Source organism: Notolepis coatsorum, assembly GCF_963971535.1.
Source record: "Notolepis coatsorum genome assembly, chromosome: 5".
Lineage (NCBI taxonomy): Eukaryota > Metazoa > Chordata > Actinopteri > Aulopiformes > Paralepididae > Notolepis > Notolepis coatsorum.
This window is the reverse complement of record NC_140169.1, coordinates 114285504-114357592: the sequence shown is the minus strand read 5'-3', so window position 1 is coordinate 114357592 and position 72089 is coordinate 114285504. Positions and strand designations below refer to the sequence as shown.

Genomic DNA, 72089 nt, shown 5'->3' with positions numbered 1-72089 from the left:
TGGGGTGGAATTCTCCGTGCAGACGAGGCTGTAACAACTCGAGACAACGGAGGCCCGCTGTCACACGATTGGCGCATATGTCACATGACGTGCTGTGAAGACCCGCCCTACTCTGCCTCTGATTCGCAGAGTGTGGGTGGGGAATGTGATTGGACCAAAGCAGAGTCACTCACAGACAGTCCAGTCATAATAGTTGTGATAGCCGCGGGACAGATTCTTGTGTATTTAAAAGTACTGCCAATGTAGCCTTCAGGTGATCGCCATGGATAGAATCAGACATGCTTTGTTTACGCTTCTAGGCTACTGGCGCATGCCTGTGATGTAAGCAGTAGGCGCGACGAGAGCCTTGACGACCCTTTCGTCATCGTTTTATGCGGTTTGACATTTTAGACGAGAGCGCAAAGGTTTACCGTTTCTAGGAATTCCACCCTGGAAGGTGGTCTCACTTTTTTACGGTTTCACCCCGTAAAAACGTTGTTTCCGTATAAACGAAAGGCACATCTGAAAAAATATTTTTGCGGATTCACCTGCTAGCGTTTCCGTCTAAACGGGGCCTTAAAAGCAATAACATCACTTGAGGGTGGAGCTTAAATCAAGTCCTCCTCTCTAATATAAACTGGTCCAACTGCTGCTGTGGGCCCTGGCCCACGATACATGTTCATAATATCACACACATCCAATATGGCCACCAGTGATGTCATCAGGGATATTGAATCCTTGTGTTGTGTTAATTACAGCACCATGAAATGATGTAGATGAATATGTGCAATACCTTGTCTTATAGCAGTGGTGGTCACCAACCTTTTTAAGCCCAAGATCACTTTTTTTTGGTGAAGGCAAGATCTACCTATTGAAGTGTTGAGAGAAAAAGACAGCCAAGATTGTACTTTAAACTAAATGACTTGTATTTGCCTGTATTCTAATTACATGCAATGCTTTGGTCCAACATTAAAACGTCAAAGTAGAACTGTAATATGTACTTTCTCAGTCAGTGCTAAGTGCAGTCATCTTATGCAGCATCACTTTTCACATCAAAACAAAAGTAGAACTGTAATGTAGACTTTCGCATATTATTAACATTGACAAATATATTTAATTCGCATTTTATAATGTAGAACTGTAATGTGTACTTTCTCAGTCAGTGCTAAGTGCAGTCAGTGCTAAGTGCAGCATCACTTTTCACATCAAAACAAAAGTAGAACTGTAATGTGGACTCTCAGGGAAAGATAAAAAAAAAAATAAAAATAAATATTTTTTTTCTTCAGGGAAAGTCTCAAAGATCGACCAGTCGATCGCGATCGACGGGTTGGTGACCACTGTCTTATAGGGACTGGTACCTTATAATTTCATTAACACAACACAAGGATTCAATGTCCCCAATAACATCACTGGGGGCCACATTCAAGCTCATTTACTCTCAATAACTGTCAAACTAAATTAAAAACAATAAAGTGCAAAATAAATCAGCATTGTTTTTTGTGAAGTGCCCCTTTAAGACATTGCTACTGTCAGGGAAAATAATTTGTATATATTTTGGTAATTTTCATGTTGTCATTGAACGTTGACTTGGTTCTCCGTGCTATGAGCCAGTTGTGAGCTTGTTTTTCTTGTGTCCTTCTGGAGATACAAGGTGTCCATCCCCCCAGCACAGCAGTGTGTGTCTCTCTCTGTAATGAGGTTTCTCTCCCCTGCAGACCTACCTTAAACTGATTAAGAAACAACAGAAGGAGCTGAACACTTTGAAGAAGAAACACTTAAAGGTGGGTTGATTGTTTTAGACAGACCTGCTGCTGCCACATAGAGAGAGAGACTGCTGTGGATCAATTAGGTCGAGATGTTCATTGATCCTCAGAGAGGGAGGGAGGGAGGGGGCAACGATTTGCCCTTTCATCTTCCACTGACTGTCACTTTGTCGGTTTAGCCATTTACTCATGGGCGCACATGCAATACAAACACACACACAGACACCTTTTATTCATTATAAATACACCCTAACACCACTGATCTATATTGTGCTAAAACACACACACATACATACACTTGGTAGATGACAAGAAATGTGACTTACTAAAGTGACCTTCCATCAATCAACCTCACCTCTCCATAGACCAAAGTGGTCGCTGTCCTACATAGACAGTTGTTTGTTGTTTTTATTTGCATATCGAGGGTGTCATATCACCTAATGTTCAACTCTACCATGGTCTGTAAGAGTCATCATCCAGACGCGTATTGACTGACGGTTTACGTGAGAACATTGTGTCATGCGACAGTTACTAAGTATTATGTCATATAAGTGCAACAACGCCTCGTCTCCATTCAGTATCACGAATGTATGTTCTTTTCTCTTCTCCACAGGATCAAAACGTCATGCAGAAGGTCCACTGCTCCCAGACAGAGAAGTTGGTGTCTCTGCACGACAAGGAGAAGAGTGCGCTGGAGAAGCTGCTGGACAAGGCCATCAAGAAACGAGGGTAAAGGAGACGGCCGGGGGAACTAAAGGACTGCATTGCTGATTCTCTGTGCGTGTCATAGTATAATATACACGATTATGCTTGTCGGCACTCAGGCGACATCCTGAATCCTACGCCTCATACTGTACGTACTGTTTTCCTGCTCTCAAATCGCCTCAAGAAGAGAAAGATAACGATGTAGTCTTTGGTGGATATGGTTGGAAATCTGCAAAGTGAACCTCTTGTGTTCCTGAGGTATTCAACTAGACCAGCGGTTCTCAAACTACGGGTCGCGACCCAAAGTGGGGTCGCGGGTAGGTGACAGCGCATTGGCAAAAAAAAAAGAAAAAATCAATAATTAATTTTATAATATCTTTTTTGGCAACATATTTTGGCTAAATATGCCTCGTTTTATAAATGTGTATTGATAACATAGTGCTGTAATAAAGTTTTCTAATAAATATGCATGATCAAGTTCAACAACGTGTGCTTTTATTTTGATATTCTTTAATTCCACGTTGAAATTACGCAATACATTAAGTGTGGGGTAGCAAATTCCTAAATAAAATGGAGTCATGGTATAAAATAAAATAAAAAAAACTGATCAAAGTCCCTGTGTCCCTCCAGGGAAAACAACTGTCAGGACCTGAAGAAGGAGACAGAAGATAAGATCCAGACACTAGCTACGGACCACAAAGCTAAGGTAAGACCAGGGCTGGGAGGTAAACAAACGTTAGGTTATGACTATAACCAAGTTCTGTTAGTTAGGGGCGATGCTTGGCTTCGCCTTCTGCACTATCTCGCGTACGTGCACGCGTACTGAATAAACCACAAATGTACCTCTAATACCAGTATTAGTCTGACCACACCCCTCATCAGCTTACCTTCATAAGCAGGTGTGTGGTCACCTGCTCTCCTCCTTCCCAAGCTTTCACCACAAGGTGAGGTCAAGGGCTGCAGCGGCCGTCCGAAGCCAAGCATCGCCCCTAACTAACAGAACTTGGTTATAGTCATAACCTAACGTTCTGTATCGTTAGTGGCTTAGCTTGGCTTCGCCTTCTGCACAAGGGAGGCCAAGCGGAGCCACTTGGCTGACAAATACACCCCGCTGACAGCCCCCCAAAACCATCAGAACAGGGAGGGCCGAGCCCCCCCGACCCCCCCTAATGGAGGGTATCCCCCCTATTAGAGGCTTCACGGGAAGGCGACGGACCCGACCGTGCGAAGAGCTCTCAAGCAACTTAACGCACAGGGTGAGCAGACCGTGGCTTGACCCACGACTACACACACGCACAACCCGCATGCCACCCGGGAACGAACGGAGGAACAACCTCGTTACTGCCCCCAGAATCACGGGGTCAAGGGCAAACCCAACCCCGTGGCAAGGCCGTAGCAGCGGAGCACGAAGGAAGACCCAGACCCACCAAAAGGACTGGACTCCCTGGAATGGGGGCCCGGAGAAGTCCATGATGCCAGCATCAAGACCCCACCAGGTGGGCACGTAGTGCCCCGCCCCCCACATCGCCAGCGTATTCGGACAAAGGCCCCTCAGTTACTGCACCTGGTATTCCCAGGCGGAACCAACCAGGCCAGTAAGCCGAGCGGGCCCCGTCCCCCCAATAGTACACCGCCTGGCACACTGACCCTGCAGAATAGGCAGTCAGCATGGCCGTAAGCACACAAAAAAGGTTAACCAACGGAAGCAGGCAGCGCACCGGGGAAAAACCAGGCAACAGGCTGTTAACCCTAGCCTGGAGACTGCGGACGAGACAGGCGCCAGAGGGGACAGCTGAACACAGCCGCCCCGGCGGAAGGAGCGTAAGCTGGCGGTGTTGCATGACCAAGCCTCCATTTAACAACCCCCACCCAGAGGGGTCGAGGCAGAGAAGGCTGACACGATTGGCAGACGTCATGAACGTGCAGGGGCACCCTCAACCGGTGAACCCGGGAGTTGACACTGCTCCAACACACCAGGGAATCAACCACCTCGGTGTTACCCAATACGGTGGTTGTTCCTATAACCCCTCAAGAAAAAACTCCAAAACACACCTGCGGGTATACACCGGCTATACCGCAGTACAAGTGTTTCAGTTTCCAAAAAGGGTTAACCCAGGCCTACGGGTCGCAAACATCACTTCGGACCGGGCCTGGCGGTACGGGAAGCACAGGGTCACCAGAGGAGGTCAAAAAACCACCCCCACAGGCCCCTCTTCGCCATGCGTGAGAGAGGAGCGAAAAACAATGGAGAACCAGCCCCTAAGCACACCGTTCCTGGTATTCCCCGGCGGTCTCCCAACCAAGTACTAACCAGGACCAACCTGTGTAGCGGCCGAGATCCGACGAGATCGAGCGCGTACAGAATGGCATGGCTGTAAGCCATGACGACAGTGCTGAGTAAAAACATACCCAACCAGGGTCTCCATAGCGCTTAACCCCGTGACACCCAGACCGACCTGGCATTTTTCCCCCTGAAAAAAGCCCAAGTCCCTCAGGGTACCAGAACAGCAGATCTGCATCCCCGGCGGACAACGGGTTCAACTGATCTGGACCAGCGTGACCAGAACCAGTCCCGTGCCCTAACCACACCGACATGCCCCAGGAAAAGGGCAGATATGCGTGTTGATCTTAACATGAAAAGAAGGCGCCACCCAGACGTCGGGACGAACCGCGCCTGGTGGCCCACCCCAAGGGCGTGAGACCCCACTACATATGTTCAGATCCATCCCGTCATCATCCCCCAGACATGAACGAGGATCCGTCGACAACCCACCCAGGTCATGGGATGTGGTCGCCGGAAGAGGAAAAACCCCCATCTCAGTTGCTTTATAAAAACGCTGTTTCAACCACAAGCAACTAAGGCGTGCCAGTCAATCGCCTGTTTACAGCGAGCTAGCACTATACGTGCGTCGGGACACACCCCCATCAATGAACAGGCTATTTAGACCTGCCATTGAATCCCCAAGGCGCCCAGGGGAACGACAAGAGGGGTGTGACACTCCCTAACTCCAACACTTCTGGGATAGAAAGAAGGAAGCATCAACAGTATGTATCCCAGTCTACACAGCCGGGGTAAAAAATGTTCACATTTTTACATCCCACCACCCTCCCATAGGAAAGAGACGGGGATCCCCAGAGAGACTTCCCACGCGAGCTGTACAGATTGAAAAGAATATATTGCACCTTGAGCCATGTAAAAAACTGGTTTTAGGGCCTCCGGGGAAGAGGCACCGAACCCATACACACTCAATAAACGAATTGAATCGAATATACATACAATAGAAAAGGACCCTTCTAGAGGGTCCACTCACTTTGACAATCTGAGGAGGAAGGCTCTGTACTCTGATGGAGGCTTCCTCACATGGATCACATGGAAGAAGGAGTCCGAACTCACAGAAGGCCTGAGTAGGCGCTTGGTGAGGAGGAGCCCTGACCACCCCCCCTGAAAACAGATCCATCACATGGACCTGAACAGCACACGGAAGTCCTACCAACAGAGACGCGCACGGTGACGTACTCTATGGCGGGGGAATTCCTGCGGTGCACACGCCCAATATACCAGGCCGTGGGACCAGGAACTCCCTCCCCCCCCCCCCCCCCCCCCCCCCGTAACGTGCCGAACCGCCACGTGACGGGAACCTTGAAGGACAGGGGGTGTACCCCTGACCGACAGACAATGGGGAGAGGAAAGGTTACCAGTTCACCCCTTTACGACCCCACACCCATGATACGACGTAACGACAAAAAGAGAATATGACACAGTCATAGTCAGCTCTATGAAGCGTTTCACAGCTCCACACAGCGCACGAGCTAACCTGCTATCTGATTTTTACTAAGGAAAAACACAGAATAGAGAGGGCTCTAAGAACCCCGGTCCAACATACACATGTGCTTCTGTGGCCAGTACAACCCAGTTGTAGGTCACATGACACACACAACCCATCATCATCACAATGAGAGAATACATCATTCTTGATTAGTATCGACCACAGGCCTTGCTAAACACACATGACAGCAACCAAACCAATTTCCCTTTAGGAAATAAGTTTCTCCAGCAGATTTAGCACAACCTCAGCAATCAAGCTGAGAGTTACATCGTATCCCTACCACACAAAAGACACAATTAATGCACAACATGTCTGATAGGAGGTGATAAAGTCCCCAGGGAACCGGGGGGGGAAAAACACAATCCTCCTATTTTACCCTCAATACGGCCAGTTAAAACAGGAAAACCTGTTAATGTGTGAACTCACTGTCCATTGTCATTACAGTCTGAGAAAGAACATTCTTTTACTCACTCGTCACCAAGCATAGCTTCATAGGTTAGTTGCCTTAGTAGTGAGTACACGGTACACATAAACACCATGATGTTTCTCACACAACAACCAGATCAATACATCACGACCTGCACGGAGAAGCTACTGCCAGTGACAAAAACAGCTCACACACAACCCGCAACGTATCTCAAATGCATTGCAACAACACACGTTTTGGGAAAAAACACCGTCATTCACAATACATTTAGCAAGGTAAAACCAGAAGACGTGTTATGAGGGTCTGGCCAACCCCGTACCTGCCCGGAACGCAGATCAGCGAAGTGCAGTCACAAGCGTCCCGTGTTGTTCGATCCGGGCAGCGTCGCCGCTCCACCAGTCGCTACAGTCCTCTTTGTTGACGCAATCCCCGTCTAGGCTCGGGCAGGGTTGACGAACATCCCCTGTCAAGGATGACGTCGTGGTCAAGAGTGTAAAACATGTTAAAAATCAAAGCACGTTCAACAGAATAGCATCAAGCTAACGGCTGCTCCAGCCGTTCGGGTGCTATCGCTTCCGCTCGCGAGACGCCGATCTACGACGCACGCGATCAGGAGCGAGCTCCCGGCGGCGCGCGAGAAGCCAAGCTCCCCGCGCCAGGCCACCGACCGGCTAACCGTAAGCTATGAACATGTAAACAATGACATAACACTCACCCAGACAGGCCGCCGTTCTGAACCCTCCTCACTTTTTAAGAGAAAAGAGAAAACAAGACGTCAACACCGCTTCACAACGGTGACAATAACACGTCCGGCGGAATCAGCACAGTACCAACTGGCCTGTATAGCTGACTTTGAACATGAATCTGCCGCTATCGCACATTACATGCACATATCCCCTCGTGAAGGAATACTCTCATTTGGATATGAAAGATGGGGTCTTAACACGGTGACAGAGAGAATCCACTCGTCCAGAACACACAGGGATCACCAGTGTCAATGGTCGCGGCCCACTAGTTAAAACTATAATGGTCGCCAGACCAAGGCCTTCTGTCGCCTAGACGGCTAAACAAAGGACCCTAGCCTGGGGCCGGTTTCCATAAACTTTGTCTAGTAGCCCCCATAGCACTAACAGACAAGTGGAGCCCGCCAGCAAACACTACTCACCCAACCTGGAACGCACCGCTCCTCACAACAGCGGCATGTCCGACAGTTCAGCTGTGGCCTGACAGGTTTCACCCCAACAAACACAGCAAGGAACTGCAGTTGAGAAGCATGCAGCGGCGTGCTCCCAATACGAAAACCGGTGGAGGGTTTGTAGAATGATCATCATCTTCTAGACACTCCAGTACGAAGACAATATCGCCGTATTTTCTCGAAAATAGTGAGAGAGAAAATAAAGATATGATGTCAACGTATCCTTGTTTCCCAAGCTGTTCCTAATCCAATTTCTTCCATCATGGTGTCAAGTGTGGGGATCTACCGAGGCACCTCTTCCTTGTGGTGAAAGCGAGAAGGAGGAGAGCAGGTGACCACACACCTGCTTATGAAGGTAAGCTGATGAGGGGTGTGGTCAGACTAATACTGGTATTAGAGGTACATTTGTGGTTTATTCAGTACGCGTGCACGTACGCGAGATAGTGCAGAAGGCGAAGCCAAGCTAAGCCACTAACGATACAGAACCACCTTTATTCAAGACACTGCAGAGAGAGAGAGAGAGAGAGAGAGAGAGAGAGAGAGAGAGAGAGAGAGAGAGAGAGAGCACACATTTTACATACAGTACATACAAGTTGATGACAACGGACTCAACGCAACACCAGCGTACAGTAGCTGCACCCGGAGCTGATGTTGCTGGTGTCACACAGGAAGGTCACCACATCTGTGTCACATAAGAGTTTATAAATTATATATTATATAATTATACCTGTTATGTCTTATTCTTATTACTTGTATTATTGCACAAATGTCTTATTCTTATTACTTGTATTATTGCACAAATGTCTTATTCTTATTACTTGTATTATTGCACAAATGTCTTATTCTTATTACTTGTATTATTGCACAAATGTCTTATTCTTATTACTTGTATTATTGCACAATCGATGCGGGCATGACCACCCGCATTTCACTGTATGCTTGTATGCCGTGACAAATAAAACTCTTGACTTGATAAATACGCCAAAAATGATAAATGTATATGTCCATCTACCCCGTGTGTGTGTGTGTGTGTGTGCGTGCGTGCGTGCGAGTGTGTGCGTGTGTGCATACATATTGTCATCCCGTGTGTGTGTCTGCCTGTGTGTATGGATTTTCTACCTGTGTGTGTGTGTGTGTGTGTGTGTGTGTGTGTGTGTGTGTGTGTGTGTGTGTGTGTGTGTGTGTGTGTGTGTGTGTGTGTGTGCGTGCACGTGTGTGTGTGTGTGCAGGTGAAGGACATCACGGCGCAGCACACCAAGGAGTGGTCGGAGCTGACCGGCAGCCACAGCAGCGAGGAGCGGGCCGTGAAGGAGGGCCACGTCACGCAGCAGTGTGAGCACCTCAAGAAGCTGCTGGCCCACGTGCAGGAACAGCAGACGCTGCAGCTCAAACTCATCCACGAGCGGTGAGGAGCGGCCTGTTGACGCGGGAAAGAAGCCAACACTGCCATGTTGTTATAAGAGAGTTCACTGCTGCTGTTATTTCAGTTACACTGTGGTACAGTGAGACACCTGCTACTCATCATTTCCAAATAAAAATAGGCTATATAGCAAATACATTTATAGACCCTTTTCTTATCGCTGGGGAGCGGCTTGAGCCATATGCTTTATTTCTGGCAGCTCTTGATATTAGCAAACACTGCAACAGGAAATAGGGAGGTGTAGTGGTGACGTCATTGCCGTTTTTCGTGTTCCACCCTCTGTCCAACGCAATCTATTTCCCCATTGCCCATTTCTAAATCGCCTCGTTTAAAACAAATAAAGCATTAACATTGGCATGGTGTACCTTTCTGTGCTTATTCATCCACAATCTATAGCTCAAAATGAACATATTCGCAATTAATCATAAAAGAAAATCACACGTTTTTTTTTCAACCAAAACTTTTTAGTGATAGAAGGGAACTCATTTGGTGCAAAAATGGAAAGCTTTTCCATTTCCAATGCGGCAGAATTGTTACAATAGCCAATAATCCATTTTCCCAATGATAAATCCCTATACGGGTGGAACAACCAGTGACGTCAGACTACACCTCCCTATAAACTTGAGCCCATTTAAGCCTAATTTATATTCAGACGTCAAAGTGGTTGTGAAGGTTGTGGCGAGCCTACCGAGCGCCCGCAAGCCTACCGAGCTCCTCCAAGCCTACCGGCGACGCCTACATGAAGCTGGCCAGGAATGTAACTGCGTGTCAAAATCGACGTGAGTTGGTTCCGCGGTGTACTGCAACCCATGCGGTGAACTGACGTCGGTTTAGCTCCCACGCACAAAATATCAGCAACAGCCGCCGTTGAAGCTTGTCTCTGCCTTTAGAGCCTTTATGTTGTCAGAGCGTTCAGGCCTTTAGAGCCTTTATGTTGTCAGAGCGTTCAGGCCTTTAGAGCCTTTATGTTGTCAGAGCGTTCAGGCCTTTAGAGCCTTTATGTTGTCAGAGTGTTCAGGCCTTTAGAGCCTTTATGTTGTCAGAGCGTTCAGGCCTTTAGACACTTTATGTTGTCAGAGCGTTCAGGCCTTTAGAGCCTTTATGTTGTCAGAGTGTTCAGGCCTTTAGAGCCTTTATGTTGTCAGAGTGTTCAGGCCAAATGCAAATCTTCAAAGGGTGATGGCGTGAAAATAAGTGTGAACACCCGTGTGTACAGTATGTGTTTTTACATCCAGTATGAACTGGTTTTTTGTCCTCTCACAGGCAGAGCAAAGAGATGCGCGCCAACCAAGCCAAGACCTCCATGGAGAACAGCAAAGCCATCAGCCAGGACAAGGCCATCAAAAACAAGGCAGAGAGAGAGAGGTGGGCCATTCTGTCATGTCCTCTATGTACCATTCTGTCACGTCCTATAGGTTCCTATACGTACCATTCTGTCATGTCCTCTATGTACCATTCTGTCATGTCCTATATGTTCCTATACGTACCATTCTGTCATGTCCTCTATGTACCATTCTGTCACGTCCTATAGGTTCCTATACGTACCATTCTGTCATGTCCTATATGTTCCTATACGTACCATTCTGTCATGTCCTCTATGTACCATTCTGTCACGTCCTATAGGTTCCTATACGTACCATTCTGTCATGTCCTATATGTTCCTATACGTACCATTCTGTCATGTCCTATATGTTCCTATACGTACCATTCTGTCACGTCCTACACGTTCCTATACGTACCGTTCACTACTCAGTGAGCCGTGCGGCTGAATGTTGAGTTGTACGGAGTGTGCAGTGTCATTAATGTCACGTCTCCCGTCTCTTTGCTCCTCAGGAGAGTGCGAGAGTTGAACAGCAGCAACACCAAGAAGTTCCTGGACGAGAGGAAAAGGGTCGGTGGACAAGATCAGAGTCTAAACCAGTGGTTCTCATCCATGTTTGGTTTGCGACCCCTAAAAACAGTGTTCGCGACCCCCTGCCATAGTCTAGCATAAACTGGATGGTGAATTTTGACACCAAAGAATGTTAATTAGTTCCCCTTTTCAGGCAATTTCAGATGATGAATCATTGGAAGATGGGTTCAGACTTCAGATGGTGCTTGAAAAAACATCTGTACCAAAGATTATAAACCATGATGATGATGATGATTTTGGTGGGTCCTGACCCCCTCCTTGGTTGAGAACCACTTCTAATCAAAATGTCTGATAGTTAAACACAATGATACTTCAAACTGACCTCTCCCGACCTTAAAATAAACACCTTTCCACCTCCATCCCTCCTGGAAACATTAGGAGTGTGTAATAATGCCGTTGTCTCTGGTATCTCACCAGCTGGCCATGAAGCACCAGAAGGAGATGGAGCAGCTGGAGAAGAACCAGAGAGAACAGTTGGACAAACTGGACAAGTTCAACGAGCAGGTAGAGAACTCACCTTCCTCGTGTTCATAAATATATAATTTATATTTACTGTATATATATTGAACTGTCCAAGATAACAGGAATTAGAGTAGAGGTGAATACTTGTCATTTTGTACTGGGTGCTGGGCCAGATGCAGTACAATGTCAAGTAAAGCACATACACTCAGTTTACAACAAAACTCAAATGTATTGACAGTGTTTCATGCCCTAACATCGTCAATAAAAGGTGTGTTGATTGTAAACCAAGTGTCTGGGCTTTACTTGTTTTTTCCCCTGTATCTTTATTTACCTGGGGTAGGTTCTTTATAACCTTTATTTACCAGAGTAGGTTTTTTCAGCAACGCCCTGCTTGACATTCACACAGTTACGCACATTCACACTATATCTTCACGTTTCAGGATAAGAGGAATGTGAAAAGTATGTGAATACTGTTAAAGGTCCCATATTATGGAACACTACGGTTTTCAGTGCTTGTGCACATACACATGTCTCTGATGGGCCTAGTAACACATGTCTCTGATGGGCCTAGTAACATACATGTCTCTGATGGGCCTAGTAACACACATGTCTCTGATGGGCCTAGTAACACACATGTCTCTGATGGGCCTAGTAACACACATGTCTCTGATGGGCCTAGTAACACACATGTCTCTGATGGGCCTAGTAACACACATGTCTCTGATGGGCCTAGTAACACATGTCTCTGATGGGCCTAGTAACACACATGTCTCTGATTGGCCTAGTAACACATGTCTCTGATGGGCCTAGTAACACACAAACTGTGAAATAAGACAACACAGTCAGAGTTTGTGCATACAAAATGGCGGCTTGCTCGTTAACAAAAGATTGTCTGCCTAAAGTTGAACCTAAAATATGTTTCTGACAAACTTTTTAATGGTAATTTTGTCACAAGATAATGCTGGATCTTGAGTCCTATTTGATCTACAACGCAGAGTTTGACAGTTTGATCTGAATTACACCATTGCTAGATGAACGATAATTATCATATTTGTACAATAAAAACATCACCTCGACTCATGTGAAAAATGTACAACATTCTCGTAAACATTCTCTTTCCTAGATTTGTATCTGTATTAGTTTAAAATTTAATATAAACTGTATATTACGTTTTGATGAATACAATTCTTGAATGCTAATCTCCAAGTCAATAAGACAACCATTTGACAATACCTGAGACCAGAAGATAAAAAGAAAATGGTTATCTTAGGTTAAAACATCCCATATAAAATCACATCCCTTGTCAAATGAATTACGTGAAGCTTGTTTATATTGGGTATAGCAGTGTACTCAACTCACTGTCTATGTGGTCAAACCTATAACCATATCCCATAATTCCCAGTCATACTAACTCTACTTAACCCTTTCACTGCTGCACTACCAAAACGGTTAACCCTTTAACTGCCACACGACAGAAGGTTAACCCTTTACTATCACACAACCGACGGTCGCCGGTTAACCGGCTGTCGTGTGGCAGTGAAAGGGTTAACCTTCTGTGTATTGTCGCCGTGAAAGGGTTAACCATTTGGTAGTGCGGCGGTGAAAGGGTTCAAGAAAGGCAACACCACACATCAACACACACACACACCTTGGGCTCATGTAATACGTCCAACTGGAAATAACAACACTGCACACTGTCATTTCCTGTTTACCAAAGTCTGAATTTCAGGATTCTTTATGTATAACAGTGACGTTATAAAGTAAACCCTCTAGGGTATTATTTTTGTATCCTCCTTGTGAATCCTGAAATCCAGACTTCAGAAACCAGACATATCCAAGCTGCATAGATATTTCCAACATCCAGTATATGTTCACCGACGACTCACTACTAAGTTCCATTGTTCACTTGTGTTTGAGTCTCCACCGTTGCATCTTTACGTCGCTGGCATCTCCATGCCCCCATCCACTGTACATTGTGTCTTAAAGGAACACGCCAACATTATGGGAAACGCGCATACTGTCTTCTCCAGAGTCAGACGAGAAGATTACAGTAGATACCAATTTCACAAATTAATGGAAGCGAATACCTCTCCTGGAGTTTTAAGCTGATCCATATTCCGCTTCCATTCATTTGTGCTAAGCTACGCTAGCTTGCAGCCAGATAACTTTCTACTGAACAAACAAGTGGAAATTGGTATCTATCTTCTTGTCTGACTCTGGAGAAGACAGTGAGCACATTTCCCATAATGTCTTGTGTGTTCCTTTAACATGTTTCCACTTGTTAAAAAAGATTCCTTTTAGTTTTTTTAATATGATTTGCTTCTTTTGGCACAGCTTTTGAAATCACACCGTGCAAACAGTCAGGGCCAAGGTAGGCACGTCCGTCTCATTGACCTCTTGAACCCTCCCAGCACTTTCTCTTCCCCCCCCCCCTGCCAACGCTTCAACGTCTCAAGGACGGTCTTTCCCTCTTCGCTCCGTCTCTTCCCTCGTTGTACACTTTTTTTTTTTTTTAACTGTCCCCTCTCCCCACTTTTGCTGTTGTGTCTGTTCCAATCTGAATTGTTTACTACCAGTTGACCGCAGTCACGCAGCAGCCATTTTAGCTCTGATGTCGTGCTCAGGTCGTAGGGAACAGGGTGGAAAGGAATCTCGGCTTGAGCACGACAAAATGGCCGCCGTGTGAATATGGTCAATGATCGCTCATATTCTGAATATTGGTAAACCAGAGCTGTGTTGCGGGTACAGTAAGGCCCAGGGTCGTGTCTCGAGAGATGGGGAGATTAAAGAGAGCAATTCCCATTCCCTTTGTGCTCTGAAACCCACATGCCCACTTTTTATTTATTTATTTTTTAATCCGCAGCAGCTCTCGGGGTGTCAGCAGGGCTGTCTAGCAGCTTGAGCCATTTATCATTGCGACTCAGAGGGCATTACTAAGCAGAAAGAAATGTCTCCTTGCTGTGCGGGCAGCATACAATAATACGCTCTCACACAAGCTCACAATAGGAGCCATTAGTAATAGAAATAGATGCACAGTGTTAAAACCTTAGATTGTCAAGTTATGGGTGATAGGTAGGAGTAACATTTGAGAGTATATTGTATGTAAAATTTGGTGGGAGGGGGGGGGCAAAAGTAGAGGCGAGTGAGATACACTCCAGAATTGTAAAACAAAACCACGGTTCAGGTTTAGTTTGGTCTTCTACAGGATTTGTTGCTTCCGGCGTACATGTCTGTACACTGATGGACGACTACTTTCTGAAACTGAAAGAGGAAATAAAGTAACTCCTAGACATAATATGAATGCCAGATAATGTACGTAGCTGCCATTTCAGTTTATGTTCCGTGGTACGTAGAGCGGCGAGATTCACAAAGCACGGAATCGACCGGATATGTTAGCCGTTTTTGCTGATTTCTTCCCTAGCTTTGTTAGAATTTAAACATAGGAGCAAGTGTGCTGCTTGACACGGAACAAAAGCAGGGAAAAACGCTGTAACGCTGTGTATGTGTGTGTGTAACACTGTGTGTGTGTAAATCGCTGTGTGCATGTGTGTGTGTATAATGCTGTGTGTAACTCTGTATGTGCATGTGTGTATGTAACGCTGTGTGTGTGCATTTGTGTGTATGTAACGCTGTGTGTGTGCAACGCTGTGTGTATGTAACTGTGTGTGTGTGTGTGTGTGTGTGTGTGTGTGTGTGTGTGTGTGTGTGTGTGTGTGTGTGTGTGTGTGTGTGTGTGTGTGTGTGTGTGTGTGTGTGTGTGTGTGTGTGTGTGTGTGTGTGTGTGTGTGTGTGTGTGTGTGTGTGTGTGTGTGTGTGTAAAACACTGTGTGTGTCTCCTTCCAGGCCAAGGACATGCAGCAGATGGTGAAGCTGGAGGAGGAGATGGAGCGCAGACCAGCAACAGTGGTGTGAGCGACTGACCAGATACACACCAGATACACACCCGTATACACTCTACAATCACACAACCCGCCAACAGAGATGGAGTCAAGTACACGCCCGCAAAACAAAAAGACACACACCCTACGCAGCCCACTCCATGAACTCTGACTCCTCCGTTCTGCAACTTCTGCTCCATCTTGTGACTGAAATCCAACGCCCTATATCCGCACACACGGAGATACAGGAGCACCCGCCCACCACTCAGCTCCCCTCCGCCTCCTCTCGTTCGCTCGGCTGCGACCCCTCCATGGCTCCTGCCCCCCCCCCACGCGCTCCTCCCATCGTGACCATCACGTCTGAGAGCCCGCCCACTCCCTCGACGCCATCGGAGCCATTGGTGAGGTTGCAAAAAGACTGTCGGGGGGAAAAGGCTGCCACTGAATGAGAGGGGGGGGGGAGGAGGGTGGGGACACGGCACCTGAGAGACAATGAGAGACAGAGGCAAGCCCCCCCACCCCCTGCATTTTATACCACCTCCACTGTAGTGTAAACCCTGTTGACAAGGCAACACAAATGGCTGCTGAAACCACATCACCTACACGCACGCACACACACACACACACACACACACACACACGCATACATAGATATTCTCACTTGTATGTAGGTTTTCACTTTTTTTTTACGAGTACCAGGTAAGCATTAACAGCGGCAGAAATGGAGTGGGGGGGCGGGGGGATCAGCAATCTATACTGTATAAGATTTAATTTAACGTCAGCACAACGGCAAAGAAAAAAAGAAAAGAGAAAAAATATGTGAAATACGCTGTACACAAGTCCTGTCCTGAGCACTTTATATGTGGTTGGCCATCATACATAAACACTATTAATGTGGAAAAATGTAGCAGTGCACTACTGTAGGGTTGTCTGTGTTTCGATAAGAATGTAAAGAAAAATCTAATCAAATAATAATCACTGTATGAAGGAGCGGCGCCACCTAGTCCTACACTGCAACTTCTCTGATGTCACGCCAGGTCGAGAAACATGACCTATATGAATCATTTTTATTATTCATTTTTTTCATATTATTATTATTATTATTCAACAATGCTATAGCCCACTACAAAAAGGTACTTAACGTCTCTCACTTGGTCAGAAGTCTGGAAAGGGAGCATGGATGGATCAGGTGATTTTCTTTCCGGCCCGGTCAAACACTGCTTTGATTACCAGGAAAGGCCCAGGAGTTTTTTTTTTTTAATAATTTTTAGTTGTCATGGAAACGTCCACGCCGTCTGTAGGGCCATCGAATGGTGCATTCATTTCCACACTTACTCCAAATCATAGTATTATGACATACACACAGACAATTAGCATGTGTCTGTAGTCACCTCGTATTTGATTACAATCACCCGTTTGTCTGTGTTTGTCCAACCAAGATGCCACTGATGATGATGTGTCGGAATACCATGAATAGATTAAAAGCTGAGCTGTTTCAGCCCCGACCGGGTTTTCATCAGGATCTTCCCTTTCATTTTAGAAATGTGCCTGTTGGGACGCCAAAGCCATCCATCTCTGGTTCCTTCCCTGGTATTAAAAGTTTTCATTCTCTAGTTGATTGACTGTAGCTACTCTTGATACAAGGACTAAACGCTAGACAACAGGTACATTCGTTTTTAATTGTATTCGCTGTATTTTGTAGCTGTAAAAGGTTTAGGAAACGCTGGAGTAGAACAGATCTATATTCTGAACTACAACGGGTTAATAAAGTTCAAAATAGTATTCATCTACAGATCAAACTCTTCAAGAATGTGTGTGAATATACCCCACATTGATATCGTAAAAAGAAACAAATCACAGATCGGACCTTTAAGGCATTGTTGATATGAAGTGCTCCCATACAGCTTCCTGACCAAAGTGCAGAACTACATTTCCTTGCTCATCCCTTTGTTTACCCATGTGTCTGGGTCAAGGGAGGTCAGACACAATAAAATAATTAAACAAGGCTTATGACGAAGCTGTCGCACGCCGACCAGGCATGGGGGTCTCGGACAGGGGTCCCGTGCCCCTTCCGAGTCTCATCCCTGGCAATCGACCATATTCACACGGCGGCCATTTTGCTCTGTGGAAAGAAACCACAACCTGACCACAACTTAAGAGCAAAGCGGCCGTCGTGTGAATATGGTCAACGGTGCAACAGGGTTGGGATCGGTTCACTTTTCATTCAATTAGATTCAATTAAATGAATAATGAGGATGTGGATTTTCTTTCAAATATTGAAACATTTTGAAACGGTTGTATACTGTTGAAAAAAGAAACGATGAATGAATGTTCTATCATCAGCAAGTGAATGACAAATTCTGAAAATGAATTGATCCCGACCCTGTTGGCCAAGCAGGCAAGATGTAGATGATAACAGGGTCAGTAGGGTTCCTTTAACTCCTGAAGGGTATTGTGAGCAGTGGGCCACCGTCGGTATATCTGTGCCATGGCTATGCTGTCAGAACTACTTCCATTGCAGAGAGAACTGCACTGTGGGAGCATTGTTGTGAAATGATTATAAGGGTACTATGGTATTTGTGCACATAATATGCTAGCGTGGTCTGGCATTCACGTGCATGGTATTGCACTCACAAAGATGAACCAAAACTATATGATAATGATGATGTGATAATAAACACACAATATGAAGAATATTTAAAAAAAAAAAATCACCTCTAGATATATATTTTTTTCTTTTTAAAGGTTTATTCTGCTGTAAAACACACAAAAGGGGTAGAAGAGATACTATTGTATATACTGGAATGTATTGTAGATGGATTTACCTTCTTCAACCAAATGTGTTCAACGGTTCTGTTAATCAAGGGCTCCGGGGGATGGACTGGTTCTGTTGGACTGGTTCTGTTGGACTGGGAAAGGTCGTTTATCAACCACTGGGGTTTCCTCCCTTCTCTTGCTTTCTCTGCTTTTCTGTTTTGGGGATTCAGTCTGCCATCCTCGCACCTCGCACCATGGTAACCACGGTAACGCTCTCACCACATATCTAGTGCAGAGATACAAGTACAAACAAAATTTAAAGTGCTTTTAAATTTTATCCCATTGCTTCGAAATGTGCCACTATGTCTGCTAGGACGTTTAAATTATTTTACGAACGATAAAATGCCAAAATAAGGGGTTATTTATATGAAGATATATAAATAAATATACATGTAATATATATGTATGTATATATATATGTATGTATATATATATATATATATATATATATATATATATATATATATATATATATATATATATATATATATATATATATATATATATATATATATATATATATATATATATATATATATATATATACATATATATATATATACATATACATATATTATATTAGATATAGTGTGTAGTTTAAGACTATATTATTATTTGTTAGAGGCTTTTTTGCACTAGTTGAATGTTTCTGTTGTGCGAATATACATGTAACCTTTCGCGCTCTAGTTTGTCGAGAAAGCAGATTATTTTTGCAGAACAATGTCGCTGATTTGATTTCCTCGATTTCTATCTCCTATCTTTTTCTATTATATCTGTAGCTTGTCAACGGACCATTGTGTGTGTTTTTGTATTTATATTGTATTGTTGAACTTCTAGCAATGAAAATACTGTTGTTATCCGGCTCCTTTAATACTGTTTTATAGTATATGTGTACCAATAAACTATCCAGGTGTAAAACGGAAAGGTGTGACTTTGTGTGTTCATTTGTATCTGTTAAAGGTGCAGTCTGTAGAAGTTTAGGAAGATAAGCTGCAGCATGTAAACTGTATATTACTAATCATATTAGTGCACTGTTGCAATTTTCACTGAGGCTGCAGGTTTCATACGGCGGCGGGTGAGCTGAACATTAGGGTAGGCTATAGATGGGATGGGACCCGTGCGGAGGGCACAACATTTTCCCTTTTTCTTTTTTGCTTGCACGCAAACGGTGCTGTCCAGGTTCTGATGTCATACTACACACCCACGTCTACTAGGGCGGCTACTACAGCGAGCCCAGGGGTGCAGTCGTGCACACACGCGGTTACACGGCGTGTTATTAGTAGTCACTCAGGGCAGAAGTGCGCGCAATGATAAGTACCCGGCCGTTGTAGAAAGCTACCCGGTCGGCGGCCGGCACTTCTCACCTAGACTTTGCATAATAATAGGAACCTACGAGAAGGTGGGGGGCTGCTTGATCTCCATTGTTATGCATAATAATCATCTGTTCTGTGCGCAACTGAGGGAACATGTATGCGCGTGCGCGGGAGCGCGCGTGGCGTGTAACCAGTTCCCATATTACGACTGCACCACTGAGCGAGCCCCACTCATTTCATATAGTGCAAATTAATTGTTCAAATGAAGGCATCCAATATGATTAACCAGTGTCTTAATGCAACAACAACAAAAAATGCGACGTTTTGCGCATCAATGATCTTTTCTGCTTTAAGTTTGTCTGTGAGATCACTTTCAATGTGAAGCGGACTCAGAGTTGACCGTCTCTCCTGGCGCATATTGTTGTTCTTTCGGATGCGCCTCATTGGGAAAGGCCGTTCACAAGTTGCGGTGCCGACGGCAATGAAGGAAACGTTTTCCGTAATTTGGATCTCATGCTTTGAAAACAATGTACCTAGTAGCTCTAAAACGTTTCCACGGTTTGATTAACTCTGACGCTGTGTGTATTAAACAAAGGTGAATAGATGACTGGGCCATTTTGTTTAATGCTTGTTAAGTTGAAAGAGGAGCTTTGAGCTAACAGGGCTTGATAGCTAACACTAGCTCATGTTATCCAGTGGCAGTGCCAATCGGTAATGCTAGCAGAATGAATGGATGTAAACTTTCTTTAACATATTGCATATGGGTACAATACAATACGGCTCAATACAAACAATTGTTAAGGGAATGCAGACTGTTGTAGCTTGGACTGGGGTCCTTATAACAATAACTTGACAACACATAGTAGCTGCAGCTATTTGGTTTGGGACAGCTCTCTGTCACCGGAAGGGCACGCAGATGGTATCTACTGCGCATGGGCGTTTTCGCAACAACGGCGAATCCCACAACCACAGAACTAGAGCAAGCATAGCAAACCTGAAGCCTGCTTCTTTCCGATCGAAACTGGGCCAATGCTCCCTTACTTTCTCTGGAGCCCAGGATTGGAACAAGCTGCCTCTCCCCATCAAGCAGAGCTTGAGCCTCCACAGCTTCAAGAGAAGCATCAGGAAGTGGCTCATGGACAGAATAGAAGAATAGCCCCCTATAGTTTGAATGGGTTTCCAATCAGTTTTTAGTTATTGTGGGGTATACAATTTTAGCAATAGGTTAGTCTTTTAATGTTTTAAATGTATGAGTTTTGTGTTATTGTCAGTTTTTAGTTATTGTGGGGTATACAATTTTAGCGTTAGGTTAGTCTTATAATGTTTTAAATGTATGAGGGTTGTGTTATTGTCGTGTTTTTTTGTTGTGGCCTAACAGCCCTGGGACCATGACGGAAATAAGGGTTTTACTCTTTCTCATGTTATCCTTTGGATCCTTGTTGTGTGTTTTTAATCCATCAATAAAATAAAATCAAATCAAATGCAGACTACACGCTGTTGTCTGCGCGTTTTTTAGCGTTTCTCCAAAACGCAAACACAATTTTGCGTTTCAGCCGTATCCACAAAAAAACGCCAAAAAACGCATTTCTGTGTAATAGGGACATGAAACGTATTCAAAAACGTATAAAAAAACGCCACAAATACACTAGTCTCATCATGCCCTCTGCCTCAGGTGATCCGTGTTATGCCCAGGCGGCATGTAACTTGGAATGGAGTTCCAGGTCTTGGCAGCTCTCACGGAGAGGGCTGATTTGCTAAATGTACTTGTCCTTAATGGAAATTAGCGTTAGGAGGATTCAAATAGACGCCACCCGGTGCAACAGTTCTGAACCCGAACACGGAACTGCAAGTTTGTTGGTAAAAGACTACACGCGAACCTGGAGGTGAAAAATCGGAAAGTGGGGGTGGGGCTAGTAGACCATGGAGGGTTTTGAAGACCAGACTGGCATCGGTTAGTTTGATGATGTGGCGTGATTGGTTACTGCCTGCAGTCTGGAATGTTAACGGCCAAAATTCACACCTACTGCCGATTGACACCTTGGTTGGCCGACCCTTGCGTATTGTCACCACCGCCGGCTGCAGCAGCCCCAATGTGCAGACTGGGGCGTTTGGGTCGGCATTGCCTCCCCTGGCCTTACATACGCGCCGCCTATAGTACATGGGTTTTAATGGGAAGGGGTGCCGGAGATTCTTGGGAATTGAAGTTCTTGAATGATATCACCTGGCTTGGTGCCCAAAAACACAATATGAAACCAGTGCAGTCATCAATTTCATAGTAAAAAAATATTATAATAATAACGAAATGAAATTGTTCGTTTTATATACTATATATTTATTTATTTAATTATTGGGGGGGGGGGCGTGAGTAAAGATTATAATGTGGTCAATAATATTGATATGATAATTGCCAATGGAATATGAAAATTCCACAGGTCTGCTGTCACTTTGTGAAGTTACTGAATCCATGTCCTACTTTACCATATAGCTCATATAATTTGTGTCTGTTGAAGTGGTCTCAATGTTGCTGTTGCCAGAGCCAGCTGGGGTCGTGGGTTGGTTATCTTTTAGTTTGGGGGTGCATGCGCCCACACGCCTCTTCACCCAAACAATGGCAACTGCATCTCTGTGCTTTGTTCCCGCGTAATCGCATTCAACAAGCGCTAAATGGATTCATGTCCAGATCCACTCATACACAGGCGGCTCGCTCTCTGAAGCCCCTTATTATAATTACAAGCTAATGTTTTCCATTAGAAGGCTGAACAACGTATGGTAATTGTATTTGCGTTGTCCTGGCAACTCCCGAGTTTTTCTCTGATGATTTTATAAAACGGAGACGGGGGGTTTGCTTTTGTGGCGAGCATTGAGTTAGTTGGGAGAGAGGTTCCACCACCAAACCTGCTCCTGCGCAAATTATGCCCCATTCATGTCCCTCCATGAAACAACAATAAACTATTTCATCACAATGTCCAATACTCTGGAGAAGTCTAGCGGACGAACGGGTATCAAAATCCTACTGGAGGCAATGTCCAACGATAAAGTCCACCTGGCGAGGTTCATTCTCGACGCGCTGGATGGTAAAATAGTCGACTCCAAAACGGAGAACGCGCAGACGCCCCTCATCTCCTCTGTTCTTCTGCCAGACGACAAGACACGCTCCAAGTTCATGGAGCTTCTGCTGCAGAGAGGGGCCAGCGTCAACTGCCAAGACGGGGGTGGGCGCACTGCACTGAGTTATGCTTGTGAGAAGGGTTATCTGGACGCGGTGAAGACCCTGGTGAGAAACAACGCAGACCCAGAGATGGTTGACGCCTGGGGGAACACCGCTCTGATGTATGCGGCAGTACTTGGCCATTCTCTCGTCATAGAGTTCTTGGTGAGGGCTTTTAAGAGACTAGGTCTTCAGATAGACAGGCAGAATAAAGTTGGCAATTCAGCCGTAGGGGTCGCGAAGTTTCTCGGCCACACGGAGTGTTTATTTGCGCTCACGTGCAAGAAGGGCCGTGAGAATGAGGGAATCACTCATGCACTGCCCCAAATTAGTTTGGAATCGGCAAAAGAGAAAAGGTTTGAGAAACTGGAACCTTTGGCGAAGAGACTTGAAGTGCTCCAGACATGCGCTCCTGGCGATAATCCTGTGGCTCCTGATGAAACATGGCAGTCAAGACCTGCCGGCCGACGGAGAAACTCGTTGATCTCGCAGAGTCGGTTACACTCAATGGATTCTATAGAGGAGTTTGACAGAGAAAACGATAGTTATCCCTCATATCCACAGGAGCTGGTTTTCTCCGGCGTTCTCGTTCCAAAACCCCCTCTCAGGACCAACAAACAGCACTGCGCCGTACGTAACGTCCCTAAAACCGCGGGACGCTGCACCCATGTTGGAGATCACCTGCCCCCTCTTGGATCGGAACACCCAACAGCGCTCTATTCACCCCGGCCGGTCAAAAACACCCCAAAAACCAGTGCGCACTCTGCCACCGAGTTCAGCCCCCTGGATATCTTGTTGACCCCTATTCTCACCAACAACACAAGTGGGAACGAGTCGGATAAAGAAAAACACAAAACGTTAGACTTCAATGTGAGAAGATTCGACGATAGCTACTATCAGAAGAGGTGTAGTTTGCCCATCAGTATTCCCAACCCCATACCGCCGGACCATGCCGTATTAATGCCTTTACGCAAAACCAAAACTATGCGCACCCGGCACGCACTGCCAGTGCCACTACCCACGAACATAGAAACTCTAGAGACGAACGCACAAGTTGTCACCTCGACTACCACTACTTTATCCCAGCTAGGAAACAAACTATTACGACGGTTTACCTCCCCAGAATTAAAAAATCGCGAGAAGGTAGACCTACAAGATTGCGCGCAAAACGGAGCGGGTCGCTCCTCCAGATCAGTCAGATTGATTCCGCGCTGGGAGACGTGCCCGCTAAGTGCGAGGCACCCCCCGGTGGGAAGCAAGCCCAGTATCGACAGCATCAGCGCTGTGAAGTGTGAGTTTGACCTCCATTTCAGAACGCCCACTTCTTAAATAAAACCTTATGGTGTCTTTGCGTCATTTGGATAGCTTGGTCGCCGTTTACGCACAGCTTCAAGTTTTGAATGGTGGACAGTTTGTAATATATTATTTCTTTCTCCCTGGGTCAGTCCTCTACAGCAGTCTATACGTGCCGTACTGGCCGATCCTGTTAGCTGGGGAGTATAGTCTTGTTTAATTTTTTTATTAAATTATTAAAATGTCATATTGCTCGTCTTTTTTCGTTTTTGTGTCTGTATTGTTTTCAAATAATGAATGTATGTTACATGTGTGGGGGGGGGGTCTTAATACTTTCTTATACATGTACTGTATCTATCTAGGTCTTTCACTGTTGGATTAGCTATAATGTTCGTCGGATTGTGTATAGAGGTTGGAGTGGCCTGCACGCCGCGCAGCTTCTATGCACATTAAACTGCGTGTGTGATTTAGGATACTTTATACCTGAAAATACAAAGAGCCCTATATACACGTCTCCTAAATAATCACTCCATTATTTCGCCATAATCATTGTTGTATATTGATCGTCATTTGCAAGAATGTCAATGATATACTGGGTATATTGATTTCCTTTAGATGGGAGGGGTTGTGATTTGTCATGCAACTGACTGCACACAGTCAGCGGCACGACACGGACATTACAAATCACACGCACACACACACACACGCACACACACAGTGCACGGTGTCCTCACGCCTGAGTTCACTTCACACACACTCTCAGTGGCGAAGCGCGCATCGCCACACCGCAATCCTCGACTCACAATAGCAGCAGCTGCAACCTTGCAGAAACGGAGAGGGAGGGGGACTAGGCAGAGGGCGCCCCTCTCACACATGCAGCATCACCCAGGTATATACACGGGCTACATCTGCTACCACGGAGGCGGAAACAGCAGCAATGCGGGAATAACTGAATAGCCTATGCGTCGGGCGACAACTTCGTCAGGAAGGGAACTCCTCTCTCCCCTTGTTAACAACAAGTCCGAGCACGACGCACATTTCTTCCCGATACTGACGACGTGTAGAACGAACTCGAAAATGCCACTCGTTTGAGAGCCTGCGACGTGTCTGTATTTTGGGAGGCCGCGGTAGCGGTGTGTCTGGGAGGACTTCTATCAAGACGCAGGAGACGGTTTTATGCGGCGCAAACCGGATGCTATCTCACGTCCACCTGGAGAAATTTGCTGCATTCGCAATGATCTGAGCGTGACTCCAGAGCGCTGAGCAGAGGCATCCCTCCTCCCTCTCTCTCTCTCTCTCTCTCTCTCTCTCTCGCCCCCTCCCTCTGTCTTTTCTTCCTTCCTTCCTCCCTTCCTTCTCTCCTCTCTCTCTTCGTGGGTTCAGCACAGGCTGCCCGTCAGTTAGCCGTTTTAGCGCCGGGAACCTGATGGCGATGGAACGGCTCGGTTTCAGGACCTCGGAGAGCGCCCTGGTTCTGCTCTGTGTGTTTGGTAAGCACATCGTGGGTGAAAGTGGGTGCAGGGATGTGTTTGTGAATCAGTATCGTGACTTCCTCACTGCAGTGTGTGTGTGTGTGTGTGTGTGTGTGTGTGTGTGTGTGTGTGTGTGCGTGTGTGCGTGTGTGCGCGTGTGTGTCTATATATTCCTGTTGAGTGTGCATAGCCCACCTATAGTACCCCCTCATATTATGTTGTGAATATAAATTTGGCAATAGCCTCATAGCAGCAATGTGTCATTCAAGCCGTTGTCTGCGTTTGAATTGGACACGTCTATTGTACTGCTGTGCTGTATTTCACCACATCCAATGGAATACCATACAAGTCCCCATACTGCAGGTTTTAGACTCCAGTGTGTTCTAACCTAATTCTCACGTTGGCGTGAGGAGATAATGGCATTCAGAATACAACTTCGGTGGTCACTCATATGAGCGCAGGATACTCGGGCGCGTTTGGCTGATTCTGCATGTTTGAAGTGAGTGCCCTGTCTGTAACCCCTTTGGCACTAAGACAAGTCGCTATGCCGACCCCAATTCCCACCAATACCTCTATTTCAAGTAATCCGTATAGGCTATATTAACTACAATTTCCACTCGCCTGGTCGTATCTGTTATTCTATTCTATTCTATTCTATTCTATTCTATTCTATTCTATTCTATTCTATTCTATTCTATTCTACGGTGCTGCTAACCACATCCCCTGTGTCTGCAGGTCTTCTGGCCCGGTCCATTGTTCTGGCCGAGCAGGAAGGAGAGAATCTATCCGGTCTGTCCAACAACCCGGACAAAGCCATCTTCGCAGTCCGGGAGAATGGGACCACCTGCCTCATGGTGGAATTCGCCGTTAAATTCGTCGTGCCATACGACGTGCTCGCGCTCAACGGGATAGATGTAAGGAATGTCATCTTCTTTGGTGCACGACTCGCAAGCTGTCCAATCTAAAGGCGGATATTTACCTCAACAGATGTATCTTGTGAACGTGTAGAGTTTGGACAAAAGTTGGACATTCATCGTGACCCGAGACGATCTATCGTGCGTAAAGATGGAGATTAAATGTGTATAGGGATTTTTCGCGAATAAAATGTTTGTTTTGTCAAAATGTAAGTCACAGTCACTCACGCGTATAATAAATGGAACACCTCATTGTATTCCAGTACGTTTTCCAGCTAGATTTGGATATACTTCTGATCCACGCTAGATTTGGAACAGTCTGGTCGTGCGTAAAATACTCATACACACTCCATCTGACTTCTGCCCCAGTGTTCATGGAAGGTTATCGGATAATGATCGAATTGAATCCTAATTCTTCTTTATAAATGTACCCCCCCCCCCCTTTCCCCCTAATTTCTTTAGTTAATAACAGAAAACGGGTATGTGGCTCTCCCCACTGGCGCCGACATCGAAGGAAGGTGTGGGGATACGGACTCGGAGATCCACATCTCCTGGAAGGATAACGCCTACACACTCCGCATATACTTCACTGAGGTGGGCAAAGAAACACCCCATAATGAACACCAAATCTGCTTGTCAATTAAATAAATAAGGACATCCCACGCACGATGCCCCCTCTCGCTTCTCTGCTGAGGGTGTTCCCTCTCACGAGAAACACTGAATGACGCGAGTGTGTGTGTGTGGGTGTATGTGTGTGTGTATGTGTGTATGTATGTGTGTATTTGTGTGCGTTGCAGGAATTCCGTGACAAAGGCACCCAAGTGTGGAAGATTAGTAAGGTCCAATTCGTTTACGACACCGCGGAGACATCGCATTTCAACAATGCTTACAACCGTGAGTAGCTATAGTCCATAACCTACTCAGCATATTCTGCCCCCCCCCCCCCCCAACACACATTTACACAGAACTGGGATAAGTGATGATTCATATTGCTAACTATATTTACCATGATTTTAGCTTTTGTTTTAAGGATAATAATGATTTAGGAGAGGGGTGTGCATTTGTATCTTAATGGCCTATAATGAGCAAACATTATTATTAATTATAATAACAATAATAATAATAATAATAATAATAATAATAATAATAATAATAATAATAATAATAATAATAATAATAATAATAATAATAATAATAATAATAATAATAATAATAATAATAATAATAATAATAATGTGACAATTATTATTATTATGTATCCTATTTGGTGAAATAAATCGATGGAATGCAAAGAGAATCCGTCTAAAACATGTTTAGCTATAGTCAGACCCTCTTGCTGGCATAACCCAAATTAATCCGTTGAAGTTGAAAATATTTGTATATTTTAGAAATAACTGCCTTTTTATCATTTCAAAATAATTTTTGAGGAAATTACGGTTTCTTTGGGCTATTTCATTTTTAAATCATTTTCACTTATTGGCTTTGCTATATATATAATATATATATATATATATATATATATATATATATATATATATATATATATATATATATATATATATATATATATATATATATATATATATATATATATATATATATATATATATATATATATATATATATATATATATATATATATATTATATTATATTATATTATATTATATTATATTATATACTATAGTATTTCTGCATTTGCTACAGTGGCTCCATGCATGTGAAAGGCATTAGGATACATGGCTCTGTTTGTATTTAGTAAACATTCAGTTCATCAATTTATTCTACTGATATTAATCACATTTAATAACCTCACTAATATGCTATATTTGAGCTGTTTGTCTCTCCCCCGTCTCTCTGATGTCACTGTTTCTATGTGTGAATGTTATTGTGAGACAGATACACACAATCACACACACACACACACACACACACACACACACACACACACACACACACACACACACACACACACACACACACACACACACACACACACACATACACACACACACACACACACGCACACACACACACACACCTACACACACACACACACGCACACACACACACACCTACACACACACACACACCTACACACACACACACACACACACACAAACACACACACACACACACACACACACACACACACACACACACACACACACACACACACACACACACACTGAGCACTCTTGCAACATTGTACCAAAATGGCCTATTTACAGTATAAGGTGGTCCCCTTTCCCTTTTTACTAACACATGTTTCATTCGTCCATATGTGTCTTTCTCTGTGTCTCTCTCCAGCTGGGAAGCACACAGCTAGCTCCCACCGCCTGTCAGCTCTGGTGACCCCTGCTGGCCGCTCCTATGTGTGCCAGGCCCAGCAGACCCTCACCCTCATCTCCACCGACCATCAGAAAGGCGTAACCGTCCACATGTATGACATTCAGATCCAGCCCTTTGACATCAGCTCCGACTTCATATTCAGTGAACGTAAGAAACACACTGCATACTAAAAACACCATTAAGAACCATACAAAATTGTAAAAACACCAATACGAACCACACGAAATACTGAAAACAGACATAAGAACCACACTGCATACTAAAAGCACCACTAAGGGCCATACTATATACTAAAAACAACACTGAGAACCACACTAAATACTAAAGACAATATCAATAACCACACTAAATACTAAAAACAACACTGAGAACCACACTAAATACTAAAGACAATATCAATAACCACACTAAATACTAAAAACCCCACTGAGAACCACACTAAATACTAAAACATCACTATAAGAAGAACCATACTAAACTACTGAAAACATAACTGAGAACCACACTGCATACTAAAAGCACCACTAAGGACCATACTAAAAACACCACTAAGAACCATACAAAATACTAAAACACCACTAAGAACCATACAAAATACAAAAACGCCACTATGAACTACACTAAATACTAAAACACCACTAAGAACCACACTAAATACCAGCACTAAGAACCACACTGCATACTGAAAACATAACTAAGAACCACACTGCATACTGAAAACATAACTAAGAACCACACTGCATACTAAAAGCACCACTAAGAACCACACTGCATACTGAAAACATAACTAAGAACCACACTGCATACTAAAAGCACCACTAAGAACCACACTAAATACTAAAAACACCACTAAGAATCACAGTAAATAAAACACCAATAAGAACCATACAAAATACTAAAGTCACCACTAAGAACCACACTAAATACTAAAAACACCACTAAGAATCGCAGTAAATAAAACACCAATAAGAACCATACAAAATTCTAAAGTCACCACTAAGAACCACACTAAATACTAAAAACACCACTAAGAACCCCACTAAATACTAAAAACACCACTAAGAACTAGGGATGTCCCGATCCAATCACGTGATCGGGGGCCGATCACATGATTTTCAGAAGATCGACAAAAAAAACGGGAAAATCTTAATTTTTTTAAAATTTTTATTCAACAAACATGACCATGTTCACGTCCTAAACTCATACTGAGGCCTTAGTTTTGGTTTTAAATTACATATCATCATTCATTTATTTATTGTCGCACAGAGCAGAAGAATTTGCCAAAACAAACGGCTGCTTTCACTTTTCTTTTAGCGCCGTAACGTAACGTAGTTGTAACTGAGGGGTACAATTCCCTGACTGTATTAATCAAGTACTGATATCATTGAATCACTACCGACTTGTACATTGCTGGCCAACACCGTACAAAGGTATTCTAGATGACGACACTCGCACAATAACAGGTTTTCCACTCAAAATACTTGTTTACAATATTTATTACACAAAGGGGAATATTAGATTACATTACTTTGTCACTTTAGATGCGCTTATAAGGCAAATAGAATGTGCAGGTAAATCAATAGTGCATATTAAGGTAATTAGATCTGGTTCTCTGGGGAAGGGTGTACTACTGGTTGTAAGCCAGCAGAGGGGGCCAAAGCTCTATGCAAGTCAATGGTTCACGGGGGTGATGTCACCCCTGGAGCGGCAGGGATAGGCAGCCTGGTCCCAGGATGCGCGCCGTGTAGGTGAGAGCCGTGGAGCCTCTGTTCCGACAGAGACAGGCTTGAGTGATGGTCTCACGGGCAGGTGTAAATCCCACAGTAGCAGTGGGGTAGGCGGTTCTCTGTTCCAGCAGCTTGGTCAAAGCAATGAAGAAGAATAATCCTTGCCCGGAGAGTGGCACTGCCGGTGGGGTGTAAGTCCTCCGTGGTGCTGCTGCTGCTCCGGTGTAGATATCCTCTCCGGTGCGGTAGTGCACGGCTGAACTTGACGTTACTGTACTATTAGCACGCGGCAATAAGTGCTCTATTATAGACACACAATTACCCCCTTCACGTGGTCTTTGACTCGTAATGAAGGTTTACTAATATATAGAGAACGATACGACAAACAGACGTATTTAGGATAACACGAGGCTCTATCTTGGGGCATGCGAGCCCTGTTATACCGCACGTTGCGTAGTGGGTAAGGCTTTACTTAGTAACTGAACCAGACTGAACTGAAGGCGAACTGAAGAGGAACTGCAAGGGGGGTTCTGTATTCTTGCGCCATATTTATATCCACGGTGGACAAATAGTGCCTATCTCATTTCTGTCGCCTCTTGGTCTCGTAGCCGTGGGCGAAAGGCGGGCATGTTCAGACATATCTCGTCGGTACCTTTCAAGTCAGCTCGAGGGGGCAAGGCTTTACTCGGTACCTGGCGCCATGGGATCGCTTCCAATAGAGGAATGAATATTATGGTCTGTCCTGCTAGACTAAAGGGATATTCAGTGCATATTGTACAAGGAATATACAAGGGATATCAAACGATATACAAATAGTATACATGGGATCTCAGGCAATAAATATATATATTCGGTTTAATCTGACCCTTTGTAACAGCCGCCCCCTAATTAGTCCCACCTAATTAGCTAAGCAGGGGCAGATTAACCGCACTGTCCACTACTCAATGTCTGTGAGGGGTCGGTCAGTTCACAAAGTCAGGGGTCGTGGTAGTCATTAGGCAAGTCGGGGAGCCTTGGCGACTCGATCAGCCTCGCCACGGGTCGGTTGTAGATCCGCCCTTGGCCGAGCACTTCTGCCACTCTGACCTTTCCGTCGGCACCAGTGGTCACTTTGCTTACGCAGCCGGCCGGCCACGCAACTCGGGGTAGTGACTGGTCTATGGTCATGACGGCTGGACGGGATGAAGGGGGGCTTAGGAGGAAGCGGGCCTGAGACTGCTTTGGTCTTGGCTTGGCTGTGCTTTCTCCTCCTCCGTCTGTTTCTCTTGTTCGCTCTGTACCCCGTGTGAGGAGGGGCCGGTCCCGGCCGCCCCGTCAAGGAGTCGCTTGGGGTGCTGGGTTCGAGGTCAGCTACGTCTGAAGCGCAGCTGAGCGGGGTGGAGTTCCGAACTCCCTCTGGTACCCACGGTTCTCTCACGGGCCTCTCGCTTAATGTCAATAGCCTCTGCTGTACGGGGGAGAGGCCGGTGTCTTCTTCTGTCTCTCTGGAGTGGAGGCAACTAGTGGCTGCTGTTCGGTTGGGAGATTTAGCGAGGGGCCCTTGTAATGTCCATCCTAGGCGGGTCTCGACTGCTGCAGGACAACCTCTGGGTCCTGTATGGACCCGGTCTATCGGGACTATGAGTTCTGCATGGTCGGAGCCTATCAACAGGGTCGGGGTAGCGCCGTCCATGAGCGGGATAGGTAATTGGCGCAGGTGCACATATTTATCCATCAACTTGGTGACAGGGTAGGTGTACTGCGAGAGTCCTATTTCTTGGCTGGTGAAAGCATTTGTGATCTTGTACCGTTGCTCTGGCTGCCCGCTTGCTGCGATAGTGAAGGAGACATTCTCGCCCTTTATCGTCTTTAAATCTCTCCTTATTGTCCGAATCGTCATTTGGTTCTCGCTCCCCCGCAGTCCCAGCTGGGCCGCAGCGGACGCGAGCAGAAGGGTCTTCTCTGACCCGTCATCAAGGACGGCGTAAGTGTCCATGACTTTGTCCCCGTGGCTCAGGAGCACTCTGACCACTTTGAGGAGCACACGGGGGGTCCCGCTGTGCTGGTCAATGTGGAGCACTCCTGCTGGTTGGTTGTCTTGGACCTTTTGGTGGGCTCCGCACCGTGCTGCGCGGTAAACGGCGCCCGCCTGGGCCGCCTGGCGCCACTGGTTCACTTGGACAGGGTTCAGTGTCTTATATTCGGTGCACTGTGCCAGCCAGTGTCCGCCGTCGCAGTAGGTACAGTAGGGAGCGGTCTGGGGGCTCTTCGGTGCTGGTGCCACCGCCTCGGCATGGTACAGTACCGCGACGGGCCCACTCTGTTGTCCTGGGTGACGCTTGTTGATGTCGTGCAGGACCTCCAGGTGGGTGCCACCGCACCTGCTGCACCTTTTCTTCAGGTGGCACTCAGCTGCTAGGTGGCTGCGCGCGCAGCGGAAGCAGCGGCGGTGGTCCTTGACCCACTGGCTCACATCATCCGTGGTCAGCTTCTTGAAATCCTCGCACTGATGGAGCCGATGTTCTCCCTCACAGTACTGGCACTCGATCTTCCACTGGTCCTCTTTCGTCGAGGGGGTGTTGTGGTTGGAGTGCTGCGGTACTGACTCTGATTGGTGCATAACAGTCACCGATCTTCTTCCATCATTTATTCTCCTGGTTCCTTCTCTGGAGCCAGGGGTGCTCCGTCCGAATGTATCTAGCCGTAAGCTGCTGACTTCTCTCGCCAGGAAGTCGGCTAGATCGAGGAGGTTCGGTTCGGGGCCATTAGGGTCTCGGTGGTCTCTCTGCCGCCTAAAGCGCTCCTGTCGGGCGGGCGGTAGCTTCTCCAAGATCCTCTCTACATTTGAGTTGGCGTATAGTTCATGCCTACCCTTTTCCCTCTGCGCTCCCAGCATCCCTACCAGGGACTGCACTCTGATGGACAGGTCGTCCAGTGCTCGATTGTCTGTGGCTGGGGGTAGGCGGTCAATATGCCTTATCTCTTCTATCACGTAATCCCATATACGTCCATATCTCTGGTCCAGCGCTGCAAGGGCCGCTGTGTATGGTGTCGAAGAGGAGGCGTAGGCCAGCGCTATATTGTGCGCTCGCGGTACTTTCAGGTGCTTCAGTAATATTGCATACTTGTGGCGTTCATCAGCGACATCCACCATCATTGTCTCTAGGCACATCCGGAGCTCCGTGTACTGTGCTCGATTCTCATAGACGAAGTCTGGGATTGACGGCGTGGCAATGTATGACGCTGTGGGTGACTGATACATCGGTGAGCGTTGGGGGAGAGGCCTCCTAGGCGAGTCTCCTCTGGCGTGTCGTCTTGGGCTGGTACTTGGTGGGTACCGAAGGTCGGGTACCCAGGTGCTGTTCCTCGGGGCTGGCGGTGCGTCAAACGCACCCGTGAGTTGAGTCGGGGGTTTGTAGCGCAGGGCCTCGGGGCTGACTTCTGGGCTGTACTGGACCTCCTGGTCCTGAGTACGTGGCTGCGGGTCGGGGCTGTACTGAGCCTCCTGGGCCAGAGCACGTTGCTGCTGGTCGGCTTGACACCCCTCCTCTTCCTCCTCCTCTTCCTCTGCTAGGACCTGGAGTCGTCTGCTCAGTCTCTCGGCGTGGTCCGGTTCCGTTACCCGGTTGCTGGGTCTCGTATGGACCGGCTGGGGAGGGGGTTCGGAGACGTGGACAGGCTCCTCCTGTAGGCGGGGTTCGGAGACGTGGACAGGATCCTCCTGTAGGCGGGGTCCCGGGTCGCTTCGTCGGGTAGGGGAATGTGTCCTAGACCCATGTCTTGACGACCTCTGGGAGCTCCGTGCGGAGTGAGGGGGTGTCGCCATGGCAACCAGTTTGTCCATCAGCTCCGCCTGCAGCCGGTCGCGCTCTGCCTCGCGCCGGGCATGGGCTGCGTCGCGCGCTGCTTCGCGCTGGGCATTGGCGGCGTCGCGCTGCGCATTGGCGCTGGCCTGGGCAGCGTCGCGCTGTGCGTTGGCGACGTCGCGCTGGGCATTGGCGCTGGCATGGGCGGCGTGGAGCTGTGCATTTGCGACGTCGGCGCGGCTTCGCTCGATGTTCTCTTCTGTCTGGAGGCGTCTGGTCTCCAGTCTTATTCGGTCGTCTTCGCTCCTTTGTTGCGCCTGGAAGCGCTCTCGCTCACCTGCGTAATATTCGCGCTCGCACGTCTGTTGCGCTTGAAGTCGATCGCGTTCGGTGGAGGCTGCCAGGGTGGCGATGAGTGCTTGCGCCAGCATCTTGTCCGCCTCGCTGGGGGAAGACGCCGTTCGGGGCGATCGGCTCCCGGCAGTACTTGTTGGAGATCCATTCTCCGGTTGCGTACCGAGGAGATCCGTCTCCTGGGTGCGCGTCTCTCTAGGGTTGTCTTCCTCCCGGGGCTGGTCGGGGACTACTTCTTGGGTAGTGTCTGGGGGTAAAGTCGTGTCAGTTCCCTCCTGGTCCCCACCGTGAGCTTGGTCAGTTACATTAGCACCCACTAGGGCCTCTGTGGTCGGGGTAACCTGGTTGTTAGGGTCAGACATAATTTAACTTTTTACTTTTTCGGCGTTTAACTTCCCTTTAAAGCTAGGTATTGGACTGACAGAGTATGCCTCTAGGTAGGGAGGTGGCTGTCGTCTGCGCTGCGGGCGATCTAGCTTAGGAGAACCGTTTGTGGAGTGTTCGTCATCGGCCAATTCCATATTAATATTATATTAATATTACGCTAATTATTATCTCGGCTATCGAAGGACCAATTGTAACTGAGGGGTACAATTCCCTGACTGTATTAATCAAGTACTGATATCATTGAATCACTACCGACTTGTACATTGCTGGCCAACACCGTACAAAGGTATTCTAGATGACGACACTCGCACAATAACAGGTTTTCCACTCAAAATACTCGTTTACAATATTTATTACACAAAGGGGAATATTAGATTACATTACTTTGTCACTTTAGATGCGCTTATAAGGCAAATAGAATGTGCAGGTAAATCAATAGTGCATATTAAGGTAATTAGATCTGGTTCTCTGGGGAAGGGTGTACTACTGGTTGTAAGCCAGCAGAGGGGGCCAAAGCTCTATGCAAGTCAATGGTTCACGGGGGTGATGTCACCCCTGGAGCGGCAGGGATAGGCAGCCTGGTCCCAGGATGCGCGCCGTGTAGGTGAGAGCCGTGGAGCCTCTGTTCCGACAGAGACAGGCTTGAGTGATGGTCTCACGGGCAGGTGTAAATCCCACAGTAGCAGTGGGGTAGGCGGTTCTCTGTTCCAGCAGCTTGGTCAAAGCAATGAAGAAGAATAATCCTTGCCCGGAGAGTGGCACTGCCGGTGGGGTAAGTAAGTCCTCCGTGGTGCTGCTGCTGCTCCGGTGTAGATATCCTCTCCGGTGCGGTAGTGCACGGCTGAACTTGACGTTACTGTACTATTAGCACGCGGCAATAAGTGCTCTATTATAGACACACAATTACCCCCTTCACGTGGTCTTTGACTCGTAATGAAGGTTTACTAATATATAGAGAACGATACGACAAACAGACGTATTTAGGATAACACGAGGCTCTATCTTGGGGCATGCGAGCCCTGTTATACCGCACGTTGCGTAGTGGGTAAGGCTTTACTTAGTAACTGAACCAGACTGAACTGAAGGCGAACTGAAGAGGAACTGCAAGGGGGGTTCTGTATTCTTGCGCCATATTTATATCCACGGTGGACAAATAGTGCCTATCTCATTTCTGTCGCCTCTTGGTCTCGTAGCCGTGGGCGAAAGGCGGGCATGTTCAGACATATCTCGTCGGTACCTTTCAAGTCAGCTCGAGGGGGCAAGGCTTTACTCTGTACCTGGCGCCATGGGATCGCTTCCAATAGAGGAATGAATATTATGGTCTGTCCTGCTAGACTAAAGGGATATTCAGTGCATATTGTACAAGGAATATACAAGGGATATCAAACGATATACAAATAGTATACATGGGATCTCAGGCAATAAATATATATATTCGGTTTAATCTGACCCTTTGTAACAGTAGTGCTGTCATCAGATCAGAGAGGGAGAGCCTCGTGTCTGAGTCAAGATGGATAAGCTAACAGATAAAATAGTAAAGGGAGAGCTTTTGAAAGTTCCCAATGCGTCTGGGAAAGAAGCATTTTGACCGCAGGGAGAATGCTCGAGGAGAGGGGAACAGGGCTGAAGCCATCAACGGTGGATGATGTAATTATTTTCATCCACAGCGCCAGCAAATGAACAGCGGACCGGAGTGGTTCATTTGTTGTTTGTTCTTTGATTTAGCCGGTTGGCGAAGTTTTGTTAACGTTGTTCAATGCAAGAGGTTTTTGTTGCTGATGTGACGTTCATCAACAGTGAAGTGGTGAGTCCTGATTTACTCAAATTAATTGGCTGCTGGTTTATGAGTGTTTTCGGTATGATTTTGTGTCATGATGACATTCATGTTTTAGTTAGTGTCTGCAGTGTGGGGGCATTTCATTGTTGCTGTTCAGCTGTTGTTAACCGCGGAGCTATGTCGTTATTCGCTTTGTGGGGATTATCGTCTGCGTTTCAGACCAAAATGGAGCAAATCATTACGTAAGTCGAACACTGTGAATAATGTGCAAACAGATTGAAACTTTGAATATTTCTCGTATGAAGCGTATGAAGGGGCTCAGGATGAATGTAAGGTGAGCCACCGCGCTCGAGGCGGGGCTATTGAGGCAACACAGGGGCTTGTCTCGCTTCTCCAGTTTCTGACAAAAATGCGTCAAATTGGTTACTAATGTGAAAGATCGGATCGGGAAAGATCGGTATCGGCAGATACTCAAAATCACATGATCGGGATCGGATCGGGAGCACAAAAATGCGATCGGGACATCCCTACTAAGAACCACACTAAATACTAAAACACCAATAAGAACCACACTAAATACTAAAGACACCATTAAGAACCACAATAAATACTAAAAACTAGGTATGCTCGATATTGGCTTTTTTACCGATACGGATATTCCGATATTGTCCAACCCTTAATTTCCGATACCGATATCAACCGATATCAACCGATACCGATATATGCAGGGTTTCCCCGTCCAAAAAACTGAATAATTTCAGGTAACTAATAATTTCACTGGATATATATATAACAAATATTGTTATTGTTTTTTTTTGTTTTTAAACCGATACCGATATTTTCCGATATCACATTTTACTGCCGATATCGGCCGATAATATCGGTCGGCCGATAATATCGGACATCCCTACTAAAAACACCACTAAAAACCACACTAAATACTAAAACACCACTAAGAATCACACTAAATACTAAAACATCACTAAGAATCACACTAAATACTAAAACACCACTAAGAACCCCACTAAATACAAAAATAATGATATAGTATTGGTATGGGTAGAAAAGCCTGGGACTGGTTTCAGAATAATTCATTTGAAAGATGTCAGTGTGTGAAGTCCGGAAATGCCCAATCAGAATTCTTACAGAGTGACCCACAAGGTTCAATCCTGGGTTCAGTCCTCTTTACCATTTATATAAATTATAATGTCTCCTTATTGGATGATTGTCAGGCCCATTTATATGCAGATGATACAATTATATACTGTATTACTGACACAGCTCAGTTAGCTATGAAGAAGGTGCAGCTTTCTTTTAATTCTTAATATCACAAAACATAGACTATGATAACATACATATTTTAACTGTAAATGGATCAAATATGGAAAGGGTCACAGAATACAAACATCTGGGAATCTGGCTCGATGACAAATTCACAACGTCGGTAACCTTACTAGCAAATTGCAACAAAGGCTTGGCTTTCTGTATAGAAACAAAGCCAACTTCCCCTTGTTCTGTAGAAAAAGGATTGTTGAATCAACTTTCTTGACAATTCTGGACTATATAGACCTGTTCGCTGTATGCGTCAGACTCAGTGTGCGCGCCCATCAAGTGGGCAAAAGGAACGTAATCCTGGTCAGAACAACGGGGCAGACTACAATATATTTGCATTTGTTATCCATGCTAGCATTCTAAATAATCAATCCATGCCAAAGCTAGATATGTAAAAGGTGAAAGACTCACACTCACAGCCATGCTGATTTGGCAAAATGACATCCAGCCATTTTCGTTTGAAACAACTTTTAGTCAGGGGAGTGTCATGGTTTCTCAATTGCGCAGGTAGTGGGCAACTTAGTCACGTGACTCAGTTGGTATTGCTGATTGGTTCGAACACGGTATGTTTGTAAACAGCGATCAGGTCTATGGGGATGAACGCAGATCGAATGTCTGCAGATTAGTAGTAACGCTAACGTTAGTAGCCAGCCTACTGCTAAGTCAGTGACCCAACAACGTGACACCCCATTCACCTTAGGGAAAGGGAAATATGTCAGTGGAGAAAAGGCACAGCTTATGTGGTGAAAAGGTTGCATCCCTTAGATGTTGAAGCACCGACATTTAGGTAACGAAACATAAGAATAGAGCTAAGCTAGCTAGCTAGCTACTCACCACCCTGACCTACAGTAACATTATATGTTATATGTAAACTGTATGCAATAATGTACAGGTTGAACTATATGAAGTCAATTGTAAATATGAATATGTGTAAGGTAATTTTTTTTAAAGCATACTAAAACAGCAATAAGAACCATACTGGATATTAAAGTACAAAGAACCACACTGCATACTAAAAACAGTACTAAGAACCACACTGCATACTAAAAACAGTACTAAGAACCACACTGTATACTAAAAAGAGTACTAAGAATCACACTGCATACTAAAAACAGTACTAAGAATCACACTGCATACTAAAAACAGTACTAAGAATCACACTGCATACTAAAAACAGTACTAAGAACCATGCTGCATACTAAAAACAGCACTAAGAACCATGCTGCAAAAACAGTACTAAGAACCACGCTGCATACTAAAAACAGCACTAAGAACCACACTGCATACTAAAACAGTACTAAGAACCATACTACATACTAAAGCACTAAGAACCACACTGCATACTAAAAACAGTACTAAGAACCACACTGCATACTAAAAACAGTACTAAGAACCATACTACATACTAAAGCACTAAGAACCACACTGCATACTAAAAAAAGTACTAAGAACCATACTACATACTAAATCACTAAGAACCATGCTGCATACTAAAAACAGTACTAAGAACCATGCTGCATACTAAAAACAGTACTAAGAACCACACTGCATACTAAAAACAGTACTAAGAACCATACTGCATACTAAAAACAGCACTAAGAACCACACTGCATACTAAAAACAGTACTAAGAACCATACTACATACTAAAGCAGTAAGAACCACACTGCATACTAAAAACAGCACTAAGAACCACACTGCATACTAAAAACAGTACTAAGAACCATACTACATACTAAAGCACTAAGAACCACACTGCATACTAAAAAAAGTACTAAGAACCATACTACATACTAAATCACTAAGAACCATGCTGCATACTAAAACAGTACGAAGAACCACGCTGCATACTAAAAACAGTACTAAGAACCACGCTGCATACTAAAAACAGCACTAAGAACCATGCTGCATACTAAAAACAGCACTATGAACCATGCTGCATACTAAAAACAGCACTAAGAACCATGCTGCATACTAAAACAGCACTAAGAACCATGCTGCATACTAAAAACAGCACTAAGAACCATGCTGCATACTAAAACAGCACTAAGAACCATGCTGCATACTAAAAACAGCACTAAGAACCATGCTGCATACTAGAAACAGCACTAAGAACCATGCTGCTTACTAAAACAGCACTATGAACCATGCTGCATACTAAAAACAGCACTAAGAACCATGCTGCATACTAAAAACAGCACTAAGAACCATGCTGCATACTAAAAACAGCACTAAGAACCATACTACATACTAAAGCACTAAGAACCATGCTGCATACTAAAAACAGTACTAAGAACCACGCTGCATACTAAAAACAGTACTAAGAACCATACTGCATACTAAAAACAGTACTAAGAACCACGCTGCATACTAAAAACAGTACTAAGAACCATACTGCATACTAAAAACAGCACTAAGAACCACACTGCATACTAAAAACAGTACTAAGAACCATACTACATACTAAAGCACTAAGAACCACACTGCATACTAAAAACAGTAATAAGAACCATACTACATACTAAAGCACTGCATACTAAAACAGTACTAAGAACCACGCTGCATACTAAAAACAGCACTAAGAACCACACTGCATACTAAAAACAGTACTAAGAACCATGCTGCATACTAAAAACAGTACTAAGAACCACGCTGCATACTAAAAACAGCACTAAGAACCACACTGCATACTAAAAACAGTACTAAGAACCATACTACATACTAAAGCACTAAGAACCACACTGCATACTAAAAACAGTACTAAGAACCACACTGCATACTAAAAACAGTACTAAGAACCATACTACATACTAAAGCACTAAGAACCACACTGCATACTAAAAAAAGTACTAAGAACCATACTACATACTAAATCACTAAGAACCATGCTGCATACTAAAACAGTACGAAGAACCACGCTGCATACTAAAAACAGTACTAAGAACCACGCTGCATACTAAAAACAGCACTAAGAACCATGCTGCATACTAAAAACAGCACTATGAACCATGCTGCATACTAAAAACAGCACTAAGAACCATGCTGCATACTAAAACAGCACTAAGAACCATGTTGCATACTAAAAACAGCACTAAGAACCATGCTGCATACTAAAACAGCACTAAGAACCATGCTGCATACTAAAAACAGCACTAAGAACCATGCTGCATACTAAAAACAGCACTAAGAACCATGCTGCATACTAAAACAGCACTATGAACCATGCTGCATACTAAAAACAGCACTAAGAACCATGCTGCATACTAAAAACAGCACTAGGAACCATGCTGCATACTAAAACAGCACTAAGAACCATGCTGCATACTAAAAACAGTACTAAGAACCATACTACATACTAAAGCACTAAGAACCATGCTGCATACTAAAAACAGTACTAAGAACCACACTGCATACTAAAAACAGTACTAAGAACCACGCTGCATACTAAAAACAGTACTAAGAACCACACTGCATACTAAAAACAGCACTAAGAACCACACTGCATACTAAAAACAGTACTAAGAACCATACTACATACTAAAGCACTAAGAACCACACTGCATATTAAAAACAGTACTAAGAACCATACTACATACTAAAGCACTAAGAACCATACTGCATACTAAAAACAGTACTAAGAACCACGCTGCATACTAAAAACAGCACTAAGAACCACACTGCATACTAAAAACAGTACTAAGAACCATGCTGCATACTAAAAACAGTACTAAGAACCACGCTGCATACTAAAAACAGCACTAAGAACCACACTGCATACTAAAAACAGCACTAAGAACCATGCTGCATACTAAAAACAGTACTAAGAACCATGCTGCATACTAAAAACAGTACTAAGAACCACGCTGCATACTAAAAACAGCACTAAGAACCATGTTGCATACTAAAAACAGCACTAAGAACCATGCTGCATACTAAAACAGCACTAAGAACCATGCTGCATACTAAAAACAGCACTAAGAACCATGCTGCATACTAAAAACAGCACTAAGAACCATGCTGCATACTAAAACAGCACTATGAACCATGCTGCATACTAAAAACAGCACTAAGAACCATGCTGCATACTAAAAACAGCACTAGGAACCATGCTGCATACTAAAACAGCACTAAGAACCATGCTGCATACTAAAAACAGTACTAAGAACCATACTACATACTAAAGCACTAAGAACCATGCTGCATACTAAAAACAGTACTAAGAACCACACTGCATACTAAAAACAGTACTAAGAACCACGCTGCATACTAAAAACAGTACTAAGAACCACACTGCATACTAAAAACAGCACTAAGAACCACACTGCATACTAAAAACAGTACTAAGAACCATACTACATACTAAAGCACTAAGAACCACACTGCATATTAAAAACAGTACTAAGAACCATACTACATACTAAAGCACTAAGAACCATACTGCATACTAAAAACAGTACTAAGAACCACACTGCATACTAAAAACAGTACTAAGAACCATGCTGCATACTAAAAACAGTACTAAGAACCACGCTGCATACTAAAAACAGCACTAAGAACCACACTGCATACTAAAAACAGCACTAAGAACCATGCTGCATACTAAAAACAGTACTAAGAACCATGCTGCATACTAAAAACAGTACTAAGAACCACGCTGCATACTAAAAACAGCACTAAGAACCACACTGCATACTAAAAACAGCACTAAGAACCATGCTGCATACTAAAAACAGTACTAAGAACCATGCTGCATACTAAAACAGCACTAAGAACCATGCTGCATACTAAAAACAGTACTAAGAACCATACTACATACTAAAGCACTAAGAACCATGCTGCATACTAAAAACAGTACTAAGAACCACACTGCATACTAAAAACAGTACTAAGAACCATACTGCATACTAAAAACAGTACTAAGAACCACGCTGCATACTAAAAACAGTACTAAGAACCATACTGCATACTAAAAACAGCACTAAGAACCACACTGCATACTAAAAACAGTACTAAGAACCATACTACATACTAAAGCACTAAGAACCACACTGCATATTAAAAACAGTACTAAGAACCATACTACATACTAAAGCACTAAGAACCATACTGCATACTAAAAACAGTACTAAGAACCACGCTGCATACTAAAAACAGCACTAAGAACCACACTGCATACTAAAAACAGTACTAAGAACCATGCTGCATACTAAAAACAGTACTAAGAACCACGCTGCATACTAAAAACAGCACTAAGAACCACACTGCGTACTAAAAACAGTACTAAGAACCATGTTTCATACTAAAAACAGTACTAAGAACCACGCTGCATACTAAAGCAATAAGAACCACACTGCATACTAAAAACAGCACTAAGAACCATACTACATACTAAAAACAGTACTAAGAACCACACTGCATACTAAAAACAGTACTAAGAACCATACTACATACTAAAGCACTAAGAACCATGCTGCATACTAAAAACAGTACTAAGAACCATGCTGCATACAAAAAACAGTACTAAGAACCATGCTGCATACTAAAAACAGTACTAAGAACCATACTACATACTAAAGCACTAAGAACCATGCTGCATACTAAAAACAGCACTAAGAACCATGCTGCATACTAAAAACAGCACTAAGAACCATTCTGCATACAAAGAACAGCACTAAGAACCATGCTGCATACTAAAACAGCACTAAGAACCAGGCTGCATACTAAAAACAGCGCTAAGAACCATGCTGCATACTAAAAACAGTACTAAGAACCACGCTGCATACTATAAACAGTACTAAGAACCATACTACATACTAAAAACAGCACTAAGAACCACGCTGCATACTAAAAACAGTACTAAGAACCATACTACATACTAAAGCACTAAGAACCATGCTGCATACTAAAAACAGTAATAAGAACCACGCTGCATACTAAAAACAGTACTAAGAACCATGCTGCATACTGTAAACAGCACTAAGAACCACACTGCATACTAAAACAGTACTAAGAACCATGCTGCATACTAAAAACAGTACTAAGAACCATGCTGCATACTAAAAACAGTACTAAGAACCACACTGCATACTAAAAATAGTACTAAGAACCACACTGCATACTAAAACAGTACTAAGAACCATGCTGCATACTAAAAACAGTACTAAGAACCACACTGCATACTAAAAACAGTACTAAGAACCACACTGCATACTAAAAACAGTACTAAGAACCATACTACATACTAAAACACTAAGAACCACACTGCATACTAAAAACAGTACTAAGAACCACACTGCATACTAAAAACAGTACTAAGAACCATACTACATACTAAAGCACTAAGAACCACACTGCATACTAAAACAGTACTAAGAACCATACTACATACTTAAGCACTAAGAACCATGCTGCATACTAAAAACAGTACTAAGAACCATGCTGCATACTAAAAACAGTACTAAGAACCATACTGCATACTAAAGCACTAAGAACCATGCTGCATACTAAAAACAGCACTAAGAACCATGCTGCATACTAAAAACAGTACTAAGAACCATGCTGCATACTAAAAACAGCACTATGAACCACGCTGCATACTAAAAACAGTACTAAGAACCATGCTGCATACTAAAAACAGTACTAAGAACCATACTACATACTAAAACAGTACTAAGAACCATACTACATACTAAAACAGTACTAATAACCACGCTGCATACTAAAAACAGTACTAAGAACCATACTACATACTAAAAACAGCACTAAGAACCATGCTGCATACTAAAAACAGCACTAAGAACCATGCTGCATACTAAAAACAGTACTAAGAACCATGCTGCATACTAAAAACAGCACTAAGAACCACGCTGCATACTAAAACAGTACTAAGAACCATGCTGCATACTAAAAACAGTACTAAGAACCATACTACATACTAAAAACAGTACTAAGAACCATACTACATACTAAAGCACTAAGAACCATGCTGCATACTAAAAACAGTACTAAGAACCACGCTGCATACTAAAAACAGTACTAAGAACCACGCTGCATACTAAAAACAGTACTAAGAACCATACTACATACTAAAACAGCACTAAGAACCATGCTGCATACTAAAAACAGTACTAAGAACCATGCTGCATACTAAAAACAGCACTAAGAACCATGCTGCATACTAAAAACAGTACTAAGAACCATGCTGCATACTAAAAACAGTACTAAGAACCATGCTGCATACTAAAAACAGCACTAAGAACCATGCTGCATACTAAAAACAGCACTAAGAACTACACTGCATACTAAAAACAGTACTAAGAACTACACTGCATACCAAAAACAGCACTAAGAACTACACTGCATACTAAAACAGCACTAAGAACTACACTGCATACTAAAAACAGCACTAAGAACCATGCTGCATACTAAAAAACACTAAGAACCACGCTGCATACTAAAAACAGCACTAAGAACTAGGGATGTCCGATATTATCGGCTTACCGATATTGGCATTAAAATGTAATATCAGAAATTATCGGTTTAGATTTTTATTTTTTTACATTTATTTAACATTTATTTACCCAGGCAAGCAAGTAAGAACAAATTATTATTTTATTTATTGTGAAAAGTATGCATAATGTTGTGTTAATTCCACGACAAGAGATATGTAATGTTAATGTTAACCTGAAATTATTCCGTTTTTTGGGAGGGGGAAACCCTGCATATATCGGTATCGATTGATATCGGTATCGGAAATTAAGAGTTGGACAATATCGGTATATTGGATATCGGTAAAAAAGCCAATATCGAACATCCCTACTAAGAACCATACTATATCCTAAAGCACTAAGAACCACACTGCATTCTAAAAACAGCACTACGAACCAACACTACATAATTTGAGGAGTCAGCGTTTCATTTGCCACTCATAGACCTGTCACTCACACACATCTCCAAAACAGAAGAGCTGACTACTTAATGGTGATATAGTGGTGGTGATGGTGATGATGATGATGATGATGATGATGATGATGATGATGATGACGATGACGATGACGATGATGATGATGATGAGTCATTGTGGTGTTGGAGATATTACATCACACTGTATTACAACCCTGCAGCTAGATTTGAATGCTTGGAGAGTGAGAGCCACACACGCACACACACACACGCACGCACGCACGCATGCACGCACGCACGCACGCACGCACGCGCGCACGCACGCACGCACGCCTCTCTGGGGGGTTACTGCTGCAGCATGAAGAGCAGGGCTGCAGAGAGAGGGGGGACAGAGAGAGACATACATATATATATAGAGAGAGAGAGAGAGAGAGAGAGAGAGAGAGAGAGAGAGAGAGAGAGAGAGAGAGAGAGATTAGTATTGTATGAGTTTGGTTACATCCTTTCCCTCAATGCAGCTTTTATAGACGTATACTCTAGCTAGGCAGCTGGTCATCCTCTAGAGCCAATCACCTTGCAGGGAGCAGTGTCTTTGCTCTGCTGTAAACTATATACTGTGATATGCTTTTAAGGAAGATATAGCCATTGCTGTTAAACAGATACTATACCCCCCTCCCTTCGACATGCACACAAGCATGCACATATGAACAAACACACATGAACAAACACACATGCGTATGCATGTACGCACACACACACACACACACACACACACACACACACACACACACACACACACACACACACACACACACACACACACACTGCCATTCATTCAGTTTCAACCATCCACATAATGTTTTGACCAGTGGTGAATTCTTCACGGGGGGGGGCGGAATTAATTAGTATCCCCCTCTATCTCTCCTTCTCTCTCTTTCTCGCTCTCTCTCTCTCTCACTCACACACAGCGCGACGTGGAATTGATTCGTTACACAATCAGACCTAGTACTGTATGTGTAGTATATACCAAGAATAACTTCAGTATGAGTACAGGGCTGTACACATATTTTGCATATTGTTAAACGAGCCAAGGCTAGCTATTAAACTATCGATATGAATCGAAAATGGGGGACCCTGATGTAAACAAGACAAACGTCTTTCTCTGGTCTGCATCCCCTTAACAATTGTATGTATTGAGCCGTACTGTATTGTACCCATTCTGCAATCTGTTAAATAAAGTTTTCATTCATTCAGTCATTCATTCAAACATAGACGATATTGAACAAGCCATAATCCACTTATTTTAAATCCAAAAGAAACTCCACTCTCTCTCTGATCAATACAATAATAAATGAACACATATGTATATCTTGTCATTTTAAACAAGTTACCATTCATTGTCTGGTTGATTATGATCCACCCGCGACGAAATTAATTAGTTAGTTCAACAATAACACAGCATAGAGAGAGCGAGAGAGAGAGAGAGCGAGCGAGCGAGAGAGAGAGAGAGAGAGATTGAGAGAGAGCGAGCGAGCGAGCGAGCGAGAGAGAGAGAGAGAGAGAGAGAGAGAGAGAGAGAGAGAGAGAGAGAGGGAGAGAGAGAGAGAGAGAGAGAGAGAGAGAGAGAGAGAGAGAGAGAGACCGCAACTCACTTTGTTTAGTTTAAACGCGGTCCAGGAGGGCTTGATATGTCCAGGCTGTTGATGTATATGTCCACTGTCCAGACTGTTGATGTATATGTCCACTGTCCAGACTGTTGATGTATATATCCACTGTCCAGACAGCATTCAGCTAGCCATTATAGCGTGTTGTTGTTTGTTGTCAAACCAGTTGAGACAGAGTATAGCCTACCCTAGTTCGAGAAGCTTTGTGGTCCAGACTCCAGGCTTGAACTTTCCATAAAAGTGTCCATATAAATCTATTTAGTTAGATCCAACACTGTCTGAAATATCCACTGTCCAGACTAGTAGACTGCATCCAAATAGCTTCTTGTTAGGCACCACAACACAACAGCATCGAACAGCCTGCAGTGCAAACTACCTGGTGTTCTATCGCCCTGCTCTAAGACAAACTCTAACCTTAACCAACTTTGAAAGAGTGCCTAAGCTTAACCATCGAAAGAACTTGCCGTCACGCTCTAAGACAAACTCTAACCTTAACCAACTTCGAAGAATAACTACCTAACCAGAAATAAAAAATTCTTATTCTTCTCTCTTTTAACCAGGGAGGGCGGCGCTCTAGCGCCCACTATCGGCCAGCCGCCACTGGTTTTGACACAATTCACACAACCACATTCAAAAAGGGTTCTAAGTGTGTGTGTGTGTGTTTTACATGGTTGTGTTCATAAAAGAAAGGTGCACTTTTAAGTGAAAGAGACTGTATGAATAGGCTACAAGAGGGAGGCCACACAAAAGGCAGCAGGTGCATGAATGTTCTACTGAGCTCATTTGACAGATGAAGTTGATCAGTAACAGTTGATTTGATACAAAAACCCAGACAATGCCTGTGCATTCTCTCTCTCTCTCTCTCTCTCTCTCTCTCTCTCTCTCTCTCTCTCTCTCTCTCTCTCTCTCTCTCTCTCTCTCTCTCTCTCTCTCTCTCTCTCTCTCTCTCTCTCTCTCTCTCTCTCTCTTACCTCTACGCTGTGTGTTTCTTACCCTCTTGCAGCCTATAAATGTATCACCGACCAGAGAGAGCGCCTGGAGGAAACCCTTCCCCTGGTTCTAGGCTTCATCCTCGCACTCATCATCATCATCACGCTCACCGTGTACCACTTCCACCTCAAACTGACGGCGACCCAGCCACCACAGCTCCCCAGAGACCGCTCCATGTACAAGAACATGTAGTGAAGGGGAACCCAAACACCAGCCACAACTCCCCAGAGGCTGCACAGTGTACAAGAACGTGTAGTGAAGAAGAGGACCCCAAATAGCGACAAAGTCAACCTGATTAAATGACTTGCCCTTCTCTCGATCTCCAACAAGGCCTGACGCACCACATGTGGGGAGGTGTTCCGATGTGGACCGAATCTTTGATTTATAAACGTACAGTATATCGGCCTGACTTTGGACTATTGGGTTGTATAGGCTGATTAATGTGGGATGACGGTTTGAGTAAAAAAGAAAAAAAAAGTAACAGTACCTTTGGGCCTCGGTTATTATTTCAGTCATTTTTAAGGAACCTTTTCTTCAGGCAGACAATTCAGAAATTGCCAAAATATTGCAGGCTTGCGCTCTCATTCTCAGTTTTTGTATTTTCTCTCTCTCTGAATTTGCAGCTAAATCATAAGAGATCATAGGCCTCCATGTCCGTGGTGCAATAATTTGCTGAGGTTTCATTTTCCCCGCGGAACCTCCCCTGTTCCCCTAGTTTTGAATGCAATCATAGTGATGACAGTGGACAGTCTTGTCGTGTGTGCAGGTGTTTTCAGTGACATTCAGAGTCATCAAGCGTTGCAGTGCATTTGCTTTGATTTCCACGGATCCTTTTCCGGAGATCCTAATTTATTGAACATATCAAAAGAATATATATATAAAATATGTAAATAGCCTACAGACAAAGACATCCTGTAAAATCTTGGAAATAAAATAACGAAGGACTATCAGAATGTCATAGGCTAATGGAGTGTAGGCTATGTGAAAGTATAAAGAGATTATTTGGAGAGAAAAAAATGTTTATGTGTACAATATTTTCAGAAAGAAAACTATGCATAAATCTATGCTGATGCAAACTTGTGCAGTATTATGTTATTGAAATAAATATCACTGGAGTAATGTTGCAATTGTACGGTTTCACTTTAAGAGTGTTGCATTATGGGAGACTGTTTAGTTTTGGGTTGCTTAAGGGGCCATCTTTGGGGAGGCAGTTTGTGCGTGGCTAGGAGAGAGAGTATCACGTCAGTTGGCGCCGTTTTCCAGTTAGAGAGAGAGACAATTAAAATCCACAAGTTCTTTCTTTTGTGATAAAATCTTTATTTATTTTTATTTTTCCACATGAAACAAGACACAACACAATACAGTAACAATAATAATAAACAAGACATCACAGGACAGTAACAGCAATAACAATAATGACAAGACAATTAAATTAAATTAAATCACATAGTTGTAATATAAATTAAATATATAAAGAAAAAAAAGAAAAAAAATATATATATACAACCATACCCAGGTGAAGCTCAGCAGATCAGAACACCGCACCCGTGCTATCCAACCCAAAAAAATTGACCCCCATAGATCACAGGTCCACCACACATAAAGCGAAGCATCCCAGGCCCCCACCCGCCCTAGCTCCGACAGCCACGGCTCACGGCCCATGAGAACCCCAAGTCCAGCATCCCAGGGAACCAGAGCACCACGCCTCAATGTCACTCCGACTCTCCGAGACCCCGAACCCAGGGCCCCCACTGCCCAGAGCCAAGACCATCAAAACCACAGCAACCGAGGGCCCAAAAAAACCCACCCTACGTGCAGTGATTCCACAACATTTCGGACCCCTCCCCCGAGCCGAACCACCGAAATGATGGCCTCCCCCCTGATACTCCTCCCCAATCCCCATCAGGCTGCACCCGCCCAAACGATGGATACATATTACATACTATGAAGTGAAACATCACAAGCCCCCATCCGCCCCAGTCCCGACAGCCACGGTCCCCACCCCATGAGGACCCTGAATCTGGCATCCCAGCAAATCAGAACATCATGCCTCTTTAACACTCCGACTCCCCGAGACCCCGAACCAGGGGCCCCCACCAGCCTTCTGAGTTCCCCCGTGCGTCCCTCAGGAAGCCCTCTGCTTCGGCGACCGACCGAAGTTTCCTTCTCGTCCCCTGTTTGGTTACGATGGTTAGCTTGGCTGGGAAGAGTAAAGTCGGCCTGTAACCCAGTTGCCACAGTTCAGACATGGCTTCTTTGTATTCTTTGCGTCGATCTCCGGTGGGTAGTCTTTGTACAACAGCTTACCCAGCTCCTTTAGCTGAAATGTATGGATCCGGATAATTATAGTTCTCTGCCTCTGTCCTTTCGCTGGTTTAGACATGAGAGTGCGGTGCGCCCTATCACATTCAAGTTTCAAGTTTCAAGTTTGTTTCAAATTTGTTTTTTATTTGTCAGAACAAAATACAGTATACTTTATAATGAAATGCTTGTTTCTTATGAGCCCCTGAGAGGGTGCTACTACAGTAAAGAGAAAGTAAAAAATAATTAAGAAGTAAAAAGTAGGTAAAGTCAATATACATATATACAATATACAATACAGAGTAAAATGAGTAACAGTGAGGTAGAATGCAGAGGTACAAAACTTGGGGTAGGTTGCAAATGAGGTATGAATGTGGTGCAAATCTCTTTAATAATAGATAAATATAATGTAGTGTTAAAGTGAGGGGCGGTCAGGTGGCATAGCGGAGATTGCGTTTGTCACCAACGCCGGAGACGCTGGATTCGCCTGTTTGAATCCAGCTCCCGGTGTGTCACCAGCTTGGCTGGCCGTTCACACTAATACAATTGGCAGTATTAGAGGGTGGGAAAGCTGGCGGGGTGGGTCCGGGTCGTTGTAAAACAGTGACTCCTACAGTTCGGTCGGGGCGCCTGCTCAGCACGGATAGGATCTAAGGGGGGTAGTGTGATCCTTCCACACGCTATGCCCTCTCAGTGAGAGTCCGCGCTGCCAGGTGAAAAGAAGCGGTTGATTGGCTAGACGTGTGTCGGAGGAAGCACGTGATAGCCTCCACTCTCCCAGACCGACTGTGGGGGGTAAGTGCGCAGCGACCAGGAAGGGGATTGGGAATTGGCATAACGACTAACATTGGGATGGGAGAAAATCACAGGAAAAAGGAGGGGGAAAAAGATAAATAAAAAAAATTTAAAAAAAGTGTCTAAAGTGAGTAAAGTGAGGGTAAAGGTGAGTGTTTGTTTAAAGTGAGTGTGTACATGTGGATGTGTGTGCAGTGAGTGTAGATGATGCATAGTGGTTGCATAGTGGCATTGTCATTGAGGATCCTGATGGCCTGGGGATAGAAGCTCCAGGGGGGCTAGTCAGTACTGTAACTCTTTACCCAGGACTTCTTGGAGCATCTCAGGAAAAAAAGCGTGATGGTTGGGGTCCTTCAATGTCCTCCAGTAGACCAATAATTCTTGTTATTCCGTCTGTCGCGAGATTGTACCTCTGTGAGCCTAGCATGGATCTTAGCTAGCTCGGCTAGTCTGATTGCTTGGTCCAACTCGAGACGCAAAATCCACAAGTTCTTGAGATGTATTTTGAAATCGTTGACAAATAAAGTCCACCTGCCCAAGCGCGAAGCTGTCTGCAGATTATGTCGACGGAGCTGAGCAGCAGTAAAATAAGTGTGAAAGTACAGATATTGAAAGCCCTGGGTTAGCTTGACCACAGTTTAGTTAGTTGGAACCAGGAAAAGTTTCATTGGGGGTATAATTTTTGTTTTTCCTGCATGCATCAGAAGTTTGAGCTTTATTATACTGAACAGAAAAAAAAGACAAACTTGAACTTGGGAAGTAAAAGTAAAGTTACCATGCAATGCTAAACCTACCACAGTGATTAAACGTGGAAATCAGAGTTGACTGTAACTATGGCTGCTAACAGTAATCCGATCCTGTCTGAAGATAAACACTGGTGTTGTACCAAGAGCTGTTTGGATAGTCTGAGCCCACCTGTGAATTATGATGAACAAAACAAAGGAAAAGTCATGTTAACCCTTTCCTGACCGGTGAGCAACTAGCATCATGTGCTAATGGCAATGCAGTGGATTCTCAGCTAGCACAGTCATCTATAGAGTATTTATCATCTCTTCAGAACCCTTGTGAACACAAACCCTTTCCTCTCTCCATCTGGAAATTGTGAAGTAAATGTGACTGACGCCAATAATGGTTGTGGCCATTTCCTAAATATGCAAGCTGGACACACACTTCTGGATGCCTATAACTGTTGTGCTTCTCACCCTCAGGCTGCAGCCACACTCAACCCCTCGCACTAACCCAGCTACCTCCCCCAGCCATAGCAGTTATACTGAGATCACCCCAATTACCGCTGCTCCCCCATTATGTCATGTTTGAGGCCACAAGCCCTGCCTGACACACCTATTGTGACTTGCATCCCAACTTATAGTCATGGCTCATGCATACAGAACTGCCCCAATAATACGCATGTGGATGAAACTGTACAGTATGGCAGGCAGATAGCCTAGGATCCAAGCTACACGCCCAGACATCTCATAGAGTGCACTATAGTGCTCCCTCAGACAGCCGCGATGAAGAATACTCCGACCGCTCAGAGAGAATTCCCACATTACGTCCAGATACGTTTGATGGATTCGGCTCATGGCAAGACTTTCTGCATCGCTTTGGAAGCTGTGCTTGTGCTGCTAACCGATGGTCCCACAAGACTACCAAAGGGTTAACCCTTTCACTGCGACAATACAGAAGCTTAACCCTTTCACTGCAACATGACAAAGGGTTAACCCTTTCACTACCACACTACAGAATGTTAACCCTTTCACTACCACACTGCTGACGGTTAACAGTGAAAGGGTTAAGTTAAAATTCTGCTTAGTGGGAGCAGCTGGAGCTGTAGGGCACAAGAACCCAAGGTCTTCTCAGTGGGATTACTGGAGAACCGTGGAGGAGATGGAAGCTTCATATGGACCTTCATCACAGCATGCTGCTGCTGTACATATTGAACTGAGACAGAGAGTCCGGAAACCAGGTGAGGCATTACATGAGATGAGCGATGACATTTATGAAAAGATCTCCACAGTGTATGCTAACCATTCAGAGGCAGAGCAGGAGGTGGTTGGAGTGGAGGTGTTTACTACTGATGCCCTGGGAGATGCTGACACAGTGTATAAGTATAAAGCTTCCTGAAGTACAGCCACATACCCTGGCCAAAGCATAAGAAATAGCCCACACACATGAGACCACAAAGAAGGCAGCCAGGAACGTGACTCACCTTGTGCAGATGAGTGGAGCGCAAAACCAGCAACTTCTACAGTGCATGAGTATAGTGCTGATGCCATTATGAGTCAGGAGGAGAACAGCGCAGCACCACCGTACAGCAGTACAGCAGTACAACTAACACCAAAGACCCACAAAGCAGCACAGTGCTAGAAATGGGGCCCACAATAACACCAACTGGGACGGAATCCGATGCCACAAATGTCCAGGTATAGGACACTTGTCCATCCCCGCAAAAGCCTGCATTGCTGGGCATACAGAATACAGTGGAGGACCGGCGGCTGGGTGGCGCAGCGGACTAAACGCTCGTCACCAACGCGTGAGACACTGGTATCGAATCGAATCCGGCTGTCAGCGTTGCCTCCGGCTTGGCCGGCCGTCATACTGGCTCAATTGGCAGAGTCAGCGGGAGGGAAGTCGGTGGGTGGTAATCTGGTCGTTGTAAACAGCGACTCCTACAGGTCGGTCAGGGCGCCTGCACAGCGAGGAAGGGATCTGGTGAGGGTAGTGTGAGCCTCCCACACCTTACACCTCACCAATGAGAGTCCGCGCTGGCAGGTGAAAAGAAGTGGCTAGCTGACTCTGCATGTATCGGAGGGGACATGCGATAGTATCTATCAACCCTCCCTAGACCGACCAGTGGGGGGCACATGCGAGCAACGACCAGGAAGGGGAGGGGGAAATTGGCACGACTAAATTGGGATGGGAGAAAAACACAGAAAAACAGGAGGAGAAAAAGTGGGGGGCGGGGGAAGAATACAGTGGAGGACCACCACAACACATTTACTGTTCTCAGTGTGAAGAGTCAGTGCCCTGAAATGTGCACAATGCACATACATATATGATCTAGAATTATATGCGCCCTCCTACAGTTAGTGGTGCAAGGAAGAAAGTGCTGCCACTGCAGCACTTCAATGCCATCCCAGATGATCTAACCCCCCCCCCCCCCCCCCCCCCCTACTGCTATCCCAAGTACAGGCATATCGGCCCTGGGAATGTTGCTGTTCTGGGAGAGGTTCATCATCATCATCTTTGTTTTACGTCCCTATATTTTCCCCACTACACTGAGGTTCATCTACCCATTCAAATGTCCAATCAGAATGTGAGTGTGACTTTTCTCATCACGGACGTGGTCCACGGCACAGAGGCACCCGTTCTCAGCACAGACACAGGCCCACCTAGACTTCGGCGATCGATCTTTGGACGAGCAAGTACCCTGTTCCAACACAAACCTAAGGTGCACATCGTCAGGATTGCACGTGCTACAGTACCACCTGGACCATCTGGATGTGAGTGCGTTGTGCGTCGAAGGGGAAGTGGCGCCGGGTCCTACCAGAGGATTCATTGAAAAACACAGATTACAGTGAAGTCACAGTGAAGAAAGGGTCCGTTGTTGGCTTCCTCGCTTTGGCAGAGGTCATGTAACCAGTGGCCTCTCAGTCCACTCCCAGTCATATGAGGTCACAGCAGGCTAATTGCATCCCTCCCACTGTCCCCAACCATCTACAGACCATGTACTCAGAGAGTTTCGGCGCACTGGATCAGGACGATCACCGTAACCCTTTCACTACCTCACGGTTAACCGTCTGTAGTGTGGTAGTGAAAGGTTAACCTTCTGTAGTGTGGTAGTGAAAGAGTTAAGGTAGTCCAGCTGCTCTGTGACTATGGTGATGCATTTTCTTGCTTTCAATACAGTATTATACAATATTATTTTATATACTGTTATTTTAATATATTATTATTCAATGTTAAGCTGCTATATAGTGTGCCCGGCCGCCGGGCAGCATGAATATTTTCCCTAACGGGGTTGCACTTCCGCGTTCGGTTTGCACGATCTGATTGGCCACTGACGTTTCTGGTCATGTGACATGTGCGCCAATCGTGTGACGCCTGTTTCTATCACCGGTTAAGCTTAGGCACTCTTTCGAAGTTCGTTAAGGTTAGAGTTTGTCTTAGAGCCGGGGCGATAGAACACCAGCCCTGATTCCAAACTCTAACCTTAACCAATTTCGAAAGAGTCGCCTAAGCTTAACCAGTGATAAACTAGGCGTTAGGTAGTTTGCAGGCTGTTCGAGGCGGAAATAGGCGCAGAAACAGGCGTCACGCGATTGGCGCACATGTCACATGACCAGAAACGTCAGTGGCCAATCAGATTGCGCAAACCGAACGCGGAAGTGCAACCCTGTTATGGAAAATATTCACGCAGCCAGGCCTTGAGAGAGACATTGCACAGAGAAGTAACAGCAGCTGGGCATCACTAGTTGTGATGGGCCGTGGTTTAGGCTCTGTGTGGACTATAGGGCCTTGAATGAACGCACCATCTAGGATCCATATCCACTACCCTGCATCCAGGATACACTACTAGACACGCTGTCCACAGCCAAGTGGTTCAGTACACTAGACCTAGCTAGCAGCAGGATACTGGCAAGTGGAACCGACACTTAGTATGGAAATATAAAGGTGATCAGTGACTTGAGACAAGTTATGCTATATTATGAGTTAAAATCATATAAACGATTTTATCTGTTTTGTTCTTATGGACTTATTATGGAATATGTATTCTATGGTTGGAGAATTGTGATATCTGACTTATGAATATTGAGTGAGCTTTGATTCACTTGTTTTGTTTGTTGTGATGTTTTCTCGTGAGTACTTCAATGTTTGTGGTTTTATATTTTTATTTAAAAAAGAATTGTGTTTGTAATTTAAATGTTTGGACCCCAGGAAGAGTAGTCTCACCTTGGTGGGGATCCACAATAAAACAATAAAACACCCAAGGCATACAAAGTTGCCGCCTTTTGCAGTTATAAGGGGATGTTCGAATGGAACGTAATGCCATTCGGACTGTGCAATGCGCCGGTGACGTTCCAACACTTAATGGATCGTGTCCTAGCCAGGCTGCAGTGGGAGACCTGTCTCGTAAATCTGGATGACATTATTTGCCTGGGACGGGACGTGACTGAGATGTTGCAATGCAACCAAGTGGGCCAAGTGCTCGAAAAGACTACACCAAGCCAACCTTATCCAATCCAATCCACTTTATTTATAAAGCACATTTAAAAACAACAAAGTTGACCAAAGTGCTGTACAAGTCCCACAACATAAGATAAAAACATAAAAACATAAAAAGAAAATAAAAGCAGACAATAAAAATATATACAATATGTCACATAAAAAATGCAGGTCTCTCAAAAACTGTTTAAAAACCAAAAGCCAGAGCAAATAAATGTGTTTTGAGGCGTGATTTGCAGAGTGGGGGCTTGCCTACATGCAGTGGCAGCTCATTCCAAAGCTTTGGGGCTGCCACAGCAAAAGCACGGTCCCCCCTAAGCTTCAACCTGGACTTGGGAACAGCCAAGAGGAGCTGGTCAGAGGACCTGAGGGACCTTGGAGGAACATAAGGTTCCAGCAGGTCCGAGAGGTAGCCCGGTGCCAAGCCATTCAATCGTTTTTTTTTTTATCCCCTTTTTCTCCGCCTGATTTTTTAATTTTTTCTCCGAATCCCAATTTTGTCGTTATGCCAATTCCCCCCCTCCCCTACCTGGTTGTTGTGCGCATGTTCCTCCTACTGGTCGGTACAAGGGAACCCTGAAGTCCACCACATGCTTCCTCCGACACATGTGGAGACAGCCAGTGGCTCTTTTCACCTGGCAGCGAGGACTCTCATTAGTGAAGCGTAACGCGTGGGAGGTCACGCTGCCAGCCCTTCACCATTTCCTGCCTTTTCGCTGAGCAGGCGTCCAGACCTGACATGTAGGCAGGGCCGCCTCAGGGGGTGTGCGAGCAGTGCGGTCGCACAGGGCCTCGCGGGAAGGGGGGCCTCGCAAAAAAAAAAAAAAAAAAAAAAAAAAAAAATATTAATTTTTTTTATTATTTTTTATAATTTTTTATTTTATTTTTTTTTTTATTTTTTTGCGAGGCCCCCCTTCCCGCGAGGCCCTTTTTCATCACAGACCTAAAATCTAGTTTTGCTTATATGCTTATATATTTCACATTAGACACGTTTGTAGAATGACATGTTCCTGGGTCTGCACCTGGGTCACTATTGGAGCTCTGGTGCTCTGCAGCAGGCATTGGTTTCAATGAGGGGAGGGGTTACACTATTCTAAAGCGTCTGACTATTCCGCGCGGCGCGCGTGCAGCATTGTAGTTTATCCGAGCCAAGGTGAAGAGGACATCGTTCGGCAGATGGACTGAAGATGAAAGTTGTTGCATGTTAGACAGTTCAGTCAGGCTAGCCATCCCGGCTAAAGACAGGGACAGCTAGTTAGCTTTAGCTACGTTATAATATTGAGTGCTATCCCGTGTGGTTCAGTCGGGATAGCCATGATGCGGCGAGGCGAGTGGATGTCTTTTCAAAAGAAGCAATACGCCGAAAGGTGTCCAGTCTGCCGGAAAGTACTCGAAGAAGAAGAAGAAGAAATTACACCGTGGGGCCAAGAAAGTTTCCTTCCACGTTGATACTGCGTTATGGTGAGTGACCGTGAGTCAACATATGATTATATACCCGCCGTGGATCTGTCTTTCTCTATCTGGAGCCAAACTGGTCGACGAGCTAATACTACTAGTAGCTAACGCTAACGGTGTGTGCCTGGTGCTGGTGGTGAAAGCACCTGGCTGTATGCAGCTACATAGAGCCACGTGCCTGATTGAGCTAACTGTTAGCCAGACGCCATGTGTGGGCTGGCTGGCTGTCGGCCCACCACGTCCTCCCCACACCCAGTCTCCTCGGCCGGAGCCGTGGCCCCCCGTACTATACCAGGAGGGAGGGGTGGGGAGCGAAGGTGGAGGGAGGCGCGCTGAGGCCTTTCGTCAACGTGGAGACCTGTGTTGCGGCCTTTCGACCTGCGCCCTCGTGCAGGTAACTAAGATTAATGAAAATGTCATGACATTACCCCACTCTTACTTCCTTCCCCTCCCGAATGTTTTGTTAATAACGATGTTTTTTTCCAGGCAAAACATATGCTACTTCACAACATTTGGAGATACGACATGTGCTGTGTGTGAATGGTGTAGCTTGTGTAGCTTGTGTAGCTTGTGTAGCGTTGGGCCATTGGCCAAAGCTGTGTGTGGCCTGGTGTCACAGAGTACCTGGCTAGCCTATTTAGCTGATGTCGGCCATTGGCTCCTTGCTTTGGTTTCTCTGGTATACCCTGCTCTTCTTGTTGGATTTAAGTGTTGATCTTTGTCCTTTTGAATCTGTCATACATGCTCTAGTCTCTAACACACACACACATGACAAACACACATGTTCTCTCTCTCTCTTTCTAACACACACAGTCTGCCTATGACGGCCTTTCTCGATGGCTAGGCTGTGCTCAAGGATCTTCAGTCACAGTGCTCAGGTATTCTGCCACTGTGTACTCTCTGTTTAGGGCCAAATAGCATTTAAATTTCTTTCCAATGTGTCTCTCTCTCTCTCTCTCTCTCTCTTTTGATCTTTGTCCTTTTGAATCTGTCATACATGCTCTAGTCTCTCTCTAACACACACACACATGACAAACACATGTTCTCTCTCTCTCTCTCTCTGTACACTGTATATTGACTGTAGAACGGGAGCTCTCTTTCGCTCTCTCTTTTGCTATATGTTGACTGTATCATGCCCCGCCTCGGGCAGCGCTATTATTTAAGAATATGTTGACTGTATATATAAAAAAAAAAAAAAAAAAAAAAATATATATATATATATATATATATATAATTTTTTTTTTTTTTTTTTTTTTTTTTTACCTTTGGGGGGGGGGGGGGGGGCCTCGCATTAAATCTCGCACAGGGCCTCGCATTTCTCCCAGGCGGCCCTGCATGTAGGCGTCGCTGTCTACAACCCCAGATTACCACCCACGACTTCCCTCCCCCTAACTCAGCCAAACGAGTTAGTATGACGACCGGCCCAAGCCGCAGGGCAATGCTGACTCCGGGAGTCGAGACAGCAGCCTGTTGCATTGGTGACGAGCGCAATCTCTGCTACGCCACCCGACCGCCTTAGCCGTTCAAACATTTAAAAGCAAACAGTAAACAATTGCCCAGCCTCTCCACGCACTTACTAAAAGTTATGCACATTTCCACTGGTGTGAGGAGTGCCAGGAGGCCTTTGTGAGACTAAAGAGTCTGCTGACCTCTGTGGCAATACTAGATTATCCCCTCATACTGGATACAGACGCCAGCGATTATGGCATTGGAGCTGTGCTCTCTCAGGTTCAAGGTTCTCGCCTATGGTCACTAATTATTTCACTCGAATGTGTTTGGAATTATGTGGGGTCAAGTCAAAACCCACTACAGCATTCGTGTGAAGTGCAAGAGTCCGTGTGATCGATGCACCTGTCAGGAAAGACGAGGAAGAGGCGGAGCGCAGATGGAGTATTGATTTTGTTGTTCGACTCTCGGCCATCAGTGGAAACACGATATGAACATATAATTGAAAATAAATAGAGCATCCGTGTCACCCACACCTATTCGTTTGTAGCACCCCAGACATCATCAATCACAGCGCATCTCCTGACACGTCATCAATGTCAAAGGCCTGGTTAATGCAATATCCACTGCATCCTTTAGTTTGGCTATTAGATATTAGATATTTTTTGTCTAATGTGTTTGTGTGTGTGGTGTGTGTGCATGTTATACCATTGCTATCCTACTTGCAACCTCTTGCCACTAAGTCCAGCAGGCCTATCCACTGAAAATTAACAGCTAACAATCGTAGTTATAACAGGCCCCCATAACTAGTTTTGTTTGGAATTTGAACCCAAACAATGAGAAAATTTTTGTGAATATCAACTCATTGGTTAGGCTTCATTTCAATGCATTATGCTGACTTTGCTGTTCCTATAGCCATTGTACCATCACTGCATGAAAGGGGCAATTACAGACAAAATCTACCTGCTAAATTCCAATGAAATGTCCACTAAGTCCAAAGTGCTCTTGCTTAAATGTCCTGTCATGCTCGATTGTCCTCTCTCAAATGTCTCCCAATCAAATGTCCATTACTTGAATGTCCCTTGCCCAAATGTCCATTGCTTGTTCCTCAATGTCCCATCACTCAAATATTCCATAGCTCAGATGTTCAGTCTCTCAAATGTCTGCTCAATTGTCTATCCTTGCTCAGATGTAGTTGAAATGTTCATTGCTCATATCCTGTTGCTCAAATACGTTTTTTGATTGATTGATTGAAAACTTTATTAACAGATTGCAGAATGGGTACAATACAGTACAGCTCAATACACACAATTGTTAAGGGGATGCAGACCAGAGAAAGACTTTCGTCTTGTTTACATCAGGGTCCCCCATTTTCAATTCATCAGGAAGTCACAAATATCCATGTTAAAATGTCTCGTCAAAATGTCCAAATATCCATCCAGTCACTTAAATGTCTGCATTAAAATGCATATCGCTGTAAGTCAAATGTCCTGCTCTTCAAATGTCCCAAAGTTCTTGCAGGCTCAGCCTCTGCATTATCATTGGATACTTCACTGTATGCTCCCGCATTTCACTGTATGCCGTGACAAATAAAACTCTTGATTGTGTTCGTAATCATTGCATTACTGAAGGTCAACATCAGGAACCCGTTGTGGCGTCGAGTTCAGTGTAATTACCACAGCCAGATTTTTTTTAACCTTCTACTTTTGCATTAAATTAACAGTAATTTGCTCTGACAGTTATGAGTATGTGGGGTTCACAAGTAACACTCGATGACTTGATGTAACAGTTTAACGAACAGATGCAGAGACGACGTGGAATCAGAGTAAACCCAAATGATGGTGTAGCATTTTCTTTAATAAATATTAAACAAATGCATACAATTGCTGTCATCCTAAAGCACATCTCACAACTTTGACGTTACAAGTCAGACAAAGCTTTCCAAAAGCTCAAACAGTGAACTCCAAGCCCACGTGGTTGAACTAAAAATCCAAAGAAACAGACTAAGAAATGACGTAAACACCATGATCAGAACCGCAAAAAGAAATTTCATCAACGACAAAACTGAGGAAAACAAAAACAAACCCTGCGAACTTTGGAAATTACTCAATAATCAACTAGGCTGCAGTAAAAAACTTAAAACCAGATTCTCAAACATAAACATAAAGACGGACAACACGCTCATCACAGACAAGCTGGATGTAGCCAATTACTTAAACATCTTCTTCACAAACATAGCCACAACACTGGTAAACAAACTACCCTCCCACTCAGGGCATTATGGGGTAGAACACATAGTAGCATACTACAAAAACCTAGGGGTCCACAAAGACGACTTCAAACTTGAAATGGTAACAACCGATGAGGTACTCAAAAAATTGAGCGCCCTCCAACCTAACAAGGCCACTGGCCATGACAACATCCCCTCCAAATTCCTCAGAGACGCAGCAGCCGCCATCACCCCAGTCATCACACACATAATAAACCTCTCTATAAGACAGGGGCACGTCCCCAAGGACTTCAAAATTGCGAGAGTGACCCCTCTACACAAAAAGGGCAGCAAATTAGACCCAGGCAACTACCGCCCTGTTTCTATTCTTACCTCCATCTCGAAAGTCATGGAGAAAATAGTCTACGAACAGGTCGAAAAGTACCTGGCGGAAAAAAACCTAATCTACGAATTCCAATCTGGCTTCAGAACGTCCCACTCCACTGACACATGCCTCCTCTATTTGAACGACCACATCAAACAAGAGGTGGACGCTGGCAAATACTGCGGCATGGTCATGCTGGACCTACAAAAGGCCTTCGACACTGTCAATCACTCCATTCTAATGGACAAGCTAAAAGCAATTGGTTTTGATAGCCTATCAGTGAGCTGGATGCAATCCTACCTGGAGGGGAGAGAACAGATGGTAGAGGTAAACGGTACTCTATCCCCCCCCCTCACAGTGAGCTGTGGTGTTCCACAAGGAAGCATACTAGGACCGCTACTCTTCCTAATTTATGCAAATGACATGTCGTCAGCCTGTGACTGCAACTTGTTCCTGTTTGCGGACGACTCAGCCCTGCTGGTCTCTGACAAGAACAAATTGCAGGTTGAAAAAACCCTCAGCACGGAACTAGGCAAAATCTGCATATGGCTCGCTGATAACAAACTATCATTACACATGGGCAAAACAGAGTCCATTCTCTTCGGTTCAAATAACAAACTCAGCAAGACCGACGGCTTCTCAGTTACAGTGGGTGACAATATTGTCACAAGGAAAGACGAAATTACCTACCTGGGTTCCATCCTAGAGGCAAATCTTTCCTGTGACAAAATGGCATCCAATGTAATAAAAAAAGTCAACCAACTAACTAGATTCTTGTACCGGATCTCCTCTCTGGTAAACAAGAATACCCTGAAGACTCTGGCAGGAGCACTCATTCAAGGGTACTATGACTATGCGTGCACCTCATGGTACCAAAGCACCTCAAAGGCGCTTAAAACAAAATTACAAACATCACAAAACAAACTGGTCAGACTACTACTTGACCTGAACCCCAGAACCCACCTCACCCCTGCCCACTTTGCCAACCTAGGATGGCTTAGAGTAGACGACAGAGTACAGCAACTTGCAATGGGCCTGGTCTACAAGATACACTATACGACCGGGGTGCCCATGTACATGTCAAAATACTTCCCAAAGGTCAGTGAATACCACAACCACTACACCAGAGGAAGCTCAACAAATCATGTTAAACCCAGATTCGGCTCAAACAAGGGACTAAACACGTTTCGCAATTATGCCACAACAATGTGGAACGCCCTACCCAAAGCTGTAAAGGAATGTGAATCCCTGCCCACATTCAAAACCGCCCTTAAAGAGCACCTACGGGAGGCTGCAATTCGAAACTGGCCACCGTAAATGCCCAAAACCCCCACCACCTCCTCCCCACCGCATGTATATATTCCCTCCCCGCCGTATGTATATTTCCCTCCCACCCACCCACCCCCTCCTAATGTACAGTCCCCTCCCCATCATATGTATATACTCTGTCAGGATCTAGGGGTAACAGTACTGTATATTTGAATACCGCCTATGTCACAAATGTATCAGTACTAAATACCTATATGTCCCTATGCCATAAATGTCATGTATGTTGTGTATGTCATAAATGTCTATATGAATTGAAAATGGGGGACCCTGATGGAAACAAGACAAACGTCTTTCTCAGGTCTGCATCCCCTTAACAATTGTATGTATTGAGCCGTACTGTATTGTACCCATTCTGCAATCTGTTAAATAAAGTTTTCATTCATTCATTCATTCATTCATCATTCATTCATTCACAACTGCAGTCATTTCCCTCAAGTGTTCCAAAATCAAGGCAGCCATTTTGAAGGTCATCATAGCTGGTTGGACACCGGCGTAACTAAACATTATGGATCCTTTTAATTCGGTGTTCGTGGCTCTTGGGACCACACTTGCCACTTTACCGTACCAAAAAAAAACTTGCAAGGATCCAACTAGGGGTGGACGGTACGGTCTCAAATTTATATCACGGTAACGGTATATATCACGGTATCAGGGTTTCCGTTAGAATGTTTTTTTGCCTGATAGGCAGGCTATATAAAGAATGACATCCTCAAGGCATGTAGATTTATAATATTTTAACTTAAAACTAGGCTACTTTTGAGTATACAGTCATTATATTCTAAATAAAATAAGTCCCGAGTCGAGACTCCGTGCTGCTCCCAACGAATCCCAATAGTATGCAGCCCAGTGGCGTCGTTAGCCCTGGGCTTCCGGGGCTTTAGCCCTGGGCTTCCGGGGCTTTAGCCCCGGATGTTTTTCTCCTAGCCCCGGATGTAAAAAAGAATTGTTTACATTTTTTTTTATTTTCTTTTATTTTTTTATGTCAGCATCCCCATTGTCTGTGCTGAATGTTTGTTAGGGTTTGGTATTTTCTGTTGGTTTTTAGTACTTTTAAACATCCATTTTTAGTAAGTAGTTTTCATTTGATCCTATAATTTTTTCAATCACCGATTTGTGGACTTTTTTTTTTAGTGTCCTGAAAGGCACCTTATAAATCAAATGCATTATTATTATTATCATCCAGGAGGGAAAAGACACTTTGGATAGTAGGGACTGCATCTCTGCCTGTCCTGACCAGGAAACACTTTGCAACTGTGATCTCCTCTGGCAATAGTTGGATATTGTAATGTGTGGCGAGAGGTTGCAGCAATTCCACTGAGAGTCTCAGGCTGGATAACATGCCTGTATGCCTCTCATAAGTTGTTATCCAACTCATGAGAACCTGCTCTCAAGCTCTTGCAGCATTCCGTCGACGACTGGATAGAACAGTCTGTCTCAGCTGATCTCCTGAGCTGAGGTCTGAGCTTGTGCCACAAGATGACTCAACTACATACTCGTCCATCCTTTTTTGCTTCCTCCTTTGGCTGGTAGTATGTTCCTCAATCCAATGGCCTTTGTCCTGTCATACATGTCCACTGCCATCTCTGAGGTGCGATAACCTTTGAGTGTGTCCTGCACTGTGCTTTTAAATAGTACAGATATTGAAGATGTGCACTTTAACGCAGCAGCACCTGGAGCCATCCATACCCATGTCCAGTGTCCTATAATAAGCTTTAATCGAACCCTGGTTCATTTCCTCTGATAGTCCGGTTGGTTTGGGGTGGTGTGAAAGCTCATTCACTCTTGCAAGTGAAACCTGCTGCGGTTCATTTGAGATGTGAATGCAAAGCGGACCAAAGGCAGGAAAATACCCAAAAATCTAATATTTTTTTTATGAGAAGACTGAAACATATGTATATAATGAAACACACAATAAAGTTTTTCTTCGATTGCCTAAGCATGATTTTGAAAACGGGGCCCGGTGTTTCAAAACACACAATTAGCACAACCACACACAATTATCAGAACACCTCAGATCCTTTGCTAAATTAAACACTTGTCAAAACCATACACTAATTTATAAAAACTACATTTTGTTACCATATGAAACACACGTTTCATATGACTTAATTCTGTTTGAACCAGTTACACACACTGCTGTGCTTAACCTAAAACACATTTAGCAATTCTACTTCTCAGTGATTAGAGTACTGTAAGTGAAGTACGCAGAGAATGTGCAAATATACAATAAATTCACCAAACACTACACAAGACCAATGCTGTAGACTGATGAAAATATAATTTATTTATCTACATATACCCTGTGGTAAATTCCCACAGACTTTCTACAATAATTTGAGGTTATTGTAGCACAACACAATGAGATTGACTATCTGGAAGGAGGAGGAAAGATTCATACTTGATAGAATTGTTGGTCTCCTCATTAGCAGATGAGGAATAAAACGTTTACGCCAGACAAACCAGAACTGTATTTCAACTCAGCTGATTTATTTGAATCAGGGCCAAGGGTGAATAAAAGGTTGACTTTTACATACAAAAGATGATCAGAAAACATTAACAGCTGTCTGTTGTACAGAAATATCACAATCAGGTTTGCATCTCCAACCTCAATAATGTACATAAAACAGTCGGTAACATAATCTGAACATACATTGACCATGCTGCACACATTTATACATGAGTAAATCTGGTTTCAGAGATTAAGGATTTACACTAAACTTTAAACAACAAATGGTGTTTTCCCATGATTTTACTCACATAAAATGCAATCAGCTCACAGTAGTCTCTGGGTGGACGAAGCGGTGGAGCCCCCAGACCCCCTGTGGTGGTCCCGGTCTGAGAGCTCCCGAATTATCATTTAGGGCCCTCCTATATACTATAATTTCTAGAGAATTCAGTTCACTATTACAGTTGATCCAATCAGGCGTCTCCTGTGGGCGCCTTCTGTGGGGGGTTGGTGTTTTCTTCCTGTTGGGGCTGGTTACCCCCACCTCTGGGTTTCTCTGGGGGGAGGCCGGCTGCCCCCCCCTTTGATCTCCTGTGTGGATCTTGACTCAATACCCAGAGGGGGCCGCTAGTGGCCCCCGTCATTGTCTTCCTGATGGGTCTGTCCCAACAGAAATCTCCTCTTAAATGAATAATATATAACTTTAACATTCCTTCTATATGGCTATAGATGTCTAATATCATCCAAGTACAGTCAGTGCTTTTCTTAGACTGATACCAGACATCATATGAGACCTTTTGATACTAAACAGTTGATTAATAGATTGTCCTGTCTTATAATGTCAGAGCCAGTATGAGGTCTCTGGTTAGACCAGCTGTCCTCTGCGGTAATCTGGTCACAGTAGGTGTGACCTTTGTCTCTTTGTTCTGAGTACATTTGTTAGTGGGGGTTTATTGACTATTTCTGTAACACCAGTATCACTTAAAACACCCTCTACTGTTGAAAGGGTACACATTCCTTTTTGCAGTATGGTTCTCTAATTTATTCACACATATTAATTATGAAATTCCAAGGCAATATTACCACATTCCCCACTTTGGCAATTCACATTGTCATATACTGTATATTGACTTGATTTTCATACTAACCATACATAATAAAATTCATTTTTTCCCAAAATTAAAATTCACTTTTTTTCAAAATTTCTCCATTTTTTTTTCTTTTTCCATTTTTCTTTGGTACATATCATCAATTAGCTTTCTTGTCTTCTTCTTTTCTTTCCCACATTTCCCCTGACTATGGCCCCCTCCCGGGGAATCCAAATGACCCATTCATCCAGATCCCCAATTAACCTACTCTGCCTTAAATGAAACAGTGTTTACCACTCTTTCATCCGGCCTCGTCCTCTGGGCACATTGAATATGCTAAAAACAATTAAAACAATTTAATCTAAACATTACACATTTCAAATAAAACACAATTTTTTTAAATTATGGTATCCGTTTACATGATCTGGGGAGACAGAGATTATTATTCATTCTTTCATACATTTTGCTTCTCCTCTCCTGTTAATTCCTTTTCCAAGTCAGCCCAATCACATTTTGCATAATCAACTCAGTTGGTCTTCTCACCTCTCCCCCCTTTATGAACATTCCATGGACATAACAACACCTACCACCTCAGCGCACAGTCGACAGGGAGGGAGGAGCATCACGCAAGGAAATTTTTTTTTTCACCATGTCGGCCATAACCTACACCTAATATCTTACCTATGTGTATGTGTTTAGTTTAGTACTCTTGCGTTGTGTCATAATCTATACCAGTTGTTACCGTTCAGTCACCTCCCGTCCAACATACCAATCAATCACACAGAGGCCCTTGTTCAACGCTTTGGTTGCACAGTCTCCGACCGTTTTCGCCCCCCCCCCCCTCCACCCCATGTCGGCCAGCCTCAGCTGAAGCCAATGTTTGTAGGCCTGGACCTTGTCATATTCTGTCCCATGACTGTATTTCCATGGATCTACAGACGAATGACTCCGTCAGTCTGGAGGTTTGTCTCAACCTCCGGCCTTTGTATCCGGGGCTATATTGAAGGAGGGGCCGCGTCTACAAGCGACCTCTTTCCACAGTCCAACAACCTCCCACAGGAACTGACTGAACGGGTTCACACCATCGTGTCATAATCTAATGAAATGTATTCCTACACATTTTCCCCATGATCCCTCCACTTGTGATGGTCCATCCTCCCTCTCCGACTGAACTGCAAGGGAACAAAAACACAGAACAAATTTTCCTTATACAATATGTCAAATATTTCTCAAGAGACGCCAAATGGTTAATCATTATGCAAAACGTAACGGGACCACTTAACTGCCATCGATCTGTCCCAATGCATCTCACGCTCCAATAGTCCTCTCACCAGATCATGACAGAGAAACAACAAACAAAAGGCAAATAATCAAAAAAACATTCCAACAGATATGAAAGCAAATCAAATGAAATTAACCAGCTCCAACCGCAGACCACCTTAATGGTTATTTAGAAAGAAAAGAAAAGAAATCAAAACTCTACATCTAAACCTTTCATACCTAAAACAGTAAATCAATACATCTCATCACCCAACCGTACCATTCACACATGTCAGTGACTTTGACACCTCTTAAGCCAGCACATTCTCTCTCTACAGGCTCCATCCACACCCATTCAGGCCACACAACATAGATTAAAAATAGAAAAGAAATCTAAAAATTTAACTTCAATACCTCATCCCTACAAAACATTCAACAGAAATCAAATCAAATGAAAGTAATAAAGACAAACTCCTTCAGTAAAACAAATTATATGAAACAAATGATAATGGTATAACCCAAGTGGTTCGACACACTCCTTACTTAAACACATTTTGTTATTTCTAAGACTAGTTTCACCTTAAGTGAAAGCTAAGTTGTGTGTGTGTATGCATGTGTGATCAAATTGTGTGAATGTGTCTGTGTGTGTGTGTGTGTGTGTGTGTGTCTGCGTGTGTGTGTGTCTGTGTGTGTGTGTGTGTGTGTGTGTATGGGTAATGTAAGGCAGACCATGGGGCCCATCCCCCGCTCAAGCACCCACTGAAATCAAAAGACACTCAGCTCATCCTCACATTTCTAGGTAAACACTCATAAACAAAGCCATTCACGCTTGTTTCACTCATGCATCAAAACTCTCTCATTCAACACACACATTTAACTCATTAATCATCACTCAGGTCCACAGACAATGTTAGTTTCCCTTCCTTCCTGCTCTCAGCTGTCTCCAGGCTAAACACAATCTACCCTTATTTCTGCACTCCTACCCTCACTTCAAAGATGGACTGGACCCATCTTAAATTTAGAACCATCCCTGCCGTCCAGTGCACAGACAGTTTCAAATTATTCCCTTATCAACCAGTTAACTTTCATAAGTCATAACCCCAAATGAATGCCACTTTCTTGATTGTCTCACTCACTTAACCCAGCTGTGTTCTGTATTAGCAACTGTCTCCTGCATCTTCACCTCTGACCTCTCTCATCCTGTTGCATCTAATCTCTCTCATCCTGTCATAAAAGAACAGCTATTGTAAGCAGCTGTACATCCTGACCCCCCTTGGGTATATTGACCCGCCTCAAAAGGATTCCTACCCCCCTGGGTAATATAACCTTCTCAACTTTTGCCTCTTTCATGACCCATGCATACAGTCTCCCCTGAGCACAAAGGCTTTTGACACAAAGACCCTATCTCCTCACTTCATGAAATAACCTTCATCTGTAAATCATTAAATGGTTAATCACACTTCTCATCTTCCCAGAGGCAAGCCGCCCCCAGGTTTTTGAATTAATCACACATTCCCAGGGAGAAGGCCAACCCCCTCCCCAGCGTATACAATTATTAAGGATCAATAAAAACAATCATGTCGATCACTGTAAACACAACCATATCAAAATGTGTCATCTTCAGCAAGCCTCCATCAATAAATTATCCTACAAGTCGGAGGCTTGTGTCAACATTTTAACAGTGTATTAAAGATTTAATAATCTAAAACAAGCATCAACAAATTATCCTGCTTCACAACTGGGCTTGTATCAAATTCCACTATAAAACATTTAGCAAATAATATAAACATTATCCTATTTAAATCAACAGTGTTATTAAAGCTATAACAAGTATCAACATCTGATATTTCAACATCAATGCATTCTATACAAGCATCTTAATTCAAGCTACATAAAACACAACATCATTATTCCAAGCTTACAATTTGTACATGTTACACAAATTTAAAAAACTGGAAATACGCTATCAACTCTAATTATTATACATGTAAGCATCATTCATTTCAGCATAACATTTATAGTGGTTAGTCCTAAACGCTCCTTTCTTCATACACATGTGTGAAACTGGGGGACCCTGATGTAAACAAGACAAAAGTCTTCCTTTGGTCTGCATCCCCTTAACAATTGTGTGTATTGAGCTGTATTCATTTTTAATCAATCCCTATTCATTCCCCCCTGGATAAAAATATACCCGTTTGCATCAAAGACAATACTACAATCTACCCAGTATAGCCGGTTTGTGAACCCCAGATTTATCATAGGCAATGTATCCATTATTTCATTTCTCCTCAATAGGCTCACCGTATTGTTTGCAGCCTAAGTAAACCCTCAATGACCATCTCCCCTAACCTAACCACCATACATGTTACATCTCTTCCCCTGCTTACACAAAAATACAATGCACAATATACAAATACCGCCATATTACATAATGCAGAATATCCTCTTACCCGTTATTTCTATCCCCTGAGCGAACTATCACGAATGCACTAGACCCAATCCACGTTGTACCGCGCATGCGCAGTGGCAACCGATGCGGCTGTTATAACGTTGCCTACGACAACCAAAATTTGCCACGACATTCATCACGTTATCCATCACGTTATCTACCCCTTCCCCAACATCATCCTCAAAACTCGAAACGTAATATCTGCCGCCCGCAAACGCCACAAAACAACGGCATGCAAGCTAACTAGCTTTAGCCAGCTCTAATGCGACGTTCAAGGCCCTCACGGGAGCCGTGCCTTTCAAGATCCGTTCATCCACGCAATTCGCTCAGTACCAACCAAAGCATAAACAATTCACACAAGCTTAAAATAACCAACCACTCTAACAGAAAATAATTTTTAAAACATTTACACCAACCAACGCCGCACATATAGTTCAACACGAATCCTTTCTCCTACCTTCTCCGCCTCACTTCATAGCACCGCGAACGTTACATACTCTCCACAACACTATGACGTCACCAAGCAGCGAATCCCTAATATCATATTATACCATCGTTACTACATCAATAATAACCCTCAAAACGGCCACAATTTCTCCCGTCCACGTCTAGATTCGCCTCTCACCTGTACTCGCCGCCACAGCGTTTAATCAATCCTCTCATAACGCCACCGTAACGTCCCCAGTTTCACCGCGGACTCTTCCACAGAGCTAAGCCAGCTAGCCCCAACCACCAGCAGGGACTCGCCTCAAACATATGTCCGTTGGCCATTAAAATATCATAACAAAACCATTAAGTACTTATCAGTCAGTTCGACCGAATTGTTTTTGTATCACAGCGAACGTAA

General features: G+C 44.2%; 2 protein-coding genes across 2 annotated transcripts in view; both read left to right on the top strand.

Annotated features, from left to right (window-relative positions):
- plcb4b (phospholipase C, beta 4b) overlaps window positions 1-18781 on the top strand; it is a 190191-nt gene extending 171410 nt beyond the window's left edge. The window contains exons 16-23 of the mRNA XM_084314221.1: window positions 1695-1760; window positions 2356-2471; window positions 3078-3153; window positions 9126-9301; window positions 10580-10681; window positions 11150-11207; window positions 11646-11732; window positions 15534-18781. Of these exons, the coding sequence (XP_084170347.1) occupies window positions 1695-1760; window positions 2356-2471; window positions 3078-3153; window positions 9126-9301; window positions 10580-10681; window positions 11150-11207; window positions 11646-11732; window positions 15534-15602 (750 nt within the window). The 3' untranslated portion in view covers window positions 15603-18781. The remainder of the gene's footprint in view (window positions 1-1694; window positions 1761-2355; window positions 2472-3077; window positions 3154-9125; window positions 9302-10579; window positions 10682-11149; window positions 11208-11645; window positions 11733-15533) is intronic.
- A 6576-nt stretch (window positions 18782-25357) lies between these two features.
- Window positions 25358-49859, top strand: lamp5 (lysosomal associated membrane protein family member 5). Its single transcript, XM_084313903.1, has 6 exons — window positions 25358-25689; window positions 26407-26585; window positions 27048-27179; window positions 27383-27479; window positions 28895-29083; window positions 48867-49859. Exons 1-6 carry the CDS (start codon window positions 25626-25628, stop codon window positions 49043-49045), a joined length of 840 nt encoding a protein of 279 aa, XP_084170029.1. The 5' UTR covers window positions 25358-25625; the 3' UTR covers window positions 49046-49859.
- The last annotated feature ends 22230 nt before the right edge of the window (window positions 49860-72089 follow it).

Coding starts and splice junctions, on each gene's coding strand:
- lamp5 (XM_084313903.1), top strand. CDS start 25,626: ATGGCGATGGAACGGCTCGGTTTCAGGACCTCGGAGAGCGCCCTGGTT. Junction 25,690..26,406: donor GGTTCTGCTCTGTGTGTTTG/GTAAGCACATCG, acceptor CTGTGTCTGCAG/GTCTTCTGGCCCGGTCCATT. Junction 27,180..27,382: donor TCCGCATATACTTCACTGAG/GTGGGCAAAGAA, acceptor TGTGCGTTGCAG/GAATTCCGTGACAAAGGCAC.